Source organism: Cupressus sempervirens, chromosome 8 (assembly GCF_028749045.1).
Source record: "Cupressus sempervirens isolate cs-2001-9-10 chromosome 8, ASM2874904v1, whole genome shotgun sequence".
NCBI classification, from domain to species: Eukaryota; Viridiplantae; Streptophyta; class Pinopsida; order Cupressales; family Cupressaceae; genus Cupressus; species Cupressus sempervirens.
In genome coordinates, this window is record NC_143125.1 from 715,783,391 (window position 1) to 715,855,479 (window position 72,089).

Below are 72,089 nucleotides of genomic sequence, written 5' to 3' on the forward strand. Positions count from 1 at the left end.
CACTCTCTTCAATCTCTTCTTCACTTTAAGATCAACTACAACACCCTCTTTTCCTTTTATTTCCCTAGGCTTGACAACAATAAGTTATTTATCTTTTCCCTTAATTGTCTTTGCCATCACCTTCATCACTACTAAGATCTTCTACTTTACCCTCAATAATATATAGTGGTGTTTCACCAAGATTAACTTCAAGTCTTAGATCATCTTCTTCCTCTTTTTGTCCATCTTAGGGACCTTGGTTTGCATCATTGTCTTGATTTTTGTAGTCTCATATCTGTAGAATGGTTCAATATTCTTTTCTATATCCTCTAATAAAAAACTTGTAATGATAGTTTTCTTTTCATCAACATTTACTTCATAATGTATAGATCTTAGCCATTCCACTCTAAGTATTATTGCATGTACATATGTACAATTTGTATCGACAAGAAAAAATATGTGATCATAGTAACGATCAACGATTGACATAGGTATTTTGAACCTATTCTTCATTTCTTAAAATCCTCAAAGTATCCATCCATTATGGTTTCAAAATTCTCACCTAACTAATCAATGAATTCATTTATTTTCTCAGTTCCTAGCCTTGTCTTATCCCAAATAATGTCTCCAATAGTGGGAAAAGAATTTTGGACATAGAAAAATATACACATGATAAGAAAGAAAAACTTACAAGATTTATTATATTCTTTCCTTATAGATACAAGGTTTTCTACAAGTTCTATTAATTGAAATTTAGCCAAATAATATTTACAATCCTTCTTGACCAATTTATAGCTCATTTCAACAACTACACATGGTACACTATTCAATTGACTTGACTAATAAAACTTATGACAATCACTGAAACTACAAAATTGGTCATAGCATCCTCAATGGTGTTTATTGACATACCCTTTCCATTACACTTTGAATTCATGAGGTTTTTAATCACATCTCTTTCTTGACAATGAACAATCTTCACTCCATCCAAAATAGGGTAACTAGTCACATGATGAATAATAAACTTTGTGATCTCAATAATGTTCTTGATAAATCTCTTGTTAATGCAATGTTATAGTATTCCCTAAACTTATTAAGAAGGCATGCATCATTATGAATGATTTGTGCTTATATATCCTTGAATGCTTCTCTCTTCTCACTTACTAATGCAAATGATGACATTCTTGTAATCTAGGGTTGTCAAATCAAACAACTTCATCACTTTAAAACTCAATTAAAATAACTTCACACAACTTACTGGTAAACCCAATGACATGCACTAGAATCTCTTCACATTTCACACAAATCGCTTTGTAAATCAACTTAATTCTTTTCTCTATAAACTCAAAAACTTGGTGAGTCAAAATGAAGTTCAAAATCAACCATATAACTACTAGTCAAATTGGGCTTCAATTAAATGCTTTGTAGATAGGTATGCACTAGGTATAACGCAATTATCTTAGCTTACTCAATGAAGCTCAGCACACATGCATGTGTGCATGCGCGCGCACACGCGTGCACACACACACACACACACACACACACACACACACACCCTTCAATATTTCTCAGTTAGTATCACAACTTGATTCATACTAACATTCAACACTAGCACTCAGTCTCTGCCAAAAATTTTAACTAGTTACCACAATTAATATTTAACTCAAACATTAATTAACATGTGTCCCTATGCATCCTCAATCATGTTGATTTTCACTTTAGTTTATTCATTATTTTGGACTAATGTATGATATATAAATTTGAAGCATACTTCCATACATACATTTTTATTTAACTTGACGTGGGAGAAGCACCTAATTCATTGGATCTGGTCATAAAAAATTCTTTTTGCATGTATAATTCATTTCACTCCTTACTTCTTCAGTACTAACCTTTTCCTTTCCATTATTTACCTCAACATTTGGTGTTGATGCTTGGTTCATACAACATTGCTTAGATGACTAACCTTCTAACAACTGAAGCATACTAGTCCAAAATTAGTTATGTTACTAGATCTTCCTCTGAGATGTAATTTAGCATAATTTTCTATAAGTTTTCCATTCTTTCCATAATATTAACCATTTACCAAAGTATTTTTATCCAAATTTATGGTATTACCTTTCTTAGGTGCCTTGCCTTTACCTTTAGGTGTCCAATTTCTATTTTCCTTAGATCTACAATCTTGTGGCTAGTGACCATGGTTCTAAAATGTATAACATTATCCTTCAAATCTAGAAGTACTTGGTGCCTTTCTAACCTTTAATCTATATCGATGTTATTAATGACCTTTTTTTGTTTCAAGTAAAGTAATATCCATTAAATTTAGGTTTAGGGTTTTACTTATCAATCTTGTTCCTGTAAATGTTTTCTATGTGGCCTAGTTTTCTATAGTGATAACATGTAGTCTTCTTATTCTTTGGCTTTGTATTCACATTCTTTTTTTCTCCTTTCTTTGATGATTCTCCTTTCTTCGCACCTAATAGGAACTCAATATATCCTAGTCTAAAGGCTTTATGAGGCCCCCTTGGTGCATTCATCTATTCATTCTGATGTAGGAGCATCCAGTGGTGTAAGGGCAATCCTATATCATACAAAAATATGCTTAGTGTTAGTTTCTACTTAAAGTGTTTTCACTTCTAGATACCCATTTAGGTCAAATAAAGATTCCAACTATCATAGCTCCACTATTGGTTGTATGGGTTAGAGTTTTTGAGCACCTTGTGATAAGTGCTAATGTAGAAAATAAATTATTTTGTAATTAAGCCTTAATTATAATTAGTTAGATGGTTTAAGTTGTAGGGATTATTATACTTGTCATTTAAAGAACTCTAAGAGAAGAATCAAGTCAAAAGGCTTTACGGTTTGAAAGTCATTACAGTTTTAAGTTGCTTGGAGACCTCCTAAGAGCACTTCAAGGTTAGATTTGGGGCACTAAATGGCCTCATAAAAGCCCAAAAAATGGGGGAAAAGAAAATATTGTCCATTAGGATATAGAGCACTTGGAAATATTTCTAGAAATATAAATGGTTTGTCAATTAGAGTCCTAGATCAAAAGTTATGCCTCTTGGAAGTTGATTTAACATTTATGGATTCTTCTAATTTTACACTAACTTTTGACATGTTTCCTAGAACTTTTTTTTTGGTGGTGGATGAAAAATGGAATATTATAAAATGTATTACTAACCCTAAACCTAATTTTTTTACTTAAGGACCTGTCTGGCATTGTAAAGGTAGCTTTTGGTGGAGTTTGGGAGAAGGTACTGTGAGAAGGGTTTTCTCCAAAATCTGATAACATTGTAAGCCCATAGTGCATGTCATGGAGTCAATTTTTTTGGTACTAAATGTAATAGCATATCATTTATGATAATTATATTCCCCCTTTCCTATTGTTTTCATTTCTTCTTGGATTGTTCCCTCATCAAATCGTATTAGAGAAGGTTTTCCTTAGTGTGTAGATAGAATGACAATGATGAGGTAGTTTGCACTAGGATTGTGTAGTTGTGGGTTTTGATACTAGCTGAAATCAGAGGAATGAGGGTTTCAACCACTCTCATGATCAAAACTTTGGAGATTAGAGAGGAAGAGGTAGAGGATGTGGACAAGATTTCGGAAGAGGAGGCTTTTGGTACCTATTTTCATCATAATGAAGAATTTCATCATGCCTTTGAATGCCCTCAATGACAAGGAAGGATAGATAGGAGAGCCAATGGTCAAGAAAGGGTTTCTCATGTGGATGATGATGCATAGTCATCACATTTAGAGGATGCAAAAAGAGGAGAGGTTCTAGTTAATGAAAGGGTCTTACTGAGTGGTGAGATTGAACCTAGACAAAGGAGGATTTTTTTTCCTACCAAGTGCAAGTGGGAGGGTAAATATTGTGATGTGATTGTTGATTGTGGAAGCACTAACAACTTGGTGTCATAAGAGATGGTTTCAAAGTAAAAGACCAAGAGGGAGAAACACCCCCAACCCTATTAGATTTCTTTGGTGTAGGATGATTATAAGGTCCTAGTTACTAAGTAATGTTTGGTAAAGTTCAAGATTGGGAGTTACCATGACGAGGCTCTCTATGACATCATTCCAATGGATGTATACCATTTATTATTTGGAAGGTCATGGTAATTCAATAGCCATGCTATCCATGATGATCATGAAAATACACACTCTCTAACAAAGGATGGAGTTCACCACAAATTGAAGCCTTTGATAAAGAAGGGTGGAAAGGATGTAGTCCAGTACTAGGGTATGTATTATTGATGGAAGAAAATTTCAAGATGGCATGAAACATCAGCTTATGTGTTTTTCTTTAATTCATAGAAAAGATAAGGAAGGTAGTAGTGAAATTCCACTTGAATTTTTAGGTCTATTAAGTGAGTATGGATATGTCATCTCTAACAATGTTCCAAAAGGGTTGCCACCAATAAGGAAAATTAGTCATCAAATATATTTAGTCCCTAGAGCTAGTTTTCCTAACAAGGTTTCTCATATGATGACTCCTAATGAGACTGAGGAGCTAAATAGACAAGTTCAAGAGCCGTTGAGGAAAGGTTTGATTTGAGAGAACCTAAGTCCATGTGTAGTACCTATAGTACTAGCACTAAAGAAGGATGGAGAGTGGAGAATGTGTACAGACTCTCAGACAAAAAATAGAGTAACCATCAAGTATTAGTTTCCTTTGCCAAGAATGGATGACATTATGAACTATTTGAGTGGAGCTCAGTACTTCACAAATATAGATCTCAAGAGTGGTTATCACCAGATATAGATACAAGAGGGGGATGAGTCAAAGACTACATTCAAGACCAAGGAGACTCTATATGAATGGTTAGTCATGCCCTTTGGATTGACCAATGTGCCAAGTACCTTGATACAACTTATGAATGAGGTATTAAAGAATTTTTTGGGAAAAAAATTTATTGTCTATGGGTAAGTGCACCAAGTTGTGATGCCAAAAGGGGGGTATAAGTGGACACCTTTTTTCTAAAATTAGTAATTTATGAACTTCAACAAGAATTTGAAGATAGTTACGCTTAAAATTTTAAGATATGAAAAAAACAAAAGTAGTAGTCCTTTGAATCTAGTTTCTAAACTTCTTATTTTTTTTCAAAATGGTTTAGTTTTAGGTCCTCAAAAAAGGGGGACACAGAAAGTGGTATTGTTTATTCCAAAAAAATAGAACACAGTACAAAGTGTGGCTCCCCTCAAATTTTAACATTTTTTTTTGAATTCTTTAATCGCTATAGTCAAAAGTTACTTAACACTATGTAGTTTATCCCAGATTTTTTATGTAATTTTATAACGTGTATTTTATTTTTTATGAATTTTTTAAATAGACACATCCCAAAAACATGAAATATTTGTGTGCTTCCCCTAGAAATGATTGAAAACTAATCTAAAATCAAAATTTCTTTTTTTCAAAGTGTGTAGAATGGAGTCTAGTTTCTAAAAAACTAAGTTGTTGCAAAATTCAATGAACAAGCTAAAATCTATAGCCCAATTAGTACATGTTGGCTTTTGAAAAAAGATGGACATATATTCAAAAGAAATTATAGACAAAAGGCTTGAAATAGTTCAAATAAAAAATAAATTATATGGTTATATAGCTAACACAAAGACCTAAAATTTCATGTTATCTAATCTTATTAATGGTCAACCATGACAAATCTTGAAGGAGAGCACATAAGAAAAATCAATCATTTTTTGTATGTTTGCAACAAAACATGTCTTAGACTAGTTTATAGACTCCAAACCTTTGGGTTGGATCCCCAAGGCAAAACCAAGCCTTAGGCTTGGTACAATGCAAAGGTTTGAATAGCGCATACTTGCTATAGTGCATGCCCACTATAGTACACACACTCTATTTAAATCTTTTTAAATTTGGTTCTCAATAGAAAATTGTGCACTATAGTGCGCATAGATTATTGAGACCTAACTAGTGCATAGAGAGGGAAGAAGAGAGGCATAGCAAGAGCGAGAGGTAGACGGGGGATGGGTGTGTGTTTGTGTGTGTGAGAGAGAGAGAGAGACAGAGAGGTAGAGAGAGAGAGAGAGAGAGAGAGAGAGAGAGAGAGAGAGAGAGAGAGAGTAGGGGTGACAAAGAGAGAGTACAAGATGGGATAGAGAGATTAAGAGTAGGGGATGGGAGAGAGAGGAAGTGTGAGAGAGTTACTAGAGGTGGTAGAGAGTATGACATGGGAGAGAGAGAAAGAGAGAGAGATTGAGAGTAGGGGATGGTAGAGAGAGAGTAGGCAATGGGAGAGGGAGTGAGAGAGGGAGAGAGAGAGAGAGAGGAGGAGGATGGGAGTGTGTATGAGGGAGAGTGAGGCATGGGAGAGAGTGTGAGAGAGAGTAGGGGTGGTAGAGAGAGAAACTAGGGATGAGAGAGGGGAGAGAGAGTAGGGGAAGGGGAAGAGAGAGTAGAGAGGGAGAGAGTGAGAGAGTGAGAGAGAGATAGTAGGTGGTGGGAGAGGGAGTGGGAGAGGGAGAGAGGGGGGGTGGGAGTGTGTGTGAGAGATCTAGAGAGTAGTGGATGAGAGAGCAGAAAGAGAGGGGGATGGGAGTTTGTGGGTGTGTGAAAGAGAGAGAGTAGGGGATGGGAGAGGGGAGAGAGAGAGATAGAAGGGAATGGGAGAGAGAGAGTAGGCACCGAGAGAGGGAGTGGGAGAGGGAGAGAGAGGGGGAAATAGGAATGTGTGTGCGTGAGAGAGAGAGAGAGAGAGAGTAGGGGATGGAAGAGAGAAGAACTATGAGAGAGAGCAGGGGTGATAGAGAGAGAGTACAGGATGTGAGAGAGAGATTGAGAGTAGGGGATGGGGGGGAGAGAGAGAGAGTAGGAAGTGGGAGATAGAGTGGGAGAGGGAGAGCGAGAGAGAGGATGACAGGAGTGCATGTTTATGAAAGAGAGAGAGTAGGGAATGGGAGAGGGGGAGAGAGAGTAGGGGATGGGAGAGAGAGATTAGGCAGTAGGAGAGGGAGCAAGAGAGGGAGAGAGAGGGGGGTGGAAATGTGTGTAAGAGAGATAGAGAGAGAGAGTAGGGAATGGGAGAGAATGTGAAAATGTGAGAGAGAGTAGGGGGTGGTAGAGAGAGAGTAGAGAGAGAGAGTGAGAGTGAGAGTGAGAGTGAGAGGGAGTTGGAGAGGGAGAGCAAGTGAGAGACAAACTAGGGGATGGGAGAGGAGAGAGAGGGGGGATCTATGTGTGCATGTGTGTTTGTGAAAGAGAGAGTAGGTGATGAGAAATGGGAGAGAGAGATAAAGAGAGTAGGGGATGGGAGAGAGAGTAGGTATTTGGAGAGAGAGTGGGAGAGGGAGAGGGAGAGAGAGAGTGTGAGAGGGGGGACTAGGAGTGTGTGTAAGAGAGAGAGTAGGGGATGGGAGAGTGCGAGAGTGAGAGAGAGTAGGGTTGGGAGAGAGAGAGAGAGAGAGAGAGAGAGAGAGTAGGGGATGGGAGAGAGAGAGTAGAGAGGGAGAGAGTGAGAGGGAGAGATAGTAGGCGATGGGAGAGGGAGTGCGGGAGGGAGAGAGGGGTGGATGGGAGTGTGTGAGCGAGATCTAGAGAGTAGGGGATGGGAAGGGAGAGAGAGGGGGGATGGGATTGTGTGGGTGTGAGTAGGGGATGGGAGAGAAGAGAAAGGGGGGATGGGAGAGTGTGTGTGTGTGTGTGAAAGAGAGAGAGTAGGGGATGGGAGAGGGGAGAGAGAGGGAGTAGGGTATGGGGGAGAGAGTAGGTGGTGGGAAAGGGAGTGGGATAGGAAGAGAGAGGGGGAATGGGAATGTGTGTAAGAGAGAGAGAGAGTAGGGAAGGAGAGAGTGTGAGAGTGAGAGAGAGAGAGACTAGGGGCAGAAGAGAGAGAGAGTATAGGATTGGGGGAGAGGGGGAGAGAGAGAGAGAGAGAGAGAGAGAGAGAGAGAGAGAGAGAGAGAGAGAGAGAGAGAGAGAGAGAGAGATTAGGGGATGGGAGAGTGTGAGAGAGAGTAGGGGATGGGAGAGAGAGAGAGAGGGAGAGTAGGGGATTGGAGAGAGAGAGTAGAGAGGTAGAGAGGGAGTGCTAGAGAGATAGTAGGCTGTGGGAGAGGGAATGGGAGAGGGAGAGAGGGGGGATGGTAGTGTGTGTAAGAGATCTAGAGAGTATAGGATGGAAAAGGAGAGAGAGAGGGGGGATGGGAGTCTGTGTCTATGAAAGAGAGAGAGTAGGGGATGGGAGAGGGGAGATCTAGAGTAGCCTAAGAGAGAGAATGGCAGATGAGAGAGAGAGAGAGAGAGAGTAGGTCATCAGAGAGGGAGTGGGAGAGGGAGAGAGAGGGGGGATGGGAGTGTGTGTAATAGAGAGAGTAGGAGATGGGAGAGAGTGTGAGAGAGTGAGAAAGTAGGGGATGGCACAAATATAGAACAGGATGGGAGAGAGAGAGTGAGAGTAGGGGATGGGAGAGAGAGAGTAGAGAGGGAGAGATAGTGAGAGAGAGAGAGAGATAGTAGGCAATAGGAGAGGGAGAGAGAGAGGGGGGATGGGAGTGTGTGTAAGAGATATAGAGAGTATGGGATGGGAGAGGAGAGAGAGTGAGAGAGAGTAGGGGATTTGAGACTTGAGAGTGAGTGAGAGAGAGTAGGGGATGCGAGAGAGAGAGAGAGAGAGAGAGAGAGAGAGAGAGTAGGTAGTGGGAGAGGGAGAGAGAGAGTAGCTAGTGGGAGAGGGAGAGTGAGAGAGTAGGGTATGGGAGAAGGGAGAGAGTAGGGGATGGGAGAGAGGGAGTAGGAAATGGGAGAGGGAGAGTGAGAGAGAGTAGGGGATGGGAGAGCAGAGAGAGAGACTAGGGGATGGGGATGGTGGGATAGGGAGAGATGTGTCTTGGCATAGTGGGTACATGCTATAGTGCATATGCACTGTGTAAAATCACCTAAAAATGATCAAAAAGAAAATTTGTGTCCCTTTTGATCCATATTCTGCTTTTTGTCTATTGTGCATTCTATTGTTTTGACAAAAAAAATAGGTTTCAACCTATTAGAAGTTAGCAAACGCTATTTGAAATTTTTTTGAAGCTAGCAACCACCAAATTCAATCATTGGATCAGATTTTTGAATATTCTTTCTATAGAAAAGGTTAGTGCAGTCCTTTTTAAATATTGTTTGTTGATATATAGAGACAAATTTGATTATAATTTGATATGTTGTTTAATATAGAGTGAATTCATTGAAATTTGTATGTTTGAATGAATTGTTATTTGGAAATGGTTAGAAATTTGGAAAATTGTTTGATATATATTATACATTCATTGAAATAATTGTAATTTTTATATGTATCTAAATGATTTGTAATTTACAAATTGTAAGTAATTCAGATGTTTGAATAATTTGACATGTAGAAATCATCATCATGCCAAGGAAGAAATCAAATCTCAAACAAATGAAGATAGGGAAAGAGATTTGGCAATTAATACAGATAAAATGAAACTCCTACATGAACAAAGAAAATTTCAAACTAATAATAAAGAATTGACTTTTGAAGAGGAGCAAGAACCACTGATACAAGGAAACAAAGAGGAAGAATTGGAAAGACAAAGAGAATGAATGAGACTATTATGCTCAAAACGACAATTGAATTGTGAAGCTACACCATCTTCCAATGTTGGAGTCATATCATCCTCTCATGTTGAAGAGACACTAGTTTGTAGATCTGACAATGTATGCACTTGATGATGTCATGTTGAAGGCACAACATCAACATATCAAGTAGGTGATATTCCATCTTTTGCATCTTATTGCCAAGGCACATCATCTTCAGTTCAGGGTATACAAAACACTCGACCTTATGTTCATGTTCAAAATGTTGAAGGAATGGAAAAGATTATAACACCTTCTAGAATTCATTTTAAAAGACCAAAATATTTGATTGATATTGATACTAACATTTTGAAATCAATGCCTGACAAGACTAGCAAGTGTACTTGTCAAAGAAAAGTTAATTGTATGTGGAGATCATTCTTTGAAGAATAAAATATTATAGTTCAATGCAAATCATTTTTTGAAATGATGAGGAATTTGAAATTTATGCCTATCATGAAGATTCTTGGGCTAAGAATGATGGATGACTCAAATGAAAAAATCATTTTAAATAATCTAATGAGTGCTTATGACAAAGTGGGTTCTAAATCATGCACCAAAGATAGTAATATCACAAGATAAGTACTTACATTGACAATAGTAAGTACCCAAATGAAGAAAGCTCGACTTATGAGAAAAAAAAGTAAAACATTGAAAATTGGTAGAGATACTCTAGGGAGAGCCATGCTAAGGCCTGAGAGATTGGAAGATCTAACAAAAAATGAGTTATGGACATTTAGTGGTAGACTACCATGAAAGGATAAAAATATTAGTGAAGCTTTGAAATCATTGATCAAATATTTTTGGAAAAATAATACATGTGTTTCCCCTAATCAAAGAGATGTTGTAAGCGTTGGCGCTAAAAATTGCATGGTCAATTTTCAGCACTACCAAAAGAATCAAGCCCTTAAATGCTTTTAAAATGCATATGTGTCTGGTTGTATCCGGCTGTCCATTTGAGACCCCTAAGGTGTTTAATGCTTCTAGCACCTTTCATTCAGCATGCCTAAGCATTTTGTGAAGTTAAACTGAATTTTTGAGTCATTTGACGAAGTCCTATTTCAAGCATTTGTCAAATTTGCAATTCTGCCCTAGTGTCAAACAACGACAGGAGGTTGTGTTTGCCAATGAATATCTCTCACCCAGATTTCCGTCATGACTTTCCACTTTGGGAGTTTCTAGTATCCATACCCAAAACCCTATGTTTTAAATTTTGAGTCGTTTCGAGTCCGTTTGACTAGGTTTTGAATCCCTCAAAGTTGGTCATTTACTGTTTTCATTCATTTGCACTTTGCACACATTTCTAGAAAGCCCTGTTTGACATGCTATAAATTTTGACTAGTTGATCCTAATGCTAAAATTCCTATTGCATTGCATTTTAGGTGTCAGATACTTGTTATGTTTCAAGTTTCATATCAAGATGAATCTGTTTGATCAATTTTCAAACGTGACTCCAAACGTAATTTATGACTTTTTATTGGTGTTAGCACTTGCAGATTTATCAGTACCCCTCTTCGTGATGTTATAACCTGGAATCTATGATTGGCAAGATCAAACGGTTTGTTCCCCTGTACTATCCACTAAAAATACTACAAGTGTGCCAGTTTTTAGAACTTGACAAATCCATATGCATGCTTTTCCAGGTCAATTCCATTCACAAAAAATATTTTTTGCCATTGTTTTAGTCTACAAAATTCTGAGTAGCTTATTTGAACGTCCGCCATTTGTGCCCAATTATTTTTCATGAGCCCAAATTGCATATTCATAATGTCCTCATGAAGGAGAATGAACACCCTAGTTTTTGTTCTCCCAAGTGTCCATTTGCCCAGTTTTCCAAGCCAAATCCAAACCCAATTTGTTGTTTTCTAACGTGTTTACTCGCACGTAATTCTGAAAGGGTCACTTTTTCAGTGAATATCTTTTGACCTTGAATTTTTCATGAGACAAGATTCGATAGGGTGAAGGTGTGTGCAACAAAGAGTGTCTGTGCCAATTTTCAGAGCCTGGTCAGAGGTTCGAGTCAATTTTTAAGGCCAGTCAAGAGACCTCCTAACGCATATTTGATAGTTTGCAAATATATGGTAAAATCAGCTTTAAATGTTGTTCCAATGATCAAATTGATTTCAATTACTATCAGGTGATCATTGGATCAATTTGATGGTTCTGTTTCTTCAAAACAAATTTTTTTTAGGTCAGACCCACTTTGGGGTCCGATTGATTCCGTCAAAACTGATAAAATGCATGCAAGCTAAAGATTCTCAAAGGATTTTAAAAGGGAAGAACATGTAAGCTAAAAGAGAGGAGCCACATTATAGAAAAGTATTGTCTGGGTAAATAAAAGGAATGAGAAAAATGGTACACAAACATGAGAGATCAACTGCTTTAAGATACATTGCAAGAAGCAAGTGTACCTTGTCTGCTATAATCTGGAGTTTGGCAGCATGGATAATAATGGCTTATTCTTAAAATACCTTAACTCCATCAAATTTTAATAAGAGAAAAACCTCCAATACAAGGAAATCATCTTTCTATGTATAGAGAGTATGAGGAGCTAGAGGAAAGGGGTGTAGTGTTTGTATCTCATATATGAATGAAAAATCTTTCTCCCATTTACACATTTATTACCCTTTTGCTCAAGTGGTTTGAAGAGATGATTGGTTACCACAATAAATGGAATAACGCTTCTAATTGAAGATTGTATGAAGCAATGATTGCAATAGAAGCCAACCACGGCTAAGAAGAATGAACAGAGCTCCATGCATCATAATGAATCCGTATCAAAGAAAGGAATAAAACAAGTTTGAACCCGCAATAGAAGGCCCGAACTTGCAGCTAGGACTAGCAGAGGCACATTTTAATAAAAATGTCTGCAGTAGGGGATGACCTCAGTGTGGAATGAAAGTATTATATGCCAAAAACAATGCTTGAAAGTTGCCAGTCTGAGAAAAGAGCAAGCCCATGCATTGTAAAGAAATCCCATGCCTGCAAGAAGACAGATAATCTGCACACAAAAGAGACCCATGGTCTTTTAAAGGGAGATGTCAGCATTTTGAAATGAGTCACATTTTCTTTTTTTTTTTAAAAGGAGAAATCGCAACCAATCAGAGCATCCCGCTATTTGAAGAGGGAGAACAAGGAAATTTCCAAACTAAGAGTCAAGCCACGTTAAAAGAGTCCATGCCTTTTAACAGGTAGCCCACATAAATCCAAGAGCAAACATTAAGAGACGCCATGCTGGCTAGAAGTGTACACACGCAATGAAAAAGACTCACACAATATCAAAGGAGTCACGAATTTGAAGAAGCCGGTTAGCAAGGAAATTTCAAAATAGAAACACGTGTCTTGCAGGGAAGACAAAGTGGCCTCAACACAAAAAACCCAAAGCAAAAAATGCAGGTCAAAGTAACAATGGAGCTAGACATTTCAAAGAAAAATAGTCAACACAATGCAAGCTAGAGGATCACGCCATTATTCTGAGATCTCCATGCATTTTAACACAAGAAAAACACACAGCCAGTCAAAGGGACCCTGTAGTTTGGAACACAGGTCATCAAGAATACTCAAAAAAGTGAGCCCATGACTATTGCAAAGAACAAGATTTCAATGCGAACATTTAAGGAAGCCACGCCTTATACACAGGGAACCCAAATTTTCTAAAGAGCGACCACCCATGGAAAGAAAAAAGAACATACCATCATAAAAAATGCAACAACTCATGCTAGCTCCAAAGAGAGACTCACGCATTTAAAAGAGGCTCAGAGTTCTAAGCAGCCCATGCCTACAAGATGAAAAAAAGCCTCAAACATTAAAAGAATCACCATGGGGTTGCAGAGTGCCAGTGAAAGAAAACAACAAACATTTAAAAGGGAATAGTCATAAGGAAATGGGTTTAAACCCATATATTTTATGTGGCAATTGTTTTAAGTTGTTAAATACAACTCATTGCTAAGTAAACGTGTGTTAAGAGACATTGTCTTTTCAAGACAGTGCTTGGCTCAATGGTGGGGCCTGTGGTCGATCAGCCAGCTAGAGGAAAAAACAATAATATTTTGACTGGAAAAATGTGTGGACCAAAGGATGATGTCAGCAAGTTGTAGGCGACTGGAGAACTCAAAAATCTGGCGCCTCACTACTTCGCTAGCCGAGAAATCTCGAAAAGTTCGGCTAGTGAGATAGCGAGGTCGTCAAAAAATCCCAAAATTTGGCAAGATTCAAGGTGTTATGTGGGTATCACATGCAATACCAACAGTGAATCAGATAGTGACAAGTGGCAGCGACAGAGTGACTGGGATATGATATGGCGAGCAAATGTCAAGAGCGCACTAGATTGTGCCACGTGGCAGATCTGACGGTTCGTGTTACCTCACTAACTGAAATTTCTCACCGGTTAAGCATGGCGAAGTAGTGAGGAGATGACATGTGGCAGATGATGCAAGCCCAATCCAATCAAGGAGTGACATGGGTCACCCGATCAACATAGGTTAGACCCCGGATTCAGAGTATAAGGGAAAATTTCAAAGGAATTAAAAAATAATTATTTTTCCTCAATGGGCAGTGGGTGTGCACGTTCAAATTTTATTTATTCAAAAGGTCATTTTAAACAAAGTCTGAACATTAGAGATTTTAAAATTTTGATTTTTTTAAAAATCAAATGTGCAGACATGAGTTTCTAGCAGAGGAGTCATTTTCAAAATGACTTTTAGTGGGTTTTTGAGATGCCAAATAGGCGATGTTATATATCACCAGAATCGGGAGAAGATGAACTTTTTGATTCCAGAGTTGGTTTTTGCACAGGTATCAGTCTGTTTGATCTACAAATGGATTTGTCTCAGATACCTGAATTGCAACTATTTCTAGACCAAGAAGTTCAGTTGTGATTTTTGGCAAGTTAATAGCTTGAATATGCATAAAAGACAAGGATAATTCAATTGGGGGCATTTCTAAGTCAGTCAGATGAAGTTTTATCAGCATTTTGATGCAAATCAGATATTTAGCAAATAAGGGATTTCATCATTTAGCTGGGGATATTTTTCAAAGCAATTGCAATGTAATGATGAAACAGAAAATCAAATTAGATAGAAGAAAGAGGTTAGAGAGAGTCTTTTTAGTTGCAAGAGATGAATTTCTAAGGGGACACATGTCGATTGTAGGTTCAATCCAAGAATTCATCTTCATCCTATATTATTCTTTCTTTCTTCCATTATTGAGGTTTCAGTTTTTGCACTGAGAGACCATTCTTTAGGATTTCTTCTTGTATTGAACAACATTTTGAGTTTTATGCAAATAGTTCATGTCTGTTAGGTGATTTATGAAGTATTCTGTACATCTTTCATGTATTTGATTTCAAGGAAAGAAAATAAAGAGTGGCAATGGTTTCAAATTCAGTCTGAATCTTGTCTCCTATTTGTGAATTTGTAATCTTTTATAGTTTATGATCAAAGACCATAGATTAGGTTGCATCTCATTTAGTGATGTATGTGATTGAAATACCTTGCTTATGGAACTAAGAGGCATGTAACTGATTGGTGTTTATCACAGGGTTTACTTATTTCATGATGGGATATTTTGAGTATGAGATTCATTTTGATGCAGATGTTCACAAAGTGAAGGATAGATCAGGAATCTTGATCTAGAGATATGTCTGAGATTTTTCGGAGATGTATGGTTATAATACATTTAATTGCCCAATAGATAAGGTACTGATCACAGATAGGATCATTAAATTTTTTTTCTCATCCTTGGGTCTTGTTTTCATCAATCTATTAAATCATTTTCATTTTATGTTGAAAGGTATTCAAAATATAACCCGCACTTAGCTTTCCAATTTCATGAGTCATGTCCCTAGGTATTTCATGCTTGTCATCTCCTAGTTAAGCATAGAAGAATTAGGGGATTTTAGCTGCATTAAATAGATTCAGGGATATGTTTTGCACAGGTATGGTATCAATTGAATCTTAGGTCTACCCACCTAGGTTTTGCAGAGCCTGAAGTGTAGAAGGAGTATAGCCTTATAGTTGGCCCAAGTTCTTGGTGAAGTGTGTCCGTGATTGGAGATAGCTACCCATAGATGCAATTTTACCCTATATACTTGGTTATTAAAATACTATTAAATTAGGAGCCAACAAAATGGTGACTCTGCTGGGGAATGTATTGAATCAGATTTAAGAAAAACCTTGAGAATTTGAAAAGAAGAGATTCAATACAGCAGGAGAAGTGCATTAAAAAGTTTCAGCAGTAAGTTCTCTGATGTTCTTTCCAGTTTTCTTACTCCAAATCATGCACCCCAGTAAGTTTTATCCATTTACAGTAGTATTTTTCAAGGTTGAATATAGATTGTGTTGCTAAGAGTGTTCATCTTAAGTCATTTCAACCAGTTGTTGTCTTCAGAATACTATTGTAATTCAGAGTCAGAATTGGTGAAAGATGTTTTCTCTTTCAAATGTTTTTAAAAGTTTTGCAAAGTTTTCAAGTTGAATTTTCAGTTCAGATCTATAGTGTTATGAATCATGTTTAAAATATTTCTCACAATAGTGAGTGGCGACTCTATCTAAAGGATCTTTGAATCATTGTAGATCAGTGATGTATAAATTGTTTTCAAGAGTTTTCAGTGGAATCAAGCAGATCTGAAGATTAGATGAATTTGCAAGCAAGAAGAGAGATCTATTATAAGTTTCTGACAAATAAGTCTGGAAGTTTTGTTTGATCTGTTGTCATAAGAATTTGTAATGATAAAGATGAATCACAGTTGTGATTTCATTTCTCTCTTCAAGGAGATGACGACTCTGTAAGGTTATGATCAGTGGTGTGAGGAATTCATGTTAGCACTAGGCCAATCAGTAGATCAGTGGTTTCATATAGCAACACTTGAGGTATTTTATGCTTTCATATGATTTCTTTTCAATGAAAGTGAGTTCCACATATGTGTTCTCCATCAAGTGAAGTTTTAGCACTAAGAAGAGGAGAATGATTTGATAAGTTTTATGCACTTCATTAGAATGAGTTTCAATTGTTGTTTTAAAGTTGTGAAGTGTATTTGAAGCATTCATTTGGTAGAGGGTTGTGAAGATCTGCTGCAAGTTATGAATTCTGAAAGTATTTAATGATGAATGAGTCTTGAGTTGAAGAATGTCGAGTTTCATCTCATCTAGTATGCAGCCTGTTAGTGAAGTTCCTACATCCATCTCTACCAGGAGGTATATGCCATTGAATTTTAATTGTATTCATGGTTTTCCAAATATTATGCCTTATGATCTCAGAAAGTATTTACCTAAGTTTAGTGGAAACCATGAAATTTAAGCCAATCATCATGTTCAGTTGTTTAGTGACTTGGTTGGTAATTTTGAAATTGCTCATGAAGACGTTCAGATGAAGTTGTTTGTTTAGACTTTAGAGGATAATGCTAGGGACTAGTTTTCATTTTACCAGCATGTTCAATTTCATCTTGGGATGAGTTACTGTCAGCCTTCATGATGCAGTTCGGGGAAAGAATAAACATCTCTGATTATTTTGATAAGTTTTTGAATATCCAAGTCAGGAATGGTGAGTTAGTTCCTAAATTTAATATCAGATTTGCTAAGGCTTTAAATGAAATTCTTGAAAATTACAAATCGGTGATCAAATGTGTTTAGTGGTTTATCTCACTGCATTTGATAGGAAGATGAACTATCTATTGAGAGATAAAGAAACTAAGACATTGCATCAAGCATTCATGACAGCAATAGAGATTGAGAATAACATAAAATATGGACTAACCAGGAATCACTTCTCTAGAAATATTTGCCAACAAGATGAGGTGCAAAGCACAAGTCAATTTCATAAGGAGTGTTTAATTTCAGATCAGCAAATAAGCACCCTTGCTATTGTAAATAGTTTTGTTCAATGTTCAGAAATAAAAACATGTGAACATGAAATCTCTTTGTTGCAAAGAAGAAATGATTCCATTCATGCTGAATTGAATGCACATGTTTATGGTATTACAATAGCGAATGGTAGAATTGATTCACTTGATGAGTTATCTAGGCAAGATATAAATCCAGTCATTCATTTTCCCATTGATGATTTGCATTGTGTTGAAAACATAATGAATCAGGAGGAGGAAAGATATTTATCTCAGTATGAGGATGAAGAACCTAGAAGTGATGTATTAAGTGATAAAGATGAAATTGCTGATCTGACATATTGTGAAGAAGCATCATGTGAAGACAATGACGAGACTTTTTGCTCAAGTCAAGAAGAGGATTGTGATAGTAAATATGCATCTTCATGTGAATCAAATGCTGATTGGGAAGAAGAAAATAATGATGAAAGTGAGTGCTCCTATGTCAGTAAAGGTATGAATTCTTTTCTTAAATCTGAAAGTGAGTGTCCATTTCAGAATTGTGTAAATTAGTTTGAGATTGAAAGTTATCAAGAAAATGTGTCTGCACAATATGAAGACGAAGAGGTTATCCATAGAGACGTATTACCTGATTTTGTAAAAGAGTGTCTTGAGGATGAGTACAGTGATGATCAGTACGTGATTGATCCTGAGATTAATGCATTAGCACCTATTGGTAAGATAAATGATGATTTTCTTGCAAGACATTTGTACACCTATATGGAGACAATAAAAAAAACTTTGATTTGTATTCTACATGCTTCGTTGAAGGAGTGGATGTTGAGTCTTCATATGATTTTGATTTTTCTTCTTCATATGCTGAAAGTGTCCATGACAGTGATGTTAGAAATGATTTTAAAGTTTTCACTAATCTATTATATGGTGAGGAGTTTGATATTGATCAGCACATCACTTGTCCTAATGTCTACAAAGGCGCTTTGCATGGAGTTATCAGTCCTCTTTTTGAAGAACACATGGACAATTCAGATTTAGTTGAGAATGAGTTTAATGATGATACTTTATCCTACTACTATGAGAAATCAAATTGTTCTTCTTCTGAGTATGATAGTAAAACTGATCATTATATTACATTTGATGAGGTAAATGACATGGCATTTGACAAAGTTGTTTCTGAAAATCAGTATGCACCTTACAATGAGACTCATGATGAACTCTCTAATGTGAAGAATAATTTTTTTTCTGATTGTGAAGAACCATTTGAAGATTATAGATTAGTCTCAAATTTTGGCATTGATGATATATGTAAGTACAAGTTAGATTGTTCATTTGATTCCTATCCAGTTATGCAAAGGGATACACAGTTTGAAGGTATGAGTGGTCTTTTTTCCCATGTTGAATATGATGCATTCATATTTGAAATTGATAGCATGCACGAATCATTTGTTAGAGAAGGTTTTCAGTTTTAGTTTGACATTTTTGAGCATGTTGATCAGAACTTTCATAGTGAGCAAGAGAATGAAGCAAGTTTTTATATGCATTATGGACGTAAGAGTGATGATTTTGTTTTGCCAAGTGATTTTTTATACGATGATAATATGATTGGTGAAACTGATAGGAGAAGAAAATTCAGTTTACCTCATGAAATTTTAGATGACAATCATGTTTATGATAGAGGTAAACAATTATGTTGAAGTTCGGTGGCCCGGGGCCATCGTGTGTACATAGTCTTGGTAGTTGTAGTTATTTCCTTGCTTTGAATAAGCTGTTTGAGAGAAGTTTTGAAGTTTTTGGGAGTGATCTGGTTCCTAAAAAGATTTGAATCCTTGCCATGCCCATAAGGGACATGCATCCCCAGACAGAGCCACTATTGGCGCTAAAAATTGCATGATCAATTTTCAACACTACCGAAAGAATCAAGCCCTTAAAAGCTTTTAAAATGCATATGTGCCTGGTTGTATCCGGCTATCCATTTGAGACTCCTAAGGTGTTTAATGCTTCTAGCACCTTTCATTCAGCATGCCTAAGCATTTTGTGAAGTTAAATTGAATTTCTGAGTCACTTGACGAATTCCTGTTTCAAGCATTTGTCAAATTTGCAATTTTTCCCTAGTGTCAAACAACGACAGGAGGCTATGTTTTCCAATGAATATCTTGCACCCAGATTTACATCATGACTTGCCACTTTGGGAGTGTCTAGTATCCATACCCAAAAACCTATGTTTTAAATTTTGTGTCGTTTCAAGTCCCTTTGACTAGGTTTTGAATCCCTCAAAGTTGGTCATTTACTATTTTCATTCATTTGCACTTTGCACACATTTCTAGAAAGCCCTATTTGACGTGCTATAACTTTTGACTAGTTGATCCTAATGCTAAAATTCCTATTGCATTGCATTGTAGGTGTTAGAGACTTGTTATGTTTCAAGTTTCATATCAGGACAAATCTGTTTGATTAGTTTTCAAATGCGATTCCAAACGTAATTTATGACTTTTTACTGGTGTCAGCACTTGCAGATTTATGAGTACCCCTGTTCATGACGTTATAACTTGAAATTCGTGATTGGAAAGATCAAATGGTTTGTTCCCTTGTACTTTTCACTAAAAATACTACAAGTGCTAGTTTTTAGAACTTGACGAATCCATATGCACGCTTTTCCAGGTCAATTCCATTCACAAAAAATATTTTCTGCCATTGTTTCAGTATGTAAAATTCTGAGTAGCCTACTTTGAACGTCTGCCATTTGCACCCAGTTATTCATCATGAGCCCAGATCGCATATTCATAATGTCCTCATGAAAGAGAATGAACACCCTAGTTTTTGTTCTCCCAAGTGTCCATTTGCCCAGTTTTCCAAGCCAAATTCAAACCCAATTTGTTGTTTTCTAACGTTTTTACTCACAAGTAATTCCGAAAGGGTCACTTTGTCAGTGAATATCTTTCGACCTCGAATTCATCATGAGATGAGATTCGACAGGGTGAAGGTGTGTGGAACAAAGATTGACTGTGGCAATTTTCAAAGCTTGGTTAAAGGTTTGAGTTAGTTTTTAAGGCCAGTCAAGAGACCTCCTTACACATATTTGACAGTTTGCAAATCTATGGTAAAATGAGCTTTAAATGTATTTCCAATGATCAAATTGATTTCAATTGTTGTCAGGTGATCAGTGGATCAATTTGATGGTTCTGTTTCTTGAAAACAAATTTTTTTTAGTTCGGACCCCATTTGGGGTCCGATTGATTCCGTTAGAATTGATAAAATGCATGCGAGCCAAAGATTCTCAAAGGATTTCAAAAGGGAAGAACATGTAAGCTAAAAGGGAGGAGCCACATTATAGAAAAGTATTGTCTGGGTAAATAAAAAGAATGAGAAAAATGGTACACAAACATGAGAGATCAATTGCTTTAAGATACATTGCAAGAAGCAAGTGTACCTTGTTTGCTATAATCTGGAGTTTGGCGGCATGGATACTAATGGCTTATGCTTATAATACCTTAACTCCATCAAATTTTAATAAGAGAAAAACCTCCAATACAAGGAAATCATCTTTCTATGTATAAAGAGTATGAGGAGCTAGAGGACAGGGGTGTAGTGTTTGTATCTCATATATGAATGAAAAATCTTTCTCCCATTTACACATTTATTACCCTTTTGCTCAAGTGGTTTGAAGAGATGATTGGTTACCACAATAAATGGAATAACACTTCTAATTGAAGATTGTATTAAGCAATGACTGTAATAGAAGCTAGCCATGGCTAAGAAGAATGAACAGAGCTCCATGCATCATAATGAATCTGTATCAAAGAAAGGAATCAAACAAGTTTGAACCCGCAACAGAAGGCCTGAACTTGCAGCTAGGACTAGTAGAGCCACATTTTAATAAAAATTTCTACAGTAGGGAATGACCTCAGCATGGAATGAAAGTATCATATGCCAAAAACAATGCTTGAAAGCTGCCAGTCTGAGAAAAGAGCAAGCCCACGCATTGTAAAGAAATCCCATGCCTGCAAAAAGATAGAGAATCTGCACGCAAAAGAGACCCATGGTCTTTTAAAGGGAGATGTCAGCATTTTCAAATGAGTCACATTTTCTTTTTTTTTAAAAGAGTAGTCACGCCCAATTAGAGCATCCTACTATTTGAAGAGGGAGAACAAGGCAACGTCCAAACTAAGAATCAACCCACGTTAGAAGAGCCGACGTCTCTTAACAGACAGCCCACATAAATCCAAGAGAAGACATTAAGAGATGCCCATGCTGGCTAGAAGTGTATACACGCAATGAAAAAGACTCACGCAATATCAAAGGAGTCACAAATTTGAAGAAGCTGGTTAGCAAGGAAAGTTCAGAACAGAAACAGATGTCTTGCAGGGAAGACGGAGTGGCCTCAACATAGAAAACCCAGAGCAAAAAATGGAGGTCAAAGTAACAATGGAGCCAGACATTTCAAAGAAAAGTATTCAACACAATGTAGGCTGGAGGATCATGCCATTATTCAAAAATCTCCATGCATTTTAACACAAGCAGAACACACAGCCAGTCAAAGGGACCCTGCAGTTTGGAACATAGGTCGTCAAGAATACTCAAAAAAGTGAGCCCACAACTATTGCAAAGAATAGGATTTCAATGTGAACATTTAAGGAAGCCACTCCTTATACACAGGGAACCCACGTTTTCTGAAGAGCGACCACCCATGCAAAGAACAAAGAACGCACCGTCATAAAAAATGCAGCAACCCACACCAGCTCCAAAGAGAGACTCATGCATTTAAAAGAGGCTCAGAGTTCTAAGCAGCCCATGCCTACAAGATAAAAAAAAGCCTCAAACATTAAAAGAATCGCCGTTGGGTTGTAGGGCGCCAGTGAAAGCAAACAAGAGACATTTAAAAGGGAACAACTGTAGGGAAACGGGTTTAATTCCATATTGTTTATGAGGCAATTGTTTTAAGTTGTTAAATACAACTCATTGCTAAGTTAATGTGTCTTAAGAGACACTATCTTTTCAAGGCAGTGCTTGGCCTAGTGGTGGGGCCTGTGGTCGGTCGGCCAAGTAGAGGGAAAAGTGATAATACTTTGACCAAAAAAATGTGCAGACCAAAGGATGATGTCAGCAAGTTGCAGGTAACCGGAGAACTCAAAAATCTAGTGCCTCGCTACTTCGCTAGCTGGGAAATCTTGAAAAGTCTGGCTAGCGAGATAGCAAGGTCACCGAAAAACCCAAAAAATTGGCGAGATTCAAAGTGTTATGTGGGTCCTGCATGCAATACCAACAGCGAATTGGATAGTGATAAGTGGCAGTGACAGAGTGACTAGGTTATGATGTGGTGAGAAAATGTCAGGAGTGCACCAAATTGTGCCACATGGCAGAACTGACAGTTCGTGTTACCTCGCTAGCCAAAATTGCTCACCAGTTAAGCATGGCGAAGAAGCAAGGAGATGACACGTGGCAGATGATGCAAGCTCAAGCCAATCAAGGAGTGACATGTGTCACCTAGTCAACAGAGGTTTGACCCCAGATTTAGAGGATAAGGGAAAATTTCAAAGGAATAAAAAAATAATTATTTTTCCTCAATGGGCAGTGGGTGTGCACGTTCAGATTTTCTTTATTCAAAAGGTCATTTTAAACAAAGTCTAAACATTAGAGATTTTAAAATTTTGATTTTTTTAAAAATCAAATGTGCAGACATGAGTTTCTAGCAGAGGAGTCATTTTCAAAATGACTTTCTATGGGTTTCTGAGATGCCAAATAGGTGATGTTATATATCGCCAAAATCGGGAGAAGACGAACTTTTCAATTTTAGAGTTGGCTTTTGCACAGGTATCAGTCTATTTGAGCTACAGGAGGATTTGTCTCAGATACCTGAATTGCAACTGTTTCTAGACCAAGAAGTTCAGTTTTATTTTTGGCAAGTTAATAGCTTGAATATGCATAAAAGACAAGGAGAATTCAATTGGGGGCATTTTTGAGTCAGTTAGATGAATTTTTATCATCATTTTGATGCAAATTGAATATTTAGCAAATAAGGGATTTCATCATTCAGCTAGGGATATTTTTCAAAGTAGTTGCAATGTAATGATGAAATAGAAAATCAAATTAGATGGAAGAAAGAGGTTAGAGAGAGTATTTTCAGTTGCAAGAGATGAATTTCTAAGGGGACACATGTCGATTGTAGGTTCAATCCAAGAATTCATCTTCATCCTATATTATTCTTTCTTTTTTCCATTATAGAGGTTCTAGTTTTTGCACTGAGAGACCATTCTTTAGCATTTCTTCTTGTATTGAACAACATTTTGAGTTTTATGCAAATAGTTCATGTCTGTTAGGTGATTTATGAAGTATTCTATACATCTTTCATGTATTTGATTTTAAGGAAAGCAAATAAAGAGCGGCAATGGTTTCAAATTCAATCTGAATCTTGTCTCATGTTTGTGAATCTGTAATCTTTTCTAGTTTATGATCAAAGACCATAGATTAGGTTGCATCTCATTTAGTGATGTATGTGATTGAAATACCTTGCTTATGGAACCAAGAGGCATGTAACAGCTTGGTGTTTATCACAGACTTTACTAATTTCATGATGGGATATTCTAAGTATGTGATTCATTTTGATGCAGATGTCAGTTCACAAAGTGAAGGATAGATCAGGGATCTTGATGTAGAGATATGTCTGAGATTTCCAGGAGATGTATGGTTATAATTCATTTAATATCCCAATAGATAAGGCACTGACCATAGATAGGATCATTAAATTTTGTTTCTTATACCTGGGTCTTATTTTTATCAATCTATTAAATCATTTTCATTTTATGTTGAAAGGTATTCAAAGTATAACCCGCACTTAGCTTTCCAGTTTCATGAGTCATGTCCTTAGCTATTTCATGCTTGTGATCTCCTAGTTAAGCATAGAAGAATTAGGGGTTTTTATTTGCATTAAATTGATTCAGGGATATGTTTTGCACTAGTACGTTAATAATTGAATATCAGGTCTACCCGCCTAGGTTTTGCAGAGCCTGAAGAAGAAGAAGGGTCATGCCTTACAGTTGGCCTAGTGTCTGAATGGATGTGTTGATAATGGGAGTTAGCTGCCCCTAGATATTTTTTGTTCTCATGAGGGTAATTGGAAATGGATAATGTTTCCAAACACCAACAGTAAGAAGGAGGATTGGTAGTTAGAATTGCAACCCACATGTAAAACACTTTTTGGACTCAACTTAGACACATTTTTTTGCAAAATATATTGGTATGTATCCTCAAATTTGAATAAGTCAAAGATTTTTTGAGATGGGTAAACCTTTTTATGTGAAGATAAATCACACATGCACAACTAGTTGTAGGATACATATTGATTTTTCTAACCATTTTGATATTTTTAGGCATATATGTGTGTTTTTGCATTCTAAGTTTGTTTTTCAAGATTGTGATATGAATGAGCCACCAAGATCTTCAAGGGAATTCATATCCAACATTTTATGTGAAATAGGGGATGGCCAACAATTTTACAAGACATCATTCTTGGATGGTACATGCTTATTTTGTGGTACTTTGCAACTTTTATCAACTTCTAAACATATGGATAGTACACATGTAATTGGAAATTAAATAGTAGATTATGGAAAATCTAAGATAGTGACATATGCTCTAAAAGATGGGAAACAGGGTAAAAGATGTGATTTAGTCATTGAAAAGATTCTAATGTATGAGTTCATGAAGATTTTTTACGAAAAAATTATTTATGAGTATGCAAGGCATAGACATAGAGCTTGATGGCTGGATTTGCAATTCAAGTTGTGCAAGGATGCATTTCCACTAGATAACCTTGTTTTAGTTCTAGACTTTGTAGAGAACTACACGCTACAAACACAAATTGAGGTGTAGCACAAGTATTATACTTCTCAATAGTTTTACATATTTGTTTACATAATATTCATGCATTCACCTAAAAGTATAGAGGATGATAGGAAGATTTTGAGGGAGTACCATTTTTACATGAGTGATGATCGATCACATTCTACAAAGTTTTTACATGGTTGTTTTCAACTATTTTATGGAGATTTGGCTAACAGGGGCATAACATATCATCAACACATTATTTTGTTAGACAATTGTGCATCTCAATTCAAGAATGCAAAAATGTTCTATTGGTTGAGTAGGATGCACAGGTTGTGTAGAATTCAATATATGTGAATTTCACAGAGGTTGTTCATAGAAAGGGAGAGCATGATGGTATAAGCACATGCATAAAAAGAGCCTTAGCTCATGAAGAACTAAAGTACAAAGATGAAGCAGTATTAATAGATGCAAAATCCATCATCCTATGGTGTAATGCTACAATGGATCTAGGTAAGGAAGGTAAATCTACGGTTTGTAGATTCTTTTAGTTGATAGATAATACTAACATTGCACCATATAAGGATTTTTGCACACTAACAGGATCTAATGAGTTTATCTCTTTTAGAAGATCTAATGCATGTTCATGGAGTATCCACACATGAAAAAATGGCATGCTATTATCCATCATGTGTAGAGGAAAATTGGGATGACTATGAGTCAACTGAATGGGTGGACAAATGGGATATAAGGGTTGTGGACCCAATTGACACATATCATCCCCCACAAGCACTGGAAATGGTAGAGATGGATTTGTCTATTGAATTTTACCCCTTGTCTAATCTAGTGCAACCTAGTAATATATATATTTATATATCTTTCTAATTTCAATATGTAACTTTATAACACTAATACATTTGGCATCAATTTGCGATGGCTATGTGTTGCAATTATGATAGAAATGTGTCACCACTGCGACACTAATAGATGTCATTGTTTTTGCCATAGATTATGACATCTATCCTCTGTCATCACAATTATGATGAATATCCATTGCTATGCAGACACTTTATTGTGGCATCAACCTCGTCATAATGCTTGAGGATGATGCCACAATTACGATGGACACCTTGGCAATTGCGACAGAAGTTGGGCATCCCCACTACAAGAAGCCTGTCGCAATGCTTGTGGATGATGTCACAATTGGGATAGAACCTTGGCAATTGTGATGGCAGTGGGTATCACTGCTATAGCAACCCCATCGCAATGCTTGTGGCTAACGTCACAATTGTGACAGATACAAAGTAAAAGAAAACAAAAAAATTGCTAGCTCCTAGCTATGTCAAAGAAAATCAAACCTCCTAAACCCTTCATAACTTCATTTGGTCACATCTTATATTTGACTAGGATGGTGCCTTATTGGTGCTCCTTCCATTATTTCATGATATATTATTATCAAGCCATCCAATTGGCTATAGGACAAAGATGATTCTTGAACAATCAAATTAGCAATATGGTCGATTTGTATTGTATTTGGACACTGTGTTTGAGGTTCATCTCATCGATTCCCATTCATCACAAGATCTTTATCTGATTAGACCTTGATAGAAAACATTGAGATTTCCTTAGCCCCAAGCCCAAATCATGCAGGCTTCAATCTCCATATATCATAAAGCCTATATATAGAGCTGAGCATTCTCACACCATCCGAGAGCTGATGCAGGTGAAGCTTCCAGCTATAAGATGCTCAAATCTATATGCAAGCTTTATGATATGTGGAGATTGAAGCCTACATGATTTGGGCTCATGGCTTGGGAAATATCAAAGTTTTTCCATTGAGGTTTGATCATATAAAGATCTTGTGATGAATGGGAATCGATGAGATGAACCTCAAACCAAGTGTCCAAATGCAATGCAGATCGACCGTATTGCTAATTTGATTGTTCAAGAATCATCTTTGTCCTATAGCCGATTGGATGGCCTGATAATAATATATCATGAAATAATGGAAGGAGCACCAATAAGACACCATCCTACTCAAATATAAGATGTGACCAAATGAAGTTACGTAGGGTTTAAGAGTCTTGATTTGGTTTGATGTTGGAGGTAGTTGAGAATGACATAGTTGGAAGCTTCACCTCCCTTGTCTCCTCCCTTTGCCTCACTCCTTCTCGGGCCTTAATATGTCATACTTATGTTGCTTAAATCATTGAGTACTAAAAATTTTGCTAAAATTGATTCCTTACATTTCTCTTTTCAGAAGCTTTCTTATAAGGATAAACTATGATAGAAACAATCTCTTGAACATGCACATACATTTCTGGCTATGGTGGACTAGGAATGTGCAATATATATTTTGTGCACTACAATATCATGTAGTGAAACCGATTATACAAATATAGAAGTAGTGAAACCATGGAAGCAAAAGCTAGTAAAATTGGGAAGGTTCAATGAAAGAAAATATTATGAAGAAAGATTGCAATGATGTGGCATTAGATTGAATACATCGATATATGTAATTGGATCAAAAATATCTCTGGATATTAATGCGAGTAAAGCAATATCATAATTTTACGAGATGTGTGTATTGATCTCATTATTCTTTATTTAATTAACATTATTTGAATGATTTGAACAAAAACTTACACAAAATAATAAAGCTACTTTGATTTTTAATCCATGTCACTCAGGTAGAAGAAAAATAGAACAACTTTCTATTTTAATATGTATAGCATACCTAAAATGCACCCGTAAAGCCCCATCTTAGTTGATTTGTTGTCAATCTTGGGATAACAACAAAAATTACTGGCACAGTAGGCTTGTACTTTGCAATCAACCTAGGGCAAATAAAACATAAATATCGTGCTGAGAATTAGAATGCATAGATGTCTTATCTGTATATGAGAAAATCAAATTCATATATAGAACCAACCTTAATTGCATCATGAAATTTATTTGAAAGTTCCAACCATTTTTGCTGCCCTTCTGTTGAGACCTTTCTACATTCTTCCTATCAAAAACAAAGCCCAACCATCAAACTATCATGATCATACTTTAAAAATTTACTATTTAGCTTTTGACTTCACATTTCAGAAGTTAAATCACAACAACAACAACAAAAAAAAGATCCATTTTGTGAATTTCATGAACACCCCTGAATCCAAAGGGGCATGCTTGGGAAGTAATTTGTTCCCTATCACCTTAGAACTGAAATAAGAAACTAGTTTGTGTTCAAAAGAAACATTGAGACCGTAAATAGACAAAATGACAAAATAACACAAAATTTAGATATTATAATTTATTATCGCAGTTTGAAATAGCAAAATTTCATAACAAAAAATGATTAGGGAGCTCCATGAAAGTTGGCTTGCATGTGCTTTTTTTAAAATGTAATTTCATATTAGCCCTTTGCAACTTTCACTAAAATAAATACACAAAATATATCGAGATACAACCCAAGCTAACTTCAATAAATAAACAAGAAACAATATTTAGGAAAGTCATCAATAGTAATAGTTCTTTTAAGTAAAAATTGCAAGAAACAACTTATATAAAACACCCTACTAGGAAGTTGTGGTGAAATTCAGAAAAAAAAAATGAAGATACAATTCATAACTTTGTTGAATGTTGAGGATACAAATCTAGTTAGGACAAGCTTGAACAGGAAGATAGTTGGATCCAAAAGATTAAACATTGAATCCGTAATTTTTTTAAAATGTGGAGTATATAAATTGAATAAGGATAGATTTGCATCTTTTCATTAAAGAAAGTTTTAATCAAACCCTATCAGAATCTAATAGTTAAGATCAATCTTCAATCTCTTCAATCCAACTTTCCTACTATTCAACCCAACTTCTTGAATGCTTTTCTACTTGAGCTTCAACCCATTTCAATGGCTTTACCTGCAAAGTAATAAAAACATATGATATGAAACCTACTTTAGAAGGATATCCTTCATAATAGAACTTCAAAGATTTGACAACAACTGCAATCTCTTGAATATATGAACAAACTTCTGTGCTAAGTCTATAGTTCATAAGATCAAAAGTCCCATTAGGAGGTGTGAAGGATATAGTTCTATCATTCTCAAAATGAGAAACACGAATGCACCTAACAGAAGAAATAGAAATTAACATATGCCTTTTCAAGGGAAAAAAAAGACCAAGTACAACATCAAAGGAATTTGCAAGCACTTTAATATAAGATAAAATTGATAGCTTAAGGAATTGAATATGAAAATGAGCTTGATTGCATACTGATGAAACTTGATATCATCCAAATCAATTGCTTTACCCTTTGAAACTTTTCCTTGAGCTTCTAGTAGCACCCTGTCATTGAGTCCAAGTTTACATTCTGGCATTCCCTTGAAAAAAGGTGAATCAAAATACACTTGTCATCTTTGACTTTGAGTCAACACTATTTTATATCATGCATAGTTGAGGAAATTTATCATCCCTATCAATAGGCAGATGTGTTATTCTACCATCTCTATTTTTTGTTTTCTTGTTTTAATTCATAATCAGTTATTTCTAATATAGCTATAAGGATGCAAGTCTCACATGAAGAAATCTTTTCAAACATCAGTGAAATAGTGCCTTCTAATCAATTTTTTTTTTTTTTTCTTTAGTGACAATTTAACAAAAAGTAGGAGGCAATTTCAATGACAATTTGATAAAATGAGCATCGACTTACTTGTGCTCCAAAGTTTCACAAGTAGTAAATGCACTTAAAAGGTTCCCATAAGTAATACAATCTGGTAGCATCCTTGTCCTCTGCACTGTCTAAAACAAATTAAAACCCTCTTCCCCAAACCAATGTTGTGCATATCCTAGAAGCATTGCATTCTAAGAAGCAATGTTCTCTTCTGATTACATCTAACATTTCACATGCATAATCAACATTTCGATGTTGAAAATGTGTTGTAATTGTACTAATCTGTGACACAGCAACATGCATGATTATTTTCTCAAACACTTGGCATGCCTCCTTGATGCTATAACATTTCCCATTTCCCATTTTGCCAATTTTCTCACTTCTCATGTCTTCTTTGCAGGACTATTTTCCAACTATTTTTGGTTTTTTCAGTGCCAATGTAATTATTCATGGCACTTCTATCAATGTACAAATAATGTATTGGAGGTTTTCAGTTGTATGTGCTTCATTAACCAAAATTTTTCTCTAATAAATTGCTTAGTTGGTAGGTTTGCAATGACCCAAACACTTTATAGTTCTTCATGTTTGCAAACATTTCAAATTTTTTGTATTTTGGATACGTCTCCCTCTCCCCCTCTCTTCCTCTTCTTCCCACTCTATCTTCATCTCTGCTTTTATCTATTCTAAACTAATGGTAGGAACTTTGATGCTTTGTGTCTCTTGCTTTTAAAAGGGAATGATGAAATTAAGGTTTCAAGATGGGGGATATGACAAGTAAGAAGGATCCAAAAACTTCAACACATTTATGAAAAAGTCTTTATGGAGCATAAAAGTGCATAAAAATTCATAGATTCATTTTTTTAATTTAGTTTTATTGTTCATACCTACTCATCCCAGAATTGGGCATACATACCATATAACTTTTAAATTTTAACTTGACACCTATATACTCCAAAAGTCTTTTCTTGGCCTTATTGACAAATTTATTAAAACTGCCAAAGCTCATTGTGTTGATGTATCAACTACCCTTAAGAGAGGAAATAAATGTGAGTGAGTCCACCATTATTTTTTCCAACATTGGCATGGCAAGAAAACTGGATGTCCATCAAATTTTCCAAATCAAAGTTCATATACCTGTCTATTATCTTGGTTTTCCAATTCATTGGAATTATCTTACCTTTCTACGAGTCTATGGAAAGTTAGTATAAGAAGAATAAAGAATGAACTTACACACTATGAACAAATGGTTTAACTTTAACAGGAAGAGTCCTATTGATGGTTTTCTTTCTCCAACTATATGTACATCATTTAATAGCTGTAAACTCTCCTATTCTTGCTTGTTATAGTTTTGTGTAGTACACATTTCCTCTTTCTAAAGTTGTATGCAGTCTAAATGAAATCCATGCTTTTAGTTGTATGAACAATTTTTAGGATGATGTTAGCATAAGGTTTCTTGGGAAATTGGTAATTCTCATTTGCTTCTAAGTTTTAGGTCATCTACTATTTAGTGACATTTTTGGGGGTTCTTTTCGAGGCATTTGGGTATATCATTGTAGACATATGTCTAAACAAGATTGTAAAGTTCATGTCCTAGGCAATTGTAATTATTTTCCTTCTCTGATACACTTCACTGTTTTATCTCAGAATACACTCTAAAAGATCCTAAACCATTTAATACTAGGAGTGCAAAAGTTATTCCAATTAGGACATACAGAATGCATCTCAAGACTTTTATTCTACATCAACATCATTTTCTATTCAAACTCATGTAGCTTGATATGTTATTCAAAGAGCCTCATTTTTTTATCTTCTTGTGATGCTTTTCATTAGTCCTATCCATCATTTAATGTTTTCTAAAGCTCTTGTACATATTTGGATAACTATCAGAATAGTCATGAAATGTCTATTGATCTTGTTGAGGTTCAAAGCATTCCTTTTAGGCATTTACTTTACACAGAATATTCAATCTCAAAGCTTCTTTCACATTCCTTTTCTACCTATCATGAATGTTCAGTTATCACTGTCTTTGGGTAACCAAACTATGGGAATTTCAGCATGATCAATTTCTTCCATGGATCCGTGAGGAAGCTTTTCTAATAGGCTAGAAGATCTTATTATATTGCTATCCAGGGATTGTGCATTAGATCTCTCTCATGAATGTTGACTATTGTAACATTGGTGATAACACAGTCCCAAGACAGTGCTGAGATCCAAGGATGCAATAAAAAAGATACAAGTTTAGAACTTCATGACAATTCAAAGAATGAATCCTTAGATGCATAGGAAAACAGTCTAAACATAGGACAAAATAGAGAAATATTTAGTATCTTATTGAGCTTCACTTTGTTTCAAGAATAGTTTAATATTCTCTACTAAACAGGGCCAACCACATGAAGGTGGAAGCTCATTTGGCCCCACCCCCTCCCCCTAACATCACTCTACATTCCTTTTTATCATCTAACATTCATTCATTCTTTCAACCATTAATAAAATGTAACATTCAATCAATATCAGATGATAACATTCATTAACACATTAGATTCGTTAACATGCAACATTCATCAATATTCTACATTAACACATAATTCATGAACATTCATTAGCACATAATTAAATTCATTGAGATATAAAATTCAGTCATTATCAATTAAGGTATGTAGATGACAATCATTTTATTTTTATTTTTTACATTTCTTTTTTCTATGTAAGCTCTAAGAGGAGGATCAATGTCATCATCAATTCCCCCCTCATCATTTGTTTTGTTCTTTGTTCTTGATGATCTCATATTCCTATGTTGTTGCAAAGGGGGGTACTCTGTAATAAAAAATAAAAGAGTTAAATTAAAAATAATTTATTATAATTATTACAAGTATTTAATTATTTTAAATAACATAACTTTGGCACTCTTTACCTAATTTGACCACATCATTTTGTCTGGACTCAACGTCAACATGCTCATGAACATCGACCCCTCGATCCTCTACAACTCCTATACAAAATGTTATGTTAATCCAAACACCAATTGCAATTACATATAAAAAATTTAATAGAAAATGTATACCTCCACCACTGGGATGCACATCATGTGAACCTTCAGCATCCACAGATTGTGTAGAAGGATTTTTAGGCTGCATTCCAACATCCTATGCATTGTTATCATTGCTTGCTTAAAATAGATATACTCACTCTATATTGGAACTTAACATCAAATAGACTAATTGGTAAAGTATTCAATTTGAAATAAATTTTCATTTAGCTTATTTACCTGTGGCTCAGATGCATCATTATTAGAACCTTTCACACTGATTTCAGCTCATAGCCATTTAGCCACAGCTCTATAGCCTTGTTGGAAGCCAATTCTCTTATCCTCTTCTGTAAGGGATCTCTTGAACTCTGAGCCCTGCATTTTTGTGTGGCATTGTGAAATTTACTTGCATTGTTTCATTAACCAATGGAGGGTAGTTAAAATATCAAAAGGAAATGGTAAATAGTTAATAGGGTTTCCAACCCTTGTTACACCTTATTTTGGTCATGTTGGAGTTGTTATAAACTATCTTTGGTGTTTGGGAGTCCTAGAGGATCCAATTGCACTCTTGGTTGGGTGTGTAGAATAAAGGTCAAGTACTGGAATCTACCCTGTGACTGGTAACAACAAGTTTTCCTTAGACTTGATTTGTTTTGGGTTGTGTTGATGTTTTTTTTGGTTTACATTTATGTTAGAGGGTTAGATTTGTCCAAAAAACTTGGTGTCAAGGTTGGGTGTATGAGGCCTTGAATGGTGCAAGGGAGAAGTAACTAGTATACAACCTTATGTGATGAGTTGGGTCCATGAATTAAAGGAGCAGTTGTAACAGCAGATTAGTTCATTGCTTGAAGGTGAATCAAGCCTTGAATGTTCTTGTGGAGAATAGAGGATTGGGGTGATAACTTGAATTTTTTAGTTGTTCCAAGGTGCTAGGAGTTTGTTGGTGCTTCCAAAGCATGCTACTCTGCATCATATATTGGTGTGAAGGAACACTAAAATCCAAGTTGAGGATCAGGAGTATAGACAAGCTAGTCTATCCTAGCATTTCCCATCACAATATATAAAAAAATTGATACAATTTTTCATTTACTAATACTTACAACTCATGCTTGAAGTTTCAAAAAACCACCAGAGCTGAGCTTGTGTGTCCCGTGCTTTTCTAGTTTTGCCTTTGTTGCCTTTGATGTGTCAGGCAATCTATGAAAAGTTTGAAATATGTTAGATAGTATAAATAAAGAGGTTAATTAGTACATAATTACATTCTCAATAGTATCACATACCTTGATGTACTCTCTACTAGTGTAATATTATTTTTCTTATCAACTTTATACTTTCCATCCAAAATTGAAGCCTGCCACTCAGCCTCAAGAACATAGGGCATACACTCATACCTGGGGTTATCCTATAATTTTTTTTCTATACTAGTCCCTAATATAGTTCAAACATAAACTAGCCTTTTCAAGGAGCTTGTTTTTCTTGAATGCATGAGGTCCAAAGAGTTGGGTCATGCTCTCTATAAGATCATCCTTCAAATTTTTGTTTTGGTTATTCCACCTTCTAAGTAAAAAGAAACTTTTTAGAATCATAAATGAAGTGAAGCTACCTTTAATATAGTTCAAGAAATGGATGAAAAGGAAAACTATTCTAGCAATGATATAAAATCAAAATAGTGGTTTGGGGTTTTAGTTAGGATATGATGTTCGACCAGGTACACAAGGTGGGCCTAAATATTTGCAAACACTCATCACCAAGTTTTTTCCAAAAAATATCATTCCCTACAAAAAAATCATGGGATCATTAGTCGATGAAGAGTGATCAAAAACTAAATTACTATTATATCACTATAGAATAATAATAACTTTAAAGTACATGGAACTTTGGCTACTTTTAATGGAATGCCTTCATCATCATTGGTGATCAATATGACATCCTTCACCATTCCCATACTAGGAACATATGAACATCTAGGAAATGATGTTGTAGCTCCTATTGCAAAAAAGTTTCATAAGTTTCATAAGTCTTTTTCACAAAGTATAAAAGAACAAATGATAGTTGATGTTAAAAAGTTGTAAAAAAAAATTGTTTGTTGCTGTCATAAGAGAGAAAAAGAGGGATTTGTGTACAGTAGACGGTGCAACAGTCAATGCTAGTAAGTTGTGTGTTGTCAACTTAGCAGTCAAAAAGAGATTTGTGGTTGTCCTCGATGGAGGTAGCATCATCATAGGATACAATTGATTTGAAGCTGAAGATTAAAATTGTTAGAGCATGCATAAATATAGAACGCATGGACTAGCATGGACAAGATTGTTAGAGCATTAAAAAAAAGGATTGTTCGAGCATGTATTGTCAATTATTATGATCATTCCTATATATATTCAGTGGAAAACACAAGTGGGGAATGGAACATACAATCTACCTAAACCACCTGCAACACCCTCATCATGGGAATGGGGCTCGAAATCACACAAAAAACTCTATAAAGACAATACATCCATATTTTAATTAATGCCATAAAAGAGCATAACAGAAAAACTATTATTGAACTCTTGTTATAATTAAAAATTTCATTAATACTTACTTTTAAGGTTTCAGAGCTGTACAACAATTTAGATCCCCTATCTTTTATTTCCTGAGTAGTAGGTTTTATGTTTGCCAAATGTATAATTTCTCTACCAATTTTCTTTAGTACCTTTTTAATCGAACCAATTGGGTCATTGGTCTCTACTAAATTAATATAGAAAGGGTCCTCCTCAAGGGGGGGCTGCTGAGGGACTATAGGTTCCTTTCCCTCCCTCCAACCATTGGCCCTCTGTGACAACAATAGTATTAGTATTATCAAAATTACTCCAAAACAATGAATAAAACAACATTAGAAAAATAACATTTTGCTTCTATCTAGTTTGCACAATTACAATGAGTTTTACTTGCTCATGTGTAGATGAGCCAGGAACATTGCCAACATCCCCTCCGGGTGGTTGCTCCATATTGTACCCCTGTTTCAAAGATCAAGTATAAAAATGTTAGCCAAAAATTTATTAACTAAATGGTATGTTGGAGTCATTGATTAGAAGTTGGTTTAATAGTATGTACCACCCCCATGATAGTAGCCTCATTTGTATCTATGCGATTCAAATTGTAATCAATAAGAAGCTCTTCCCCTGCACATATTGATTTTATTGCATAGATGAATACACGATTTCCCTCGTGCACCTCAAATATGCAATTGGGTTGCTTTATAGTTGACCTAGGTCATGTACTATTTATAAAACCCACAATATTCCCTATTGCTTTTGGCCTTCCATCAATGTATATAGCCACACTTTTACTTTAATTATTGTCTTGCTATTTTATATAATTTTCTGAGAGGGCATACCTACACATACTTTTTTTATATTGAACAATATGCATCCAACTTTTGTAATCGTAACATGGTCCAACATACTCCATCAATTCAAAAACTTTGTTGTAAGACACCTTTATGCCATCCATAGAAAATAGGCCCAAACCATGTAATAATGATGGTTCTATGTGATATATCCTCTCGTTAACAAAAATATTAGTGTTTATTGGAGGAAGTTCCTTGGATACCCAATGTTTCTGTAGATATTGGTACCTCAAGGGCACCTTGATGTCACCTTTCATCTCATCATCATAAGAACATGACCCCCCTTGAGCAAGGAAAAATTTCATGTGTCTATTGAATTTCCTTCTAGTCCTTTGAACTCTAGTTAATCTCCCTATTCTAGATAAACTGCATGTCTCACTTTCCTCTTCTATTCCTATATTTCCCACACTTGAGGAAGACACTTCTAACAAATACCTATTCATTGGTACCTGCAAATGGGAGAGATCTTAGAAGAAATCAATCTTACTATTGATAAGTGTATTAAATAGACTGTCTATAAGGAGTATTGACTTATACCTGTCGATTCATGAGACTATGCGAGATGCTCCTGAAAGGGGTTTAGTTTCCTACAAATGTAATTCAATTATCATGAGCATAATTACATCATAATCATAATCACATCCATCATAAGCATCACATAAAAATTAAAAACATTAAAAGGTACACAATATAACACTTAAATCAGGCTCACATTATAAGCCTACTAGGGAAGTAGGCCTAGTGAAGAGCTAAAATTGGGTTTTTGTATTAGTTGATGAGTTGAGGGCTTAGTTACCTTGGGGACATGCTATTTGAAGTTTTTTGATGTTTGTGGAGGTGGAGGAAACACCTAGTTAAGGTGAAGTCAAGTTTGGTGCCTATTGCGGCATTGTTAGCATTTGATAGTTTGTTGATTAGATTGCTTGGATGAATCCATTAGATGGAATGAGGGACATTCATGGGATTATTACAAAGATGTAGACCCTAAGGTGGCATAAGGATTTGGTGTGCACTCTGATAGGTTATGGAGTTGGCTTGGATCAAGGAGAGGGATCTTATGAAGATGCTTGGTTGGTGTTGTAAGAACACTATGGAAGTCCCTCTTGTTATGAATGATTGCAAGTCCATCTAGGGTCTCTGCATCACCTATAGAGGAAAAATTATTAACCAAAAAATTGGGTAAGCACTTATATTATGTTTTTCCTATAAATTTTATTCTAGGTAAAACTCCCTTTTATAGATATTTAATGAATTCCCTTTTCTAAACTAAACACTTACAAATGCATTTGACCTGAAAGGAAATAAGGCTCAATACATTCACGCATCAATATGTGTTTTAAATAGTTTTTTTTAATTAATTTAGATTAATAGTTAATTTAGATTAGTAGTATTCTATTTGTAGTTGAAACTTGTAGCTTTTAAATAGATAATGAATAAACTATGTAACCATATAAGACAAATATATTTCTATCAATAAATAAATATTAAATAGATTAAGGATAGATGGCACACTTCTAAATTTAATCATCATCATCCTCATTGTCATCATCATCCTCCTCCTCCTCCTCCTCCTCCTCCTCATCATCATCATCATCCTCACCATCGTCGTCGTCATCATCATCATCATCATCATCGTTGTCGTCATCATCATCAACATCATCATCATCATCATCATCATTAGTAGAAGCATCATTGTCATCATCTTCTTCTTCTTCTTCATAAATATTTGTGTCAGGAACATCATCCAATAATTGTCAATCGTGATCACCATCTACATCATCTTCTACTTCTTTGGTATCTCCTTGTTCCATCACATTATATTTTATTGGCCTTCCTCTCGGTTCATGTCTAACAACAAATGATCAACCCAGTTATGTGCAACCTCTGAGTAAAATACCTACTCACATTGTCTTGGAAGAACATAGGGCTCATCCCCAACTGGCTCAAATGACCTTGTATTAACCATTGTAAATCCATTATCATGTTCCATAACAGTTCTATCAGGATCATTTGGATTAAGTCATAGCCTATACCATTTGACAATGAAGAGTACTAATTTGAAGGAACTAAAGTCACACTCAAGTATATCATCAAAAATGCCATAGTATCAATTTTTAGACTCTCGAGGATGTAAGTTGTTTCTAGATGAAATATTAGTCACTTGAAAGACTGTAGTTATTCCTAAATCACAAGTTTTCTTCGTGTCATCCAACACTTTGATGCAAAATTTTTGACCATTACATAACTTAGCCTTGTGGTGTTTAACCTACAATAATATGTGAAACATGTCAAAATTATTGTATCATGAGTTGATAAGCATACGAGTGATTAATAAATGTGTATGTACCTAGAAATCTCTTAAACCATGTGCTAAATCTATTTCCCTTTGCATAACATTGGAATCTCCATTACGATTAATTTCTTTAACCAATGAAGATACACCTTCCCATGTTAATGTGTGACTAGAATGTTGACATTGTTCAATCCATACCATCATTCAATCAAGATTGTTTGCAATATACAAATGCAGTGCATCCCACTCTCGAGAACCTATACCAAAAAATAAAATAAACAACTTACAATTGATTTATTTTGAAGATTAAGAAATAATTTATTACAATAACATCTTATAATTTATTACCTCTTGCTTTCCTCAATGTACCTTTCCTCATCAAGTACTCCCCTTCTAATTTTTTAAAATGCTCGAGATCCCAAATGCGATCTACATGGATATTTGATGCAAACTTAGGAAGATATTCAGTAATGTACACCATAGTCTGGTATACCATATATCCCTCTACCATAGAACCCTCAGGATGTTCTCTTTGTCGAACCAAAGCCTTCAAAGATTTCAAGTGCCTCTCAACCATCCACATTGACCTAGTGTGTACAGGTCCACACAATTCAATCTCCTCAACTAGGTGTATGAGGTAGTGTTCTTGTGCATTGAAAAAAGTTGGAGGTAGAGACTTTTGCATTTCACACAATAAATGAGGAATTCTTCTCTTCCAATATTTTATATCTTCTTTATGGATTTCTTTAGATGACAACCACCTAAATTAAGAGATTCAAGTCACAAAAAATTTATAGATACGAGACTTTACAAAACAATATGCAATAGATTACATAGCAAGAAAAACAAGTCATGAATATAATAAATATATACAAAAAATTGGATAGATATTATTGCTTACCTCATGTATTTTCCAAGATCATATATCACTTGTTTGATGTTATTGTTCAAGTGCTCTAGGAGAGATTGAGGAAGCACATACTACAGTAATTATAAACCAATCATTTCATTATTTTCTAACATAACATAATGAATAGTACACTTAGTTTATGAATATATTGTAAATATAGAAGAACATAACTTACGTTGATGAAAGTATGCTAATCATGCATTTTGAACCCTAGCCCAAATTCAATTTTTTTTGATATGAGATTGTTTATGTTCGCAGCAAATCCTGTGGGAAATTTAATTTTTCATATGACTTCTTTTATGGCATCACTTTTCTGCTCCATTAATAACCAAGGAAGGGAACTTATATTAATCTGATCTCTATTGCTATTTGAGTGAATGAAATTCTTCAATGCATGATTGGATTCATGAATGTCATTACAAATTTTGACAATTTTTTCTTTGTCACGCCTTCCATCCAATATTTTCCACAATGTCTCTGTTATATTCTTTCCAATATGCATAGTATCAAACAAATGCACAATTTGTAAGTGCGCGTAGTAGGGCAACCTACTAAATTGTCCGGGATAGATTTTTAGTCCCTTTGGAATGTTGTCAGTACTACCTTGACGACCTTCATGATCATCAATTACACAATTAGTAAACAAAAATCACAATAGAAATATATAAATTACAAACATAAACCATTAGGTGGAATGACATTACATCAACAATTAATTCTATTATATTTCAACTTCCATATGTGAGGTGTCATTCTTCGTGGCTTTGATGTAGTCTCTTCTTTCCCATTGAAAAGATGTTTTTTTATACTTCGATACTTATGATTTCTATGGAGAAAGTGTCTACACTCATCAAACACCTACTTTCCTAAACTTTTTGAATGATGATATTTCATCTTTGGACCACAAACTAGACATGCAAATTTTTCCTTTGTTTGAAGACCTACAAGATAATGATATAATTGGATTATTAAATCTGTTGATTTTTATAATTAGAATTATTGTGTGCAACTTGAATTCACTATAACATACCACAAAAATGTGTTAGCCCTAGGGCATCATGTATTGTCCATGCAATTATTGCATGGAATTGAAATTGTCTTTGTCCTATTGGTCTAGACACATCATACATAGTGACAATGATCCATAACTCCACCAACTCATCGATAAGAGGCTCAATGTATACATTCATATCTTTTACTTGATATTTACCTACTTGAATGAACAATAACATTACATAATTATTGTGACCATTTTACTGCAAGATTTGTAAGTACATGTAAATTAATAACTATCAAATGATAAGATACCTAGAACAATCATTCCCAACATAATGTGCTCCCTCTTTATTGACATCCACGGAGGAATGTTATTGTTGACAACAAAAATAGGCCACATCAACTAAATAGATCTCATCTCTCCAAATGGATTGACACCGTTCACTGCCAATGAAAGCTTGAGATTACGAGGTTCTTATTTGAAGTGTTGCCACTTTTCCTCTATGTGCATAAATGCCAAACCATCCACAGGGATTCGAATAGTGTCATCTCGACTTCTATTGTGTGAATGATAATCCATAAATTGAGCCAAGCTACTACACCTGAATAATCGTCGCATCCGTAGAATAATGGGGATGTAACGAAGAACCTTTTGAGGCACCTTTTTTGTTAGTTGATCTATTTGATATCTACTTGTATGACATACAGGGCATTGTGTTGCAAATTCATGTTCTTTATAATATATAATATGATCATTGGGACAAGCATGTATTTCTTCATACTCCATTCCAATATCTTTCATAACAATAGATAATTCTTGATATGAGCGAGGTAGAATATTTGATGGTGGTAACAAAAACTCGCCTATCAATCTACAGAAAAAAATATAAGTTGTTACTATAAACAATATTAGTGGTACATTATTCACCCTTTGTTAACTATAAAGACATATATGACATACCTTAACATACGTGACATTTTTATGTTGGATAAGCCATTCATAACGTTCAAGTTCAACAACAACAATATAATAGAGAGAAGAGTTGTTTGTGAGTCTTTGTATAGGGGCTTGTATGCCTTCTCAAGTAGAGGTACATCGAGGCTATCATCATCATCATGATTAGATACGCTTGGACTAAATGTGTCATGGATCAATATATTTATACCATCATTTTCAATTGTGTTTTCTAGTGCATGATCATCATCTTCCATGGGATCATTATCTTCACCTTGGATATTCACACCTCCATGTTCCTCCACTTTGAAAACCATATTCTTCGGATTGTTGTGGTTCATATCATGTACTTTCCTAGGGAGATCAACCTATATAAAATTGATTAACATAAATAAACCATGATCATCAACTCATCATCAAGTGATTTCATATGTATATAAATTGTTAAAATGATATAATGAACAACTTACCAATGGATGATAGTCATGCCCCTGTTCAATGTGACCATTCTCCCTATAATGTCTCTTAACTATTTTGATTAGCAATCTTCTACGGTTTAAGCCCTTACAAATTTTGCAAGGACAATAACATTTTTCATCACCTTTTCTTTTCAAGTTAGACCACAATCTAGCGATTGTCTCCCCATTTTGTTCTTCACTTATATTATCTGACATGATCGTTCTTCTCAGGAAGCAAAAATTAGGCTATGAAAACTTCAGTCTACAACTTTCACAAACTAAGAAAAATTGTCAAAAGTACACAAATATTCTTAGACATAGTCAAATACTTTAATATTTTAAAAATACTTTCTTTGACTTTATTCCTAAGACATTTAACCCCATAAGATTATTTGTAAAACTTTGACCAACTGCCTGAAGGTCTTATTTCAAGAGACCTTACAACATTAAGCCAATAAAAGCAATTTCAAAACATATAAGCTAAAAGTCTAGTTAAAATATACATTAGATTAAAAAATATACAATTTTCATACCCGAGCGCGTAGCTATAACTCGTGCAATAGCCTTCTTGCTTAGCTGTAGAAGCTCTCCAACAATAAAATTGTACAAGCTACAATGTCTAATAGCAATTTCAAAACATATAAGCTACAAGGCAGGACATATTACATGACATGGAAAAAGGAACAAAATTTTCAAGCTTTAGCAAGAAATATTAAATGACATCATAGTGCTAGAGAGATCAAAATTATATGAGTCAAACATAGTCATGAAAAAGAACATAAATTAGTTATTATATGCAATTAAAAGATATATAGTTAGATAGGGAAATCCATAGGGCATATTGAAGAAATAAAATTGTCATATAGATTTCATATAGGATTTTGAAGATGATAGTGTTCTAAGGCAAAGAATCCATTCATCTTTAGAGAGTATCATGATCCAAATCCTAAAGAGAATTGCACATGAACATAGGTATTTATTAAGCCATAGTCTATTTATTGCAAGTGATCTGCACACCCATGTAGAAGACAAATGGTGAGTAATTACTAAATCAATTGGAAAACAAAGCAATAGAAAGAAACACTCATCGCTCCAAGCAAGAAAGTAGGGTGAGGGAGGCACAGTGCAAATAGCTAAGCTTCATGCAAAATGCAAGGATGCTACAATTTGTTCACTAATATCAAACAAAAAGTACACTCACATTGTGCCTTCAGCATAAAAATTAATCTAACTTGTTGGCTACTTGTTAGTTTCATCCAATACATGTTCACGTCCACATGTAATAAGGTTTTCATTCGAATCTTGAATAATAAATCTTGCACATGAAGATCTAGGATTGCCCTTCAAAGCACTGCAAAAATTACACTTCGACCACCCTTCAATAGGTTTATCCTTAAGAAATATTAGCAAGCACAACAACAGATGGATGAGCCCAACCTAACCCATTTATGGGCAAAAAGGTTTTAGATAATCTAGGTGAGATTAATCCAAAGGTGATGCACAACAGTGAGATCATTAGCCTAACTACACCTCATGACTCACCTTTGCACAAACTTGGCTACACATGCAACTACACATGCACCATTAAAAGGGTTTGTGGTAATCTAGGTGACACTCAAACCAAAGTCAATATATAGCATTCAGATCATTAGCCTAACAATACACCTCGCAAATCACCTTTACACCAAGTCGGTTGTACACACATTTAAATTTGAAATGAGGTTTATGTTTATTTGGTTTTCATTAATTATTTAGTTTACTTTGTTCTTTAGCTTATTTTTATTTAAAAAAACTGACACTTTTTTGATTTAGTGGTTTTGGGCTATTGATTTGATTTTTAACAATAGGAGCCCTAAAAGATTGTTACAGCAGCATGCCATTTTTCTCTTTAAGCTCTCATGTTATTGATTTTTTTATTTGGACAATTTATTTTAGGTTTTCTTATTGATTTAATATTTTTTGCTTTGGATAAATTGTATCTAGTATTTTCCACAAATGGGATAAGCAGTCCATATTTGAAGTGGTTAAAATTTGGATTTTTTGTTTGGAATAAGCAATCCATATTTAAAGTGGTTAAAATTTGGATTTTTCATTTGATATACGTGTTATAGGTACAAGTTTATTTTATTTTATTTGGTTTAGAAAGGGGAATCAAGGTGAGATTTTTAATTGATCTTTATTTTTCTTCAATGAGGGATTGATGCATGCTACTTTATTTTTTTCCTTTTTAATGCTCGTATGGACTCTAGAGGAACCTGTTTCTTAATTGTTTAGTTTGTTGTTTAACGCATCTTTTTTTTATCTTCCCTTATTATGTTCTTGCTTAGGATCCAATTCCTCATTGATTTGTAAACTACAAAGATTAGCTTTTGTTTTAGGTTCATAAATCCAAAATCTCTCTTGTATGGGTTATGCTGGACTAGTATTTTGACCAAATTTTGATCCTTACTAGTGTTGCACATTATGTTATGCAATAAATTACATTTCAAAACTGCAACTAATAAAATTTAATTTTTTTTACGGTAGTGATTGTTGACTTATTTAAGATTTTGGTTTTAAATAGACTCATAAGGGCGTGTAAAGGGTTTGATATTTTATGACATACTTTAAAGTTCTAAACCAAAAAAAAATCTTTTTTCCTCAAAAGCTCATGTACACCTTTTGGAGGGAGCTTCATTTCGAGGATTTTAAGTTTGTTGAAGTTTTGCATAGGTTATTTTTGCTTGAATTAAAGAAAATTAGCCCCATTTCATGAAAGAATCATACTTGGTGTATGTATCTCTAAAAGCCATGAGAATGGAGTAGAAATCATTAAGGATCAAAGAGCTCCTATTTTTTGGTCCATTGCTTGAATAATACACAATATTTTACATATTTAAGAGTTTGTGTGGTCCAAGATGTTTTAATCCTGGATTCAAGGCTGGTAGGTGAGAAGATCTATTAAAAAGTGATTGATAAGGAGGTAAGATAACAACTATCACCCCTTTATATCAGTATATTTCTTCATGTAATTTCAAGTATGTGAGATAATGCTTCAAAATTAGGAGATCTCAATGGCTTGTTTCAGTTGGGTTTTCCATGAAAACAGTCAAGTTTTAAATACATTGCATTGTGTAGTTTTAAGTTTAAGGTTTGTATGATTGTGTAGAAAGTGCCTCAAACAATGCTAAGTACAAGGAATACATTCATTGTGTCCTACATGACCCTCTACATGTCAGTATTATCATTTTTGATCTTTGGATTCTTTAATACTACTCCTAATACAAAAGAATGATATGTCATAGCAGTTGAATCTGCACAATAGTTTCCTTACGAGTGAGATCAAATAGAAAGGACAAACATAACCAAAATTCACTATCAACCAGTTGCAGGAACACTCAGAATCAAATGGATATGTAAAGGGTCTACTAAAACTTCAAACTATACACAAGATTATAGAGATACTCGAAGAGTTTATGTGCAGTAAGCAAGTTTGTAGGACATTGTTGGCACTGTTTAGAGATCCGAAGGACCTGTATGATCATAAAGTCCAATAATAGTTTTTTTGAAAACATGTAAAGGAAAATCAGAAGCCATTGATGTTGTCAAATTCCTTTGAAGCCATTTAAGAGGTTGACCAATGCGATCAAATAGGGGACATGATGGTTACACCACCAATGCGATTAAAAGGTTTGTCTAACTCTAAAGAGCCATCAAGTCATTGAGAGTTTCTATTATATCTCTATGGTTTTTTTAATATGTGAGAATCTCTGTCTTTGAATTTGAGGCCTATGTGAACTTTGAAGAGTCTCATGCATGGATTAATACAAGGACAATAACAATGTTTTAGTGATAAACTAATGCAAGCAAATAAGAGCCTTAAAATAGTAATAATTGAAAGCCTAACATATTTGTCAAAGAGTATGCACATGAGGTGAAACATATGTACTCATATTTAATAGATGAAGTAATGATATTAAATCTCAAGAGCTAATGCTTTGAGAAGGTTAGTATGGTATGATGATCAAGGTGCTATGAATCAGAGTGAAAAGTTCATGTTGAAGCTTTACAAAGGAGTATCAAATGCTGCCCCTTGGAAATACTATCATATCTATCTAAGTTCCTTCTAGCTTGGTTAAACACTACCCCTATTGTCATGACATGGGGTGTATGCTAGTTCTAGAGCCCTCAAAAATATATTGATTTTAAATAGGAACCTGTAGGGAAGTCTAAGATTGGGATCTATCTACATGCTCATAAATAGTGCATTCATAAAAAAAGCAATGGAAACAAAAAACCTCACCTAAACTTTGAAAACCTTCTGAAACCCTTGTGCGCTCTAGAGGGCATAATGACCAATGCACTTCTTTTTTTTCTTATATCTCGTTAATGTTACAATTGTGACATTGTCAAATTATAATTGAAAAAAAATAGCCAAAAACACATTACTTTTTCCCGCTATAGCAAATTGATGTCGCAAATTCACCCCTAATGTATTAGTGTAACTTTTACCTAAGTATTTTCTTAATTAATGACCAAATTTTGTACATTTGTCACTACAGACCATGTTTTTGTTGTTATTGCACCTGAAGACAATGAAGAAGGGATAGACTATTAATTGTGTCACTATGTCCAAGCCAACCAAAAACTAGATCACTCAGTTATAGATGGTGAAGGTTTAGAGTACCATATTGGTGAAGTGGTTGTAACTAGCACATGGCTTAGATGATATTCTATGAAGAACCCTAACTTTTGGTTATTCGAGGATTGGCAAATAGAGAGAAAGATTCTTCATTATTCAAACCTTTTTGTCACATCAAATGTCCACTTGATAAAATATGGTGGAAAACCACATAATAAGATTCTTTGTAATGTTTGTGATACAAACCACAAGGAAATACTTGAGACATTAAAATGTAGAGTAGATCTAGTTGGTTCATTAGATTGAATAGGGAGAGAGGGAGAGAGAGAAAGAGTGATCAATTGGATCCAAATACAATGTTGCAATCTCTCACTCAAGACTGTCCACATGACAAGGTGGGTATTGTTATTATGTGTAAGTGATGAGATAAGTTTAAATCAAAAATTTTATGTTTTGATTTTTTTTAGAATCTAGATACATTATTTGAATTCATATTAGATTCTTTAATAGAACCTATTTTTAGATTAGTCATTTGAATAAGTGAAAGTTTCAAATCTTTTAAACAAATCAAAATGTAATGAAAGAACATGAAAATTGTTAGAATGTGAATGCTTTGTGATGTAAAATCATGATTGTGTGTGTAACTAGAGGCTTCGAACTAGTAAAAGAGAGTAGGCAGTGGGGTCTTGGAGAATTTTCCAAGACTCATCAAGCCATTCAACAAGTTGCTTGATCATTGCTAGAAGCTCAAACAAATAATTGTTTGCATTTTGAACATTGTTACCAATAATGAATTATGACTAACATTCTTTTATCTTTTATTTGTTTTGTCATCTGTAATTATTTTAGATAAACTTCAAAACAAATTTATATCCAAATAATAAACTTATAAAACCCATCTTATAATTTTTTTAGATGTTGTCTATTTGGAAGCATTAAGACTAAAGTGTATGATCTTTGGTTCACTCCTAGTCACAAGATTTAAGTTTTTAGCATATGTATGGGTTTGGGGGTCAAATCCTTTAAGGATGACCATAGGTTGTTATGTTTCTTCACTCTTAGTCTCGTGATTGCAAGGTTGTGATTGTGTGGAAGAGCCCACATCCTTAAGGATAATCATAGGTGGTTCATCAATGTTTGATTTTTAGCCTTCCTTTTCCCCTTTAGACATAATCATGTTTATGTTCTCACAAGTTGGCTCAATCATATGTAGTTGATCTTTGCATCCTATTTTTCTTCCTAGATCTTTCTTCTTATTCATGTTTGGGTACCTAGGTTCATTGAAAACCTTATGATCAGTATCATCCATGAGTTCATCCACCCAAACTTTTTTTATCATCAATGAGATCTTGAATAAGCTTTTTAAGTTTCATATATTTGATGTAGAGTGCAACAATGAAAGCACAACCTTAAGACCCAACCCAAAAACCAACACTCAAGATGTCCAGAGGATTGAACAATAGGTTTGTTTCACTTCAAAAATTGTATACCTCTGCAAGGAGCCACTATGAGGGTTTTAAGACTCACCATACACAAGTATAACACAAAGTGATTTGACCCAATTCAATTATTTAAGGACAAGTTCCCTTAATTTGAGTAAAATAGGGATTTTATAGACGTAGGCCTCACAACTTCTAAAAAAGGCTAGAAACTACTTAGCCACAACCCAATTAAGAAAAATGCACCACTAGTTGCACTCCCAACAACCCACAACACAAATTGCAAGGAAGGACCTAGAATCCTATTAGGTCTCCAATCCTTGCTTTTTGTCACTAACTTCAAAACTTCCCAAAAGACTTAATTAAAAAATCACACTTTCAAATACCCTTTTTCAAGTTCTCTCAAACTCCAAAATTGTAAGATTGACTCCACTCCAACATATCATAACTTTGACTAAGTCCATAGGCCTAATTAGCTAGGTTAGGCTTGGGTTTCAAAGCAAGAGTTTAGGAATGGGTGCATAGAACCAAAAATCCACTTCTATGGTGTTCGAATAACTTAAAAAATGACAATTAGTTTGATTACCAAGTCCTTTAAGTCTCTCCATCTCTTTATCTAATTCGATCTCCTTAAAACTGATCAAATACATGGTGATATTTGACCTAGGGCTTCCTCCCAAAATTAAACACTTTCAATTCCTATTCCAAAACTACAAAAATCTTATAGTACACATCCATAACTTGCTTCATACAAGTCGAGAACAAATTCCACTAGTGGATCAGCAAGTTAGGGGCATTTGAATGCCAAAACCCTAAAATTGAGGGCTTATAAATTCAATTAGTTTTGAAAGAAAAAGATAAAAGCATCAAACCATTGCCAAAATTATTTAGATACTAAGCATCAACTTTTATATCAGAAAGGTCATCATCCACCCCTTATTCTTCCACACTGTACTTGCAAAATATCAAGAAATTGCACTAAAATAGGTATATTTTATTGATTTGAAAGCAAGTTTACAATTGGATCTTCCCTCTTTATCCATTTTCAAAAATCTCAAGCCTAAATAGTTTGTTTCCAATCATTCCACTCAACCATCAAATGGTTTGAGCTGTTGGGAACCCTAAACCAAAAAGTTGCTTAGCAAATTGTAAAAGTTGCTGACAACTTTTAGGAAACTTTTATCGCTATAGCAATAAATGTTGCATTTAAACTTGATAACACTTCTAAAACTTGTTAGGCTTCCAAACCCCTAAGACACACCTAGAAAAACATGAAATAACTAACATATCATCCATTAGGACCAAATGATGCCCAAGGTTTATAAACATACCAAGGGGTCTTATGTCCTTAACAAAATGGATGGGTCATAGGGAGATTATGATATCTATCCCTGGACCTTATTACAAACATATTGATGAATGAAAGTTAGGTTCTCTACACCATAATTTTTAGTCTTATGACTGTTATTCCTATCATAGATGCAATAATGATTGTCATTCCAAAATTTAGGCTTAACTTTGGGTTCATAAGGTTTATAGTTATATAGTTGTGTAATGATCTTATTCGATGTCAAAGTATTCAACACCAGTTCAAGTGAGTCTCCTACAGGTGTACAAGTGTGCTTAGATTTGGAAACCCATGATGGTTTACCTCTACTATAGTCATTATAATTGTTTGAGTCAACATATTATTTTGTAGTTTGAATGTCATTGGTCATTGGTCAAGTTGATCACATTAGGCTCCTTCCTCACTTCTTCTATTTGTTTCATAACAACTTCTAAACCTGAAGGTTCCTCTTTTTTAATCAAGTTGTCAACATTGAGGTTGTGTGGAAAGTTTACTCTTTGAGAGAATAAGTGCATGAAACATTTATCTTTTTCTTGATCCAGGTTCAATTTCATGATCTTTTGTTAATATTTATCTTATTGAAATTGTAAGATCTTTTCTTTAGTGATATCTACATCTAGATCATTATCTTGTGAACTATGTCTAGTATGTTTTGACCTTCGGGGTGAAAGTGAACAATGTCTAGAAATTTAATTGGTAAATCCTTGAGAAAATTGTCATGCTTCTTCCATATAGCCTTAGGTCAATTTTCTTGGCGAATCTTATATCTAGTTCTAACTGGCATGAAAGAAGATATAATAATTCAATAGGATAACTAGAATAGACTTGATTTTCAAACTAGATTAGTAATATTTCCACTCTTCCAAAGTGATGATGATGTAAAAAGAAAAAAAATGCATAAAATGTTGTCCTCTTGCATTTCGCTTCACATTTTTCCATAACATCAAGAAAATAAATTAAAGATTAGGATACCCATTTTTCTTCTCTATAACATATTGAAAGATGGGGCATGGTTGTTTTGGACCAAGTCTCTGTTGTTACACTATGGGCCACTTTTTAGGCATTAAAACCCCTCCATTTACAAAGCAACTATATGGAATAATTATCCCCCACCAATAAAACTTGGTAAAATATCTTAATATGATCCTAAAGTGAGGATTCTTCAATTGGATTGAACTAATAAACTCACTATATGTGTTTTCTATGAAACTGTCACCAAACAAGGCTAAACCTAGGGCCTCTTCAAATTTGACCAAGAAATCACTTCTAGGACCTATTAGTTGATCCTACATGATCTTTATGATGATTAATTTGACTGTTTTAGATAAAACCATGGCCTCCTTTAGGCAGATCTCCTATTGCTATACCTATGGCATCAAATTTGATGTAGAGTCTACAGCCACAATCTACCACCTCCTCCTGCAGTGCCTAGTAGCACCCAATCCATTGCAAGATGCCAATAAAATTTACAAGCCTCTTCCAAATTCTGACCTCTATCTTTCCAAGTGGACTCCACTTCTCCAAGGTCTTATCCTCTCCCTAGGGTTCACAACAAACTTGGGTCTCAATTAGGCTTTAGGGACGCTAGCAATCAACTAGGCCAAATAGGAAAAATTAGAGAAATTTCTTTCAAGGGTTCAAAAAAAGATTTTTTTCTTCATACTTAGACCTATTCCACCAGGATTCATCCACTTTCAAGGTTCAAACACCACCAATAGACCTAGTTCCCAAATCTAGGCCTAGGAATCCTAGTAGGTGTATTTCTAGTTTTCAAGGGTTAACTCCAAAACTCTCCAAAAAAAGTGGCAAAAAAAATACAATTTTGAATACCATTTTCTAGATTCTTAAATATCCCAAAGTCTTATGGGCTGATCCTACTTTGACATACCCAAACACCAACTAGGTTCAGAGTCTTAATATGCCCAATTAGGTTGGCTTTCCAAAGCAAGTGCCAAGAGATGGGGTCATCGAATCAACACAACCACTTGAGACTCTTCCCCACAATGCTAAAAAATAATTCCACCCTTCCCATGGGTCACAGTGATAAATTTGGAAGTTCTAGACCACTTCTTCTTTAAAAAAGTGTTGAATACATGGTGATATTCAGCTTAGGGCCTAGAAGAAAAAATAGAAATCCACATTTTCTTCCGTTGAAACTATACCATATCTAAAAATACTTCTCTAACTAACTTCTCACTAAAAATCAGCCTGGTCCAACTGTTGGGTTGCAAGTTAGAGGTCCATGAATGCAAACTAGTCACATTACAACACTAACTAGGCAACCCTTAGTAAAATAGCAATAACTTGCACACATGAATAGATAAAAACTTGAAATAAAATGTATATGAAAGGTGATTCAAATACCTATCCAAAAATATCACTTTTTCACATGTTACAGTCCATACACATCCATACAATAGCAAAAAATAGGGAAAGGGTAAAAAAGTTAGGTTTTATTGCTCCAAAACACTTCAAACCCATACAATCAACACCACTTTAGGTTTGTATGGTCATCTCATACATATATATGTACATCCCAATGGTTATAACCACATTTCAAATGGTAGTTGCAAATTTTACATGTTTAAGCAACAAAATTGCAAAGTTTTTAGCATTTTTGCAATTTTTTTTTATGAATAGTCCTTTTCTTTTTAAAAAATACTCAGATTACAATTCACAAAAAAATGGTTGAGGGACACAAGATCACCACACAAATGAGTTCACATGGCAAAGCTAGACTAAAAACATGGCCACAGCTAGAAACATAAACTACTCATCAAAAAAATCCATCTAAGGCAACCTCAGGCTACCAAAGCAGTGCCAATCGAAGGTGGTGGATCATCTTTGTCAGGAAAACCCCAATCATCTTTGGGATTGAGGGGTGGGCTAAGAATAGTCTAACCATCATCAGTAGTAGCAATAATAGTGGTAAGCTCCACATCTTTAACCTCTATCTATAGAGGAGAGATCACGGAGTCCACGCAAGGCCACTTCCCAAAATACACACGATGAGTACTAGGAGGAGGAGTCGGGGACCAACCAAAACCACCATAGGGTGGGGAAGCTGAGCAGAGCCTCTATCCACCATCACCACCACTAGGAGAGTAGTGGTAGGAAGCCTCAGAACATAGGGTGTCCAAGTAGTGGCCTTAGGAGTGGCATAGAGGACAGCGGTCATGAGGTGTTAAGGTATCTACCGAGGCATCAAGAGGAACTCTAGCAATAGTGCAAGGAGCATGTTGCATTGCACCAATGGTTAGTTTGCATCTAAATTTGCATAATTACATTATTACAAATGCATGCCTTAGTGTACATAAAAATGTTAACATCCAAAAAATTGTGTATGAAAAGAATAACATTCCCATCTTTCCGCAGAGAAAATAGAATTTCCAACCTGAAGGTATGCCAAATTTGGGCAAACTTTTGATGAAATCTAGGAGAGAAACCCAGTAAGATCATGTGCCAAGAAAAAGATTCAGGCTTGAATGGCTTAAAAAATCATGAATCCGGTGCCAATAATTTTGAGCACAGTTACAAAACCAAAAAGTATGCAAGAAAGACTCTGGTGTTAGAATTATTTAGAATAACTAAGAGGGGGGGGTGAATCAATTATCCAAGGTCCAATGATGTCCAATAGCACTTTTTCTACAAATCCTTAACAACACTTAACTGAAATTATCATGCATGCAATTGAACATTAAACAACTATGAAAAGTAAACATGCATCACACCATAACACTAAGGATTTGATAACCCAGAAACCCTCTAGGAATAAGAAGGTAAAATTGGAGTGGGGATGATACCCACAAAATAACTACGCAATTGATTTCAACCACTTTTGATGGTCTACCCTCTTAAAGGCCTACCCTATTAAAGGCTACAAAACATTGTTAAATGTGACCTTGTTAAAGGATTTAAGAACATTCAAGTTGGAATGTCACCCTGTTAAAGGATTTACATAGAGCTATTAGGCTCACACAAGTCCATGGGATTTATAGTCACCTACTCAAAATAATCTTTCATCCCTCTCTAAGGATCTCCTATCCTCCTCCTAAGGATCTCTTTTATCCTTCTCCTGAGGATCTCTTTATCCTTCTCCTGGGGATCTTCTATCATTTTCTAAGGCTTATCCACCTAGCTATTAAGCTAACCTAGCAATGTAGGGTTTCAATATCTAATACAATGGTAAGAAAGTATTAAAAGGGTTTTGACCTAATACAGATTGCAACATCAACCTTGTAGATTTTAGATAGCTATTCAGTCCTTTTCTTTGCTTGGCTTTCCTCCCTTGCAGTGTTGATAGCTTGTTCACCCTTCAAGATCTGTCTCCTTGAGTTCTTCCACTTGTTACACCAATGCTCTCTATGGTCACTTGATCAATTCAGATTCTTGATGCTCTTTTCTTACTCCTCTTGGCTTCTTGGCATGATTACACTTATGACCAACTCCCTCTCATGCATGCACATTTGATCTCTGACCTGTAACTCCTTATAAAGCTATTCTATTCTTGATTTCCTGCTCAAATATCCCTCTCCAACTTTACGGTTTCAATGGATTAGGTAGGATAAAATATATCTATCCCATATCTTGTTTCTATCTAGAAAATTTATTATAAAATCCATTGGCATTCTCCAAAAACATTTTACATAGTGTTATGTGCCACCAGCTGATCATTCTTATCTTTTATCTGGTTCACAAAATTCTAGATAACTACCATGTCGGCTCAGATCTGGCTAATCTTCAACTTTTCAAAATAATGCAACAACTCGGCATCATTGGTTTACTGATACTTGACACCTTCTGTATTACTTAGCTTCTTAATTTTATTTACTAGTGCTCGGCACCTAAAGCATTTTGGCTTGGCACCTGTATCTTGCTTAGCACTTGTATCTTGCTCGGCACTTGTATCTTGCTCAACTTTAACTGAGAATATGTTCGGCACTAAAACTTAGTTAATCCTTACATCATGTGTCTTAGTGTGTCCATCCTCTATGTCTTAGAGTATGTCATCAATACACTATTTCATCAATGGCTTAGCTAATCCTTATACTTTGTTACAACATCATATCTTTAACCTTTCTCTGGGTACTCTAGTTACATCTTATTGATTTCCACCTCCTTGTTAATCAACCAATTAATAGTATTTAGATCACTTAAGCAATTGTCATTCCTACAAGTAGCAAGTTTGACATCAATGAAAAAAAAAATGATTGAAAACATTCTTTACCAATTCTATTATTCTTCATTCATGATCTTTTCAATCATTTCCAACAATCTCCCTCTTTGGCATTGATGGCAAACCAAGGTAATCATCAAATGATTAAGCTAATCAACTTAGTTACCATCAAAATCTGAATCCTTTGTTTTGCTTCTCCCTCTGGACTATTGCATCCTTACTCTGTATTCCTGATCCTTCATATATATCTCCCTCTTTGACATAAATACCAAAGATGTAGCATCTTTAACATGCTAAATAGAGGCTTTTCATTTTCATGTTTGTCTCCCTCTATCAACATGCTTGTGATTTATCTAGAGTTTTTGCTCCTATTTTCATCCTCTGCATCATTCTTCTAATATTTCAATGATCTACTCCTATTGATGTAGGGCAGCTTCTATGTTTCTTTAGACTACTTAAGTTAGGGGCATTACCCCCAACTTGCCTCTAAGATATTCATAAGAATCCTTGGGCAATGGTTTGGTGAAGATATATGCAATTTGTTCCTTTGTGTGAATGTTCTCCATCTTCACTTATTTGTCTTCCACCAATTCTCTAACATAGTGATACTTGATTGCAATATGCTTGGTTTTTGCATGAATTACTAGATTCTTGGATATATTTATAACACTTGTATTATCACAATATAGTATCATAGGTTTAGTTACCTCTTCTTTCATTCCTTTCAATAGATGTTTGAGCCACAGAATGTTTGTGTGATTGACTGCTGCTGCCACATATTCTGCTTCTACAGTGGACTGAGATGTGCATGTTCGTTTCTTGCTAGTCCAAGTTACTAGCCTTTTATCGAAGAATAATGCTCCTCCACTTGTGATTTTTCTATCATCAATGTTTCCTCCCCAATCTACATCTGTGTATGAATTGAGCTCAAACTTCTCATTCTTTTTGTAATATAGGCAAAAATCATCAATTCCTTTGAGATATCTCATTATCCTTTTTATTGCCATGAGATGATTTTCTCTAGGATTGGCAGAGAATCTAGCCACTATTCCAACTGCTAGTGCTATGTGTAGTATGCTATGTACAACATATTATAGTTTTCCAATCATGGATCTATACATTGTTTGATTGACTTTAGCTAATTCATCATTTTTAGATAGCTTATGTCCTATTGCAATTGGTGTGCTGATAGGTTTGAAGTCTTCTAATCCAAACTTCTTGAGTATCTACTTGATATATTTTTATTGTGTCACAAATATACCATGTTTAAGTTGATGCACTTGCAATCCTACAACGAACCTAATTTCTCCAAACATAGACATTTCAAACTCATGTTTCATTTTGTTAGCAAAACTTTTGCACGGTACTTCCTTTCCTCCAAAAAATATATCATCCACAAATATTTCAAATACAAGAATATCCTTACCTTCTTCTGATTTAATGTACATGTTGTTGTTATCATTAGTTCTTTCAAATCCTATTTGCACCAAATACTTGTGAAGTCTCTCATACCAAGCTCTATGGGATTTCTTTAATCCATATAGATCCTTGTGTAATTTGCATAACTTAATTTTGTTCTTTTCCTCAACAAAACCTTCTAGTTTCTTTATGTAGACTTCCTCTTCAAGTATACCATTTAGAAATGTCAACTTAACATCCATTTGACAAACTTTAAATCGTTTGAAGGCTGCATATGCTAGTAAGGTCCTTACTCCTTCCATTTTGGCAACTGGAGCAAAAGTTTCTCCATAATCTAGTCCTTCTTCTTGTGCATATCCTTTGCAGACTAATCTTTCCTTGTTTCTTGTGATTTCACCATTCTCATCTAACTTGTTTCTGAACACCCACTTGGTCCCAATCACATTCTTATCAACTGGTCTTGAGACTAAGGTCCATGTCTTGTTCTTCTCAATTTGTTCTATTTCTTCTTTCATAGCATTATACCAGTCATCATTTGTTATGGCTTCACTTACTATTTTTGGTTCGATTTTGCTGAGTAGACATGTTTCATTCTGAGTCTATTTCTTGTCATTGGTCCTACCTCTTTGTTTCCAATAATTTGATCTATAGGATGATGTCTTTTCACATACTTTGCCAATATAGGTTCTTTCCTTGTTTGCATGTTGTCTCTTTCAAAATCTGAATCCTCATTTATATTTTCAATAGGTATTTGTTCATTTTCTTCTTGTTGGCTATTCTCAGAGTCTGAATGAACATTTTTTGTATTTTGTAGCTTGGCTTTTGAATGTGTCTTTTGTTCAACATTCACTATCTATGACTCAACAGATACTGGATTCTGTTGCTGATTGTCATTCTGAGTTGCAACTTCACCATTATTAGGTATACCTTCATAAAAGTATACAAAGGTCTGGTATTCTTCTTCTTTCTTGGTGTTCTTAACACTTTGAACTTCTGCAAGCTCATCAAATTTCACATTTGTGCTTTCTACTACTTTGTTAGTGTTACCATTCAAGCACTTATAAGCTTTTCTTCTAGTAGAATAACCAAGAAATGTGCCTTCCACATTCTTTGCATCAAACTTTCCATTCATAGACTCTTTATATATATATATCATTTGCATCCAAATATTTTAAAATGTTTTACATTAGGAGAATGCCCATACCATAATTCAAAAGGTGTTGCATTTGTACCTTTCTTAACTTGAACTCTGTTGAGTGTGTAGACTGCAGTACTTATAGCTTCTCTCCAATACCTGAGCCAAACATTTTTCTCCATCATTAAGGTCCTAGCATAGTCTATAACTGATCTATTCGTTCTTTCTTCTATACCATTCTAAGGTGGAGTTCTGGGTGCTTATGTATGCCTTTTAATTCCTCTTTCATTGCAGAACTCTTCAAATTCTCTTGATGTGAATTCACCTCCTCTATCAGATCTGAGACATTTTAGGCTCTTTCCAATTTCTTTCTCAATTCTGGCCAAGTACCATTTGAACATTTGGAATGCATCTAATTTTTGTTTCAAGAATATGACTGTCATCATTCTTGAATAGTCATCTACAAATAGCATTATGTATATTTCACCTTTGTAGCTTTGTACTTCAATAGGACCACACAAGTTGGTATGAACTAGCTTTAATACTTCATTAGAAGTATAAGTCTTGCTTTTGAAAGTTGACTTGGTCATCTTCCCTAGTTGGCATTGTTTGCACATGGTGTTATCAAGCTTCTTCAACTTTGGTAGACCTCTGACTTTCTTCATTTTTCTGATGCTTCTCAAATTGTCAAAATTTACATGACAAAGCCTCTTGTGCCATAACCATACATCATTAGTTTGAACAATAAGACACAAAGCATCTTCCATGTCTAGGTAAAACAAATTACTCTTAGTCTAATCATCTTTTCCTAATAGACTTCCTTGAGAATCATAAATCTTAGCAACTCCTTTTTCAAATTCAACCTTACATCCTATGTTGCCTAAATGTGAGACACTTAACAAGTTATAATTTAGGCCTTCATCATAGTATGCATTATCACATGATATCTTTTCAGTAAGCTTGATACTACTTTTCCCTTTGATCTAACATGGTGCATTATGAACAAATCTAACACTATTTCCTTCATATTGAATAAAGGTAATGAACTTACTTTTGTCTTCAGTCATGTGATGAGAGCATCTGCTATCTATGATCCATCTATCATTCTTGTTCACACAGGTTACTAGAGTAGTTGCTTCATCTTCATCTAATTCATCTTTCATAGCCACATAGACTTCTTCATCATCATTCTCATCAGAGTCTTCTTCAACAATGTAGCATCTTTTGTCTTTACCTTTGTAATACTTGTTGTCCTCTTTCTTGTTCTTGAAGTTGCCTCCATCCTTGTAATTTTTCTTTTGTGTGCATCTGGCTACAATGTGACCAACTTCATTACAATTAAAGCAAATGATTGGTAGCTTACCTTTGAATTTGCCTCTTCCTCTGTGAAATCTTCTTGCTAGTAATGCCTCCAATTGGTCCACATCATCTTCATCAGTGCTGCTATCACTGGATACATACTTTCCTTTTCCATTCATTTTCTTTGTTTGAACCTCCTCATTATCTTTCATTGTCATCTTAGCTTTGAATGCAAAGTCAAAAAAATTTGGCTTGTAGTTGTCAAAGTTGGATAGCTCAAAGGTAGTGAGTCTTCCAATTATTCCTTCAAATGTCACTATGTTACCTGGTACACACCGTATCTCTTGGATGGCTGATACTCTTATAGCATAGATGGGAGGCAAATTTCTCAAGTATTTTCTACATATTGTTTCTTTTGCTAACTATCCTCCTAGGATTCTTATGGCAGTGACTACTTCCTTCATTCTTGCACCATATTGAGCAGCATTCTCTCCTTCTTCCATTTTCATGTCATCAAATTTTCCTCTTAGGCTTTCTCTTTTGGCTCTCTTGACATTATCATCTCCTCCATAGATTCTTGATAATGTTTCCCGCATCTGATGTGAAGTATCACATCTTTTGATGTCATCATACTTGACATAGCTTAATGCTGAAGCTATATCTAACATTTCTTGATTGTGCTCCTTCTTCTTGCTCATTTTATCTGTAATGAGAGGTCCTATAGGGTCTACATGATCAATTTTCATTGAGGTCTATGCATAGTCACTTATTGATCTAAGGTGTAGCTTCATCAGACTTTTCCATGCAACAAAGTTGTCTTTGTTTAGCTTGGGAACTTCTCTCTTGGACACCTTGATCTTCCTACTACTAGTACCTTGAAACAAATCAGTAGTGTGCTCTAATACCAATTGTTAGAATTCTTTAGAATAACTGAGAGGGGGGGGGTGAATTAGTTATCCAAGGTCCAATGATGTCCAATACAACTTTTTCTACAAATCCTTAGTGGCACTTAACTGAAATTATCATGCATGCAATTGAACATTAAAAAACCATGAAAAGTAAACATGCATCACACCATAACACTAAGGATTTGATAACCCAGAAACCCTCCAGGAGTAAGAAGGTAAAACTAGAGTGGGGATGATACCCACAAAGTAACTGGGCAATTAATTTCAACCACTTTTGATGTTCTACCCTGTTAAAGGCATGCCTTGTTAAAGGCTACAACACATTGTTAAATGTGACCTTGCTAAAGGATTTAAGAACATTCAACTTGGAATGTCACCCTGTTAAAGGATTTACATAGAGCTATTAGGCTCACCCAAGTCCATGGGATTTACAATTACCTACTCAAAAGAATCTTTCATCCCTCTCTAAGGATCTCCTATCCTCCACCTAAGGATCTCTTTTATCCTTCTCCTAAGGATCTCTTTATCCTTCTCTTGGGGATCTTCTATCCTTTTTTGAGACTTATCCACCTAGTTGTTAAGCTAACCTAGAAATGTAGGGTTTCAATATCTAATACAATGGTAAGAAAGTATTAGAAGGGTTTTGATCTGATACAGATTGCAACATCAACCTTGCAAATTTTAGATCGCTATTCAGTCCTTTTCTTTGCTTGGCTTTCCTCCCTTGTAGTGCTGACAGCTTGTTCACCCTTCAAGATCTTTTTCCTTGAGTTCTTCCACTCATTACGCCAATGCTCTCTTTGGTCACTTGATCAATTCAGAGTCTTGATGCTCTATTATTACTCCTCTTGGCTTCTTGGCATGATTACACTTATGACCAACTCCCTCTCATGCATGCGCATTTGATCTCTGACTTGTAACTCCTTATAAAGAAATTTTGTTCTTGATTTCCTACTCAAATCTCCCTCTCCAACTTTAGGGTTTCAATGGATACAATGTATCTATCCCATATCTTGTTTCTATCTAGAAACTTTATGATAAATCCATTTGCATTCACCAAAAATGTTTTACATAGTGTTTTATGCCACTAGCTCTTCATTCTTATATTCTATTTGGTTCACAAAATTCTAGATAACTACCATGTCGGCTCAGATCTGGCAAATCTTTGACTTTCCAAAATAATGCAGGAAATTGGCATCATTGGTTTACTAATGCTTGGCACCTTCTATGTTACTTGACTTCTTAATGTTATTTACTGGTGCTCAACACCTGAAGCATTTTGGCTTGGCACCTGTATCTTGCTCGGCACCTATATCTTGCTCGACTTCAACTAAGAATCTATTCAGCACTAAAAATTAGTTAATCCTTACATCATGTGTCTTAGTGTGTCCATCCTATGTGTCCTAGAGTATGTCATCAATACACTATTTGATCAATCACTTAGTTGATCCTTATACTTTATTACAACATCATAATTGCAACCTTTCTCTAGGTACTCTAGTTACATCTTATTGATTGCCACCTCCTTGTCAATCAACCAATTGATAGTATTTGAATCACTTAAGAAATTGTCATTCCTACAAGTAGCAAGTTTGACATCAATGACAAAACAATGACTAAAAACATTCTTTACTAGTTCCATTATTCTCCATTCATGATCTTTTCAATCATTTCCAACATCTGGTTGCCCACAAAAGGGGCATCTAGGATCAAGGATCCCAATGTGTTTGAGCTAAGGCCCTAGGGGAAGACATTGGAAGTCTAGGGACCAAGAAAAATTTGCAATCTTGGGTTCAGTTATAGCATTCCAAATGGTCTTAAAGAATTTTCTTCATTGAGAAAGAGAAGATTGCAAATGCCATCTCTGGTTTAGCATATCCACCATTAGGAGATGGGGAAAAAGCCATTTGTATACCAAACTTGGCTTGTAATTAGAAAGTGGAGTGGCAGGATACCACTTCCAATCAAGCCACCAAGGTCAAATAGATTGAATCCCCACTTTATGAACTAAGTACACAGGGATGGAAGAAAGGAGAAGGTCAAAAGTCTGTCAATCTAAATGGATAAGGCATTATTGTACTTGCATATCTTCCCATGTCTTAAAAATCATGGTGACCCTTGAGAAGAGGTCCTTAGGAGTTTTGATACCATGTTTAAAAACACACAGAGCATTTTCCCCTCGAGTCTTGGCAAGAGGAGTACCTTGAATGGAAAACAAGGGAGACCACCGAATGTTCTACTAATTCAAGGAGAGGCCATTGCAGAATTCATCTCCAGCCCATTGAAGCCAAGGCCTAATAGCCTCCCAGGCTTTCTAGATGCTCTTGATAAAAAATGAGCCCTGAATGGCCACTGGCTCATGCATGATGAGAAGGGTTTCGAAACCAATCCCCTTCCATGTAGGCTTATTGATAGGAAAGCAAGAAGAAATATAGTGCCAAACTAGAATCTTCCAAGCTTCATCTCCTAAAATAGCCCTAATAATCCATTTTGCGCAGAGAGAAAGGCCTTGTTTCTAAGTGAAAAGTAGGCCAAGACCACCAGACTCTTTTGGGACACAACAAAAATCCTAGGCCACTCTTTGAAAGTAATGATGATTAGAACTAGAGGCCCAAAGAAAATCTCTAAGCAATCTTTCTAGCTTCATGTCTAAAGCTTTGGATGGAGCCCAATAGGAGGAGTAATACACATGAGTGGCGACCAAAATCATAGATAAAATCTAGAATTTCCTGGCAAGGGAGAGCAACTTTGTGATCTAGTAGTCAAGCTTCTTATTAATCTTGGCCAGCATAGTATTCCAAAGTTTCACAAGTGATGCCTGGAATGCAAAAGGAATACCAAGAAAGTAGAAGATTTCCCCACGTGTAACACATTTCCACTCAAACTGGCTAAGCCAAGGTGGCACTGGAAAAAATTACTGACGAGAGTAGGGCATTTTATTACATTGAATGGCAGAACTAGAGGATTGACAAAAGGTGTCCAAGCAACTTAAAGCATTTTTTATGTTTTCTTCATCCTCTAAAAGAGTAAGAAAGGAATCATCAGCAAAGTATCCATTGACTAGTTCAGAGGATGATTTATGCAAGGAAATTCCATGAACTAGTCTTGAGGACACATAATATGCAAGAAAATAGCCAAAACCTTTCGTAGCAAGGACATAAAGTGCAAGAGCTAGCGAGAAAACTTGCTTGATGGAACAAAAAAGTACAAAAATCCTAGATTGCTAATTGTTGATGGTAATGCAAGAATTAGAATCTCCAAATATTATCTCCATGGACTAAAGGAAATTGGGGCCAAAACCTAGAGCCTAGAGCATAACCAAGATGAAGAGCCATTCAATGCAATCATAGGCTTTAGCAAAATATATCTTTAAAAAGATAGCCTTCTGATTGGACTTGCGAGCCCATTCCATTCCCTCCCAAACAGCAATGATGTTATCAAGAATATATCTGGACTTGAAGAAGTTAGTTTTCTTAGGCCAGAAAATTAAGGGCAACATGTGCATGATTTTGAGAGAGAGTGCCTTGGCAATAATCTTATAAGACACATTCGAAAGGGTAATGGGTCTCCAATTGCATATGTCCTTTGGATCATTGGCTTTAGGTATAAATTTGATATTTTCTTTGTTTATAATGGCTACTAAGCTTTTAGAATGATAGGCTACAAGATAAACTTTGTGTAGATCAGGACCAATATGCTCCCAGAGGTGTTTGTAGAATTCGCAAGGAAACCCATCACACCTAGGGGACTTGTCATCAGCCATGAAATAGACCACCTCTTTAAGGTCTTGGAGGGAAAGAAGTTGCTCATAGAAAGCACGTTGCTCAACTGCTAGATGGTTTGGAGTAACTGAAATACACTTTCTGAGAGTTTCCTCCTGAGCAACCAAATTTCCCTATGAAGCAAATATGTTCTCACAGTGATGAAAAAATGCTTGCAAGATGGCAATGAGACTAGATAGAACAACATTTCCTTATTTGATGCTTTTAATTCCAACATTGGTATGATGGGCACGCAGAGCCTAAAAAATCCCCGTTGAGGCTTTTTCACCAACCTCCAACCAGTGAAGATGACTTTTGATTTGGGTTTTGTAAGCAACAAAATTATCAGCAATTTTTTTGTTATGGAAAATCTTGGCAGGCTAAATTTATAAATCCACATCAAAGGGATTGAGGGTGAGAGTCTCAGAGGCTTTTTTGACAGCAAGCATGTTGGCTTCATATGACAATTTTTTGAACATAGCCAATTGTCACCCATGGATGTGTAGGAACTGAGTAGTTCTAGTAATGGCATCATTCCACCATTAAATCCATCCCCTTTGAGAATGTGGACATGGCTCCAAATTCTAGACATGTAGGATGTGTGAGATGGTGGAAGCATGCATCAGCACTGATGTGTTGAGTAAGAACTGAGACTTGGCCACCTTCAAGACAATTGTTTGCCAAGAAATGACAAAATAAATGGGATAGTGATTAGATAATGTCATATCTAGTAGGGTTATGATATGTAGATCTCAATCCTTAGAAAAAGAGAAAAAAGATTGTGCAGTGATCATAGCACAATTGAGGCATTTTAATATGTGGTAAGAGCCAGCTAAAAGTTGTATCAAGTGTACCAAACTCCACTATCTTGAAGGTGATTGATATTGGGATAAAAAAGGCCCAATTTATTATGCATGTAATACCAAGATTGTCTTTCCCCAGCTATCTAGTAAAAAGGTAGAATGTCATCATTTTCAGAGGCCACTTCAACCATATTAAAGTCCCCACAAATGAACTAAGTAGTTGAAGGCAAATTGTTAGCTAGCTAGGCCCACATCTAGGATCTTTCTACAACATCGTTGGAAGCATAAACATTAATGAATCCAAAAGAATGATTGTTAATAGAAAGAAAAATCCAAATAATTTTGTGTGGGGTCATAACCATGCAAAATAATAGTAGAATTAAGGTGAGGTGATAGGAGAGCAACTATACCACTTCAACTAGCTTTGTGCTAGGAAGAAAACATTATGCCATCCTACCAAATTATATGACATGTCAAAGAAAACATGAAACTAGAAATTTTAACTTCTTGCAAATAGAGAAAATCTAAATTACCAATTCTATGATGGACATCCCAGACATAGTACTTTCTGGGGAGGTTTGTGAGACCAAAAATATTCCATGATAGGAAATTCATGAGAACTCTTTCATATCATCTTCATTCGCAAGAGAGGAGTAGCTATTCTATAAGAAGGTAGAAACATGGTTGAAGTTAGATGAAAAACCATTTGGATTTATAGCCTATCTTTTCACCTCTAGTATCTCTGCATGTCTAGGATGAATATGAGAATTCCACATCACTAGTGGTGCTATGGAGGAAGCAGCAAGAGAAGTATGCACCCCACCCAAGGCAGAAGTCTTGATGGCTACCTTTATCCCATGCATGCCACTAGGGTTTGAAACCTATGAAACCCTAGAAGTAATGCCTTGGAGTAGTTTATAATTGACACCTAAAGTCCAATTGACCTTAAATCTTGGGTCTTATTACAACATTTTGCAATCTTGTACCTAATTTCCAACTAGGATCTCTACCAATTTTCCTTGGTGCCCTGCACTAAAATTTAATGTATTTTCATGCACATAAGAACTCCAAACTTGTCTAGTTGGATGATCATTGGTGCAAGGCACCAAGGAAAATAGATAGGTGTTATCCTAGTTATGAATTAGGAACAAGGTTGCAAAATAATGTAATAAGACTCAAGATGTAAGGTCAATTGGACTCTAGGTGCCATTATAAGGCAAAGTGTCAACTTGAACCAAGGGATAAAAAATGAGTAATATAGGTGATTTTTCAAAGAAAAAAGGATTTATATGTTTCTTAGAAGGTTATAAAGGTCTTTAGGGTCATTAGGTTAAGTTTTAGGCATCTAGGAGTTAAGATGTCAAAAATTGCAACAAATTGTAAAAGTTGTCAAAGCAAAATTGCAAAAATGCTGACAACTTTGTAGGAGTTTGGAAATTGGTAAAGGGTTGAGTATTTAGAAATAAGTTATTTTAGTGTTTTCAAACCTTTTCCAAGTCAAAGAAGTGGAATCAAGTGAAAAATGTAAAAAATTGCACTTTTTTTTGCAAAGTTGCATTGTTAAAAATTGTCAAAGTTGCTCAAATTTGCAACTTGGTGGAAAAAGGGTCATGAGATCAAACTATCTATTCCATTAGATCCAAGTGTCTAGGTAGACCCTATCACCAAGAATGTACCATCCTATTGAGAACTTGAAGGTTCTTGAGCATGCCAAACCAAGTTGTCCCTAAGGGTCACTAAATGTCATAGTGCAGCAATCTTTGACGGGGCATGTCTCAAAGCTCGTGTGAGGTATGGATGTGATTCTAGTTCCTATAGGACCATGTTGTTAAGACCTACAATAACCTTTCTTTCATTTTGGATATCCTAATCCATTTTTATTTTTCAATCCCATCTCGGGTGATGCTAAAACTTGTAGTTTTGGCCAGTACAAAGTTACCAACTGCCAAATCTCTCTCACCTTTCGTCATGGGATCAAACTGTTTATTTCATTAGCTCTAGGTGGTTGAGTAAACCCTATCCCCAAACTCATCCCATTCCTTTTAGCACTCAAATATTCTTGGGCACACCAAAATCAATCATCCCTAAGGGTCACTAAATACCATAGGGTAGTGATCTTTGACATGGCATATCTCAGAGCTCGTGCAAGATATGGATGTGATTCTAGTTCCTATAGGACCATGTTATGGAGACCCACAATAACCTCTATTTCTTTTTAGAGATCTTACTCTATTTTGATTTTGTGATGCTATCTTGGGTGATGCTAAAACTTGGCACTTAGGTTTATAATTGGCACCTAAAGTCCAATTGACCTTACATCTTGGGTATTATTACAACATTTTTCAATCTTGTACCTAATTTCCAACTAGGATCTCTACCAATTTTCCTTGGTGCCCTGCACTAAATTTTAATGTATTTTCATGCACCCAAGCACTCCAAACATGTCCAATTGGATGATCATTGGTGTAGGGCACTAAGAAAAATATATAGGTGTTATCCTAATTGTGAATTAGGAACAAGGTTGTAAAATGATGTAATAAGACTCAATATGTAAGGTAGACTGGACTCTAGGTGCCATTATAAGGCAAAGTACCAACTTGAACCAAGGGGTCAAAAATGAGAAATATAGGTGATTTTTCGAAGTAAAAATGATTTTTATGTTTCTTAGAAGGTTATAAAGGTCCTTAGCAAATTCCAAATGCTCAACCCTTTACCAATTTCCAAACTCCTACAAAGTTGTCATCATTTTTGCAATTTTGCTTTGACATCTTTTACAATTTGTTGCAATTTTTGACATCTTAACTCCTAAATGCCTAAAACTTAACCTAATGACCCTAAGGACCTTTATAACCTTATAAGAAACATAAAAATCCTTTTTTCTTTGAAAAATCACCTATATTGCTCATTTTTGACCTTTTGGTTCAATTTGGCACTCTACCTTATAATGGCACCTAGAGTCCAATTGACCTTACATCTTGAGTCTTATTACATCACTTTGAAACCTTCTTCCTACAAAACTAGGATAACATGTATCTATTTTTCTTGGTGCCCTACACCAATGATCATCCAACTAGACAAGTTTGGAGTGCTTGGGTGCATGAAAATACATTAAATTTTAGTCCAGAGCACCAAGGAAAATTGGTAGAGATCCTAGTTGGAAATTAGGTAAAAGATTGTAAAATGTTGTATAATTGACACCTAAAGTCCAATTGACCTTACAATTTGGGTCTTAATACAAAATTTTGTAATCTTGTGCCTAATTTCCAACTAGGATCTCTACCAATTTTCCTTCATGCCCTGCACTAAAATTCAATGTATTTTCATGCATCCAAGCACTCCATACTTGTGCACTTGGATGATCATTGGTGTAGGGCACCAAGGAAAATAGATAGGTGTTATCGTAGTTGTGAATTAGGAACAAGGTTGTAAAATAATGTAATAAGACTCAAGATGTAAGGTCAATTGGACTCTAAGTGCTATTATAAGGAAGAGTGCCAACTTGAACCAAGGGGTCAAAAATGAGCAATATAGGTATTTTTCAAAGCAAAAAAGATTTTTATGTTTCTTAGAAGGTTATAAAGGTTATAAGTGATTTTTCAAAGTTGTGAACTGCCAAATCTCTCACCTTTTGTCATGGGATTGAACTATCTATTTCATTAGCTATGGGTGTTCGAGTAAACCCTATCCCCAACCTCATCCCATTATGTTGAGTGCTCAACCATTCTCAAGCACACCAAACTGAAACATCCCTAACAGTCACTAAATGCCATAGGGCAGCGATCTTTGATAGGGCATATCTTGGAGCTCGTGTAAGGTATGGATGTGATTCTAGTTCCTATAGGACCGTGTTGTGGAGACCTACAATAACCTCTCTTTCTTTTTGGAGATCTTACTCTATTTTGATTTTGTGATGCCATCTTGGGTGATGCTAAAACTTGTAGTGTTGGCTAATACAAAGTTCCCAACTAAAAAATATCTCTCACCTTTCATTGTGGGATAAAACTGTCTATTCTTTTGGCTCTAGGTGGCTAGATAAACCCTATCCCTAACCTTGTCCCATTCCATTGAGTGCTCAAACATTCTCGAGCATGCTGAATTGAAATGTCCCTAAGGGTCACTAAATGCCATAGGGTAGTGATCTTTGATAGGGAATATCTCAGATCTCATACAAAGTAAGGATGTGATTCTAGTTCCTATAGGACCATGTTATAGAGATCTACAATAACCTCTCTCACTTTTTGGAGATCTAACTTTGTTTTGAATTTACTACACCATCTCGGGGGATGCAAAAACTTGTAGTGTTGGCTACTACAAAGGTTGCCAACCGCCAAATCTCTCTCACCTTTCATCATGGGATCAAATTGTCTATTTCATTAGCTCTAGGTGGTAGGGTAAACTCTATCACCAAATTTGTCCCATCATGTTGACTGCTCAAACATTCTCGAGCATGCCAAACTGAAATGTCCTTAAAGGTAACTAAATGCCATAGGGTAGTTATCTTTGATGGGACATATCTAGAAGCTTGTGCAAGGTATGGATGCAATTATAGTTCCTATAGAACTATATTGTGGAGATCTACAATAACCTCTCTCTCTTTTTTGAAATATTACTTCATTTTGATTTTGTGATGCCATCTTGGGTGATGTTGAAACTTGTAGTGTTGGCTAGTACAAAGTTGCCAACTACTAAATATATCTCACCTTTCATCATGGGATTGAACTATCTATTTTGTTAAACCCTATCCCCAACCTTGTCCCATCCTATTGAGCACTCAAACATTCTCAAGCATGCTGAAACAAAAAATCCCTAAGAAAGACTATGTAAAGTGTTACATTCCAAGTAATGATTGGTTGGGATGTACATCATAGACTAAGGGAGATGATATTCATGAAGGGTTTCAGATAAAAGGCTACTATAATTGTCAAAACAATCTTAATAATAATAAATTAATAAGGTAAAGGCATTGCAAAGGAATGAGATCAAAGGAAAATATTCAAGGCATTGCAAAGGAATGAGATCAAAGGAAAATATTCAAGGCAACAATAGTGAGTTTGATGAACAACTTTTTAAACCTTTGTAGTAGTGTAACTATCAATATCTCTAAAATAAACTCTTAAATCTTTACTAAAATGTTAATTTCCATGAAAACAATGACATGGTATTAAACTTAATATTCATGTTCTTTGCTAGGGATTTGTGGTAGGGTTAAAAAAAGTGGAATTGTTTCCTATGTAGATGGAATAAGTAAATGAATGCCAAGTGGCAAAGTATGATCATGACAATCTTTAAAATCATTCTAATTTTTCTTTCAACTAAACACAACAATAATGCTCAGTCCAAACAAGTGAAAAAGTACATGTGAGAAGCCTATGTAGTAGTTATGTGCAAATGGAATAGAGTTATCCAATTGAGATCAATGATTGATTAAAGTATAATGAAAAACCTCTTAAAAGCTAGTTTACTACTATATCACATAGATTATAGTCATATGGTAAAAAGCATGGAGAACCTTTATGGAAGAGGTATATAAGAAATAATTTAATGGATCATATGATAGCAAATTTAAAAAATAATAATACATAGTGAGACAACAATCTTAATAAATCTAATAATCATGTGTAATAGAATAGAAGATATTTACTACTATTTATAGTAGGAGTAATAAATTAAAATGTTTCAAGGATCTTTTAACAAAATTACCTAGTTTTGTATGTGCAAGATGACTCATAATCAAATACTACAATGAGTTGTAAAGTTGTGAGTTAGTTCATAAAGGGATAACCACAAAGGAACAATCACAGTTCTAAAGATATGAAGAGGAGCTCCAAATGCCATTTAGGTGGTGGCAGGTTGCTAGTTTGAGGAAACTTATTATCTACTCTTATTTTTTCAATGTTGAACTCTATTAGAATAAATTTACAAGTTTCATGTAGCATGAATTGAGAATTCAACAAAAGCTTTCAAATATTTTTGCATACATGTCAGTGCACTAGTGATATATGGTGATTTTGAGGCTACACTATATCAATATATTATTATATTGTTATGACGAATGGTGATCTAATGAATAGGAACCCAACAAATCTAGAGGTCCAAAGTTGTGCAATTGTCATAGCATTAAGGATAAGACATTGAAATAGTGAGGCTTTCTGATGGGGACACAACCCAATAACAAAATGGACACAATAGAAAAGGGGGATTATATTAACTAAGAAAATAAGCTAGTACAAATAGTGCAGAGAAAATAAACTTCAAAACATGCCCTATGGGCTTACAATAGCATAAATCTGGAGAATATTTCTCCTTTTAGCACCTCCTCTCAAGTTCCAATCCGAACTGCCTTTTACAATGCCAAAAATCTCCTTAAATAGACCTCGGAGGGTTAAGGACTAGGATTACATTCTAGAAAGTGCTAGTAGGCATCCACCGACAAAATAGAAGGTTCCAGAAGCCGCGTTAAAAGTTGGTGCAAATCTAGAAGAACCCAAAAATGGTAGCCGAACTTCCGAGAGGCATAACTTTTGAACCGTAGCTCCGATTGACGAACCGTTTACATTTTCAGAAAGCTCTCGAAGCGCTCTATAGCCCTATGGAAAAGATTCACTCGTCCCCCATTTTTTGACCCTTTTTGAGGTCATTTAATGCCCCAAACCTGACTTTGAAGCATTCTTAGGAGGTCTCCAAAACTCGAAAAACTGCAATAACTTTCAAACCGTGGGGCCTTTTGACCTGATTCTTTTTTTGCAATGCTCTAAATCTCAATTATATTCATCTGGCCAAGTCACACCTTCTAGGTCACCAAAATGATGGCCAAATTGCATGTTCCTATTTTTTCGGGATTTTCAAATGCACTGATAGTTGAACTATGAGAGTTGGAACCTTTAGTTGAGCCAAATGGGTATCCAAAAATGTAAAGACATGAAATAGAAACTAAGTCTAAGTACATTTTTTTTTGGGTGACACAGGATTGCCCTTATACCTCTGGATGCTCCTGCATCAGACACCCAGGGTAGATTGAAAAGTGACCCTGTCACTTTATGGATGGTAGAGGAAATCCCAAATGGGAAACCTCAGCTACTGAAATCCAAGTTGAGTCCTCGATTGGTCGTCCTTTCCATTTGACCAAATACTCTTCATACTGCCTATTTCTGGTACTCCTACCCACATGATGATCTAGAATGTCTTCTATCTCCTCCTTCTTAGAAGTAAGAATTGGACATGGCTCTAAAACCAGCTCTTCATTTGCACCATCATCATGATACTCTGTTAAATCTGCAATGTTGAAAATGGGAGAAATGTGAATACCATCTGGTAGCTCCACCTCATATGCATTTCCTGAGTTATGTTTCTTCAAAATTTTGCAGGGGCCAAATTTCTTCATTTTCAGCTTGTTGTAAGTACCAACTGGAAATCTTTCTTTTCGTAAGTGCACCATGACTAGATCCCCTACTTGGAATTCCTTATATCTTCTCCTTGCATCAGCCCTAGCTTTATACTCTTGATTCATCTTGATAATGTGTGCTTGAACCTCCTCATGTAGATGCTTGATGTGTTCAGCAAATTCCTCAGCTTCAGCACTTGTTCTCTCCCCTTGTTCTATCTTCCTCAATTCTGGTGCAGTCCTTGGGCTATTTCCATATACAATTTGAAATGGTGATTTTCCAGTACTCCTATTTACAGAGTTATTATAAGAAAACTCTGCCTATGGTAGAATCAAATCCCATCCCTTGGGCTTATCTCCAACTAAACATCTCAGCAAATTGCCCAGACTTCTATTTACCACTTCTGTTTGGCCATCAGTCTGTGGGTGATGCGTGGAACTGAATTTCAAGTCTGTTCTCAACTTCTTCCACAATGTCCTCCAGAAATACCCCACAAATTTAGTATCTCCGTCAGAAACTATACTCCTTGGAAGACCATGTAGTCTTACCACCTCTTTGAAAAACAAGTCTGCAATATGGACAGCATCATGAGTTTTGTGGCATGGAATGAAATGTGCCATTTTGGAGAACCTATCAACCACCACGAATACTGAGTCATTACCCCTTTGTGTCCTTGGCAATCCAAGAACCAAATCCATACTTATGTCCTCCCATGGCCTTGATGGAATAGGCAATGGCTTATATAGGCCACTATTGTGACTAAACCCCTTGGCAACTTGACAAACCTGGCAACTCTGTACAAACTTCTTCACATCCTGTGTAATTTGAGGCCAAAAATAATGTTCTCTAAGAATGGCAATGGTCTTATCCCGACCAAAATGTCCTGCCATCCCT